Source organism: Peromyscus californicus, unplaced genomic scaffold (assembly GCF_007827085.1).
Source record: "Peromyscus californicus insignis strain IS unplaced genomic scaffold, ASM782708v3 Scaffold_2__1_contigs__length_46816999, whole genome shotgun sequence".
In the NCBI taxonomy this organism is placed as follows: Eukaryota; Metazoa; Chordata; class Mammalia; order Rodentia; family Cricetidae; genus Peromyscus; species Peromyscus californicus.
The window spans coordinates 32997917-33057435 of NW_026294540.1; the positions used below are offsets into that span (position 1 = coordinate 32997917).

General features: G+C 51.5%; 2 protein-coding genes across 12 annotated transcripts in view; one reads left to right on the forward strand and one right to left on the reverse strand.

Moving 5' to 3' along the window:
* Brat1 (BRCA1 associated ATM activator 1) overlaps nt 1-8245 on the reverse strand; it is a 22478-nt gene extending 14233 nt beyond the window's left edge. The window contains exons 1-8 of one of the 7 annotated variants that reach the window (XM_052754207.1): nt 8140-8185; nt 7710-7811; nt 7288-7431; nt 3980-4134; nt 2675-2822; nt 1867-2239; nt 1573-1692; nt 1-57 (exon numbers count right to left, since the gene is read on the reverse strand). The exon at nt 1-57 is cut by the window's left edge and continues 35 nt beyond it. In XM_052754207.1, the coding sequence (XP_052610167.1) occupies nt 1-57; nt 1573-1692; nt 1867-2239; nt 2675-2822; nt 3980-4134; nt 7288-7414 (980 nt within the window). In that variant the 5' untranslated portion in view covers nt 7415-7431; nt 7710-7811; nt 8140-8185. Of the gene's footprint in view, nt 58-1572; nt 1693-1866; nt 2240-2674; nt 4135-7287; nt 7432-7709; nt 7957-8139 lie in introns of those variants that run through there. The other 6 variants (XM_052754208.1, XM_052754206.1, XM_052754209.1 and 3 more) reach the window with 6 other exon arrangements.
* A 1849-nt stretch (nt 8246-10094) lies between these two features.
* Nucleotides 10095-53994, forward strand: Iqce (IQ motif containing E). 5 transcript variants are annotated; one of them, XM_052754201.1, is made up of 24 exons: nt 10095-10264; nt 12537-12584; nt 15142-15187; nt 17583-17711; nt 19471-19541; nt 22095-22208; nt 22320-22370; nt 26039-26109; nt 27451-27523; nt 27744-27793; nt 28072-28137; nt 29918-30081; nt 31104-31159; nt 32434-32666; nt 35756-35860; nt 36447-36537; nt 42376-42567; nt 44045-44068; nt 46178-46288; nt 46646-46773; nt 47491-47588; nt 48963-49073; nt 51302-51532; nt 52039-53994. In XM_052754201.1, exons 1-24 carry the CDS (start codon nt 10229-10231, stop codon nt 52164-52166), a joined length of 2427 nt encoding a protein of 808 aa, XP_052610161.1. In that variant the 5' UTR covers nt 10095-10228; the 3' UTR covers nt 52167-53994. The 5 variants fall into 5 exon arrangements, with proteins under 5 accessions (XP_052610161.1, XP_052610162.1, XP_052610164.1 ...); XM_052754202.1 differs by having other exon boundaries at nt 10096-10264; nt 48978-49073; XM_052754204.1 differs by lacking the exon at nt 15142-15187 and having other exon boundaries at nt 10097-10264.
* The last annotated feature ends 5525 nt before the right edge of the window (nt 53995-59519 follow it).

Consider the following 59519-nt stretch of genomic DNA (forward strand, 5'->3'; position numbering starts at 1 on the left):
ATACAGGCCAGGGGCTGGAGGAGGACTCCAAAAGCCTGGGTCCTCAGTTCCTGGGGACTGGGGACATAGTACATGGTGAAGGTTATTCTCTGGCTGCAATCTGAACATCCCTAGCGAATTTATGATGGCTCAGTACAAGCAAGGGTGCACACTCCCCTGACACAATTCCTCGGCAAGCTATACTCAAGGAAAAGGAAATGGGGAGAAGCCTAACCAGGGCCTGAAGGCTTGGCCCTGATGTCCTCAGGAGCAGATGAGGTCTGGTCACACTCCCTGATTAGAGTGACAGGCAATTTCTAGGCTCCAAGAGTAGTGCCCAAGTGTGCTCATGTTGTGGTCAGTGACCCTAGATGTCCTTTTTCACATTTTTGTGATGGACCACCCTCGTGATCTGAGCCTGCTCAGATATTTAGCACCCATCCTCCCTGCATCCCATATCAGCAACCCACACCTCTGCACAGCCCCTGGAGTATACACGATTCAGCAACCCACACCTCTGCACACCCCCTGGAGTATACACGATTCAGCAACCCACACCTCTGCACAGCCCCTGGAGTATACACGATTCAGCAACCCACACCTCTGCACACCCCCTGGAGTATACACGATTCAGCAACCCACACCTCTGCACACCCCCTGGAATATACACAATTCAGCAACCCACACCTCTGCACAGCCCCTGGTGTATACACGATTCAGCAACCCACACCTCTGCACACCCCCTGGAGTATACACGATTCAGCAACCCACACCTCTGCACACCCCCTGGAGTATACACGATTCAGCAACCCACACCTCTGCACACCCCTTGGAGTATACACGATTCAGCAACCCACACCTCTGCACACCCCCTGGAGTATACACGATTCAGCAACCCACACCTCTGCACACCCCTTGGAGTATACACGATTCAGCAACCCACACCTCTGCACACCCCCTGGAGTATACACGATTCAGCAACCCACACCTCTGCACACCCCCTGGAGTACACACAATGGGGCACCAGGAGCCTGGCTCATCCACAGTAGAGGTCAGAGGACAGCTACAGATAGCTCAGAAGTTAGCTTTAGCTCTGGGGGTACCACCACAAAACTTTTATCTGAAATAATTCTGTCTCTTGCTCAGTATGGTGGAGCATGCCTGCAATCCAAGCTGTTTAGGAGGCTGAGGTAGAGATGTGAGGTTCAAGGCCAGTTTGACATACAGAGTGTGTTCAAGGACAGCCTGGGAAATTCAGTGAAAACTGTCTCAAAATAAGAAAAAGAGGGCTGGGGTGTGGCTCAGTGTAGAGCACCTGCCTAGAATCCCCCAGTGAGGGGCTGGGGTGTGGCTCAGTGGTAGAGTAATGAATAGCATGTATGAAGTAATGAGTTCCACAACAAGTACTGAGGAAGGGAAAGAGAGAAAGGGGAGGAAAAGAGAGGAGGGAGGGACAGAATGAGCTGACCACTGCTTTAATACCTGTCCATCCCACCTGGCTGCTCTCCCTCCTGGCCTAATCTCGCATCTGGCTTCCCAGTTTCCAATGTTCCCCAACCATTTGTGTAACACTCTTAGCATCCCCAATCATACCAGTGCTGAAGTTTCAGGGTCCCCAGGGCTAGAGGCCCAGCTTGTGTGGGGCTCAGGCGGCTCAGGGTCTGGGCCAGCATCTCCCACAGACCACAGGCTGCAAAACTCAACACAGGAGACCTGCAGAAAGAAAATCACTCCTCCATCAGTACCTAATTAGACAGCTGTAAATGTGCCCAGTCCTGAAGGCCATCCCCTGAGGTGACAGTGCCAGGGTCCTCCCCATGAAGCATCAGCTGCTCTGAGACTTCACAGGCAACTTCCACTCACCCTCAGCCCCTGCAGCCACCTGACCTGGCTACGCTGAGGAGGAGGTCCATGAGTGAGTGTACAGCTGGAATGGGGTCTCTCTCAAACAGGCAGGCCACAGGGGGACTCAACCGTTCCCAGAGGACCCCTGTCCAGGGGCTATGGCAGCGCCCGAAGGTGGTGATCAGTACATTCAAGGCCTGTGTGACCCGCGGGGTGGCTTTGGAATGCAAGGACTCTTCCACATGGTTCACAATCTTCTGGGCACAGACAGGCCAGGCAGCAGCTTCTGAGATGGGGGACCCTGAAGCCCCACCTTGCATGGCCAGAGCCAGGATGTGTACTAGAAGCTGGCTGGCTGCAGAGGCCACAAACAGGCTGGGGTCTCCCTGCAAGGAGAAGATGGTGTCCACAGCACCTGGAGTGGGTAGCGAAAGGTCAGCCTGAATGAGGAAGCATGCAGAGAGCACCTTCTATCTGTCACACCCTTCCAGGCCTCAGGGAAAGCGCCCAGACTCCCCTCTGCTCACAAGCAAACCCAACAAGAGCCTCCAGCATGCTGGCTTCAAGGCCAATGCAGCTTCTAACCAGTTCCAATTTGTTTCAAGGACAAACTCGTGACTGCTTGACAATACACTAGCTCGGGAGCCACCCAGATACTAGGAGTCAAAGATGACACTGTCCCTATGGTTACTGTGTGCTTACCCTGACAACTCTAGACCACCACCACCGCTTCCCCAGCTGAGAAGACTGGACTCAGAGAGGTTCAGGGGCTCCTCGGAGATCCCACACCACAGGCACTCAAAGCTAGTGTGCCCTGTAGGAACTGGGACAGGGCGTGGGCTACACTCACCACTGTCAGCCAGGAAGTGCAGGGCGCTGGGGTGGTGTGCCAGGGAGCACAGGCCCTGGATCCAGCCACTGCGCACGCTGGGCACGCTCCAGGCTGCCCAGCTGAGGGCACCCGTCTCCCCAAAGAGCCCCAGCAACAACTCTCCCTGCTAAGAAGTAAAGAAGGCATCAGGGATGCAGAGAGACAAGGCTTTGTTGGTTTGTCGGGACTGGGAGAGTTGGGCTTGGCGGTGGCGCACACCTTTAATCCCAGAACTCAGAGGCAGAAGCAGGTGGAGCTCTGTGACTCTGAGCTCAGCCAGGGACACGTGGTGAGACCTTATCTCAAAAATGAAAACAAGGGGCTGGAGAGATGAATTCTCCATCCGAGGACTGGCTGCTCGGATGGAGAATCCAGGCTTGGCTCCCAGCGCCCCCACAGTGGCTCACAACTACATAAATCTCAGTTCCAGGGGAATCTGATGCCCTCTTCTGACCTCCACAGGAACTGCATACATGTGGTCCACAGACGTATACGTAGGCAAAGACACGAAATAAAAATGAACACCAGGTGTGGTGGCACACACCTTTAATCACAGCACTTGGGAGGAAGTGGCAGGGGGATCTCTTGGATAGCAAGCTCTAGGGCAGCCAAGACTACACAGAGAGAAACTGTCTCAAAAAGCAAACACAAAACAATGAATAAAGTCTTGAGGGAAAAACCCCCTCAAACAACAAAACGGAAAACGAACAGGACTGGTGGAGGTACCAAGGGTGCCTCACAGCTGTCCCAGGCCCCAGCACCATTCGCTCTGCCCTCGTGAGAGAGGGGAGAGGTCAGGGGAAGAATGAAGAGACTTCTTTTCCTCCTCCTTTCTCTGTATGATTTTTTAATTATGTGTGCATGTCTGAGTGTAGGTATGTACGTGAATGCTGGTGCCTGTGGAAACCAGAAGAGGGCATCCGATCCCCTGGAGCTGGATTTCCCTGGGCAGGTGGACTCACGCCATGTGGACCACTCTGTTCTTTGTCCCATGCAACCCATGGCTGTGCTACAGGCAAAGCACCGGGGTAGCCTCCGGCCCTCACATGCCCCATCAGAAAGAGGAACTCCACATGTGCCAAGGATCACATAGCCAGCTTCATCCCTGGCGAGTGTTTCCAAGTAGGGACAGTGTGAGGTGACAGTGGGGTTGAACTCCTGACACACTGGCCAGACACAGGAGCAGGGCCAGCCACTGAGACCCAGGTACTGAGATGGCTCCTGATCCAGAGGAAAAGGATGACCACCCCTAAGGGGACAAGCACATGGGAGATAAGGGCTCACCTGAAGGTACTGGAAACAGTCCTCCTGGGCTGCAAAGATCCCAACAAGACGTAGAGCAAAAGAGAGGACCCTGGGGCTCACATCCTGTGGCTTGAGCACATGGGACAGTAGCTCCATTAGGCAGGGGTGGTCCTGTAGCAGTTGGAGGCTGGACTCTGGGGAGACAGGACATCTCAAGAGGGCAGTGACCAAGGAGAGCCTCTCTAGAAGTGGCCCTATCCATCAGGATCAAGTAGTCCAAGCGGGGAGGGTTTTTGCAACAAATAGCAACTAACCTGAATTCATTAAGGAGGAGACCTCAGAGAGTCAATGATTCAGCAGTAGGTAAAAGATACAGACAAGAACCATACAGACAACAAGTCAAGAGCTAGGGCTGTAACTCCACATAGAGCACCTGCCTACAATCCCCCAGTGAGGGGCTGGGGTGTGACTTGGTGGTAGAACACCTACCCAGAATCCTCCAGTGAGAGGCTGGGGGGTGTGACTCAGTGGTAGAGCATCTGCCCAGAATCCCCCAGTGAGGAGCTGGAGGTGTGGCTCAGTGGCAGAGCACCTGCCTAGAATCCCCCAGTGAGGGGCTGGGGGTGTGGCTCAGTGATAGAGCACCTGCCTAGAATCCCCCAGTGAGGAGCTGGAGGTGTGGCTCAGTGATAGAGCACCTGCCTAGAATCCCCCAGTGAGGGGCTGGGGGTGTGGCTCAGTGGTAGAGCACCTGCCTAGAATCCTCCAGTGAGAGGCTGGGGTGTGGTTCAGTGGTAGAGCACCTGCCTAGAATCCCCCAGTGAGGGGCTGCGGTGTGGCTCAGTGGTAGAGCCCCTGCCTAGAATCCCCCAGTGAGGGGCTGCGGTGTGGCTCAGTGGTAGAGCCCCTGCCTAGAATCCCCCAGTGAGGGGCTGGGGTGTGGCTCAGTGGTAGAGCCCCTGCCTAGAATCCCCCAGTGAGGGGCTGGGGTGTGGCTCAGTGGTAGAGCACCTGCCTAGAATCCCCCAGTGAGGGGCTGGGGTGTGGCTCAGTGGTAGAGCCCCTGCCTAGAATCCCCCAGTGAGGGGCTGGGGTGTGGCTCAGCAATAAAATTTTTGTCTATCTCTAGGTCCATTGAAAGAAAGAATGGAAGAATGAATGAATGGAAGGAAGGAAGGAAGGAAGGAAGGAAGGAAGGAAGGAAAAGAAAGAGTGACAGAGAGAAAGAGAGAAAGAAATGAAATAAATAAGGAGCCATTAAAGAAAAGACAACAGTGCAAAAAAAATGTTGAACTTACAATCTCAGGGCAAGACTTTTACACATCTCACCTCTGAGAAACAATTTCATGGACAGACTGTCAAGAACACAGCAGACGTGAATGGTGAAAGCCAACCTAGTGATCTATCTAATGAACAGGTGTGAAAACATTCATCCCAACATGTGGAACATTTTTTTTTTAAATACTTGCAGGTCAGACATGGTGACACACATCTTTAAACATGGCACTCGGGAGGCAGAGGTGGGCAGACCTCTGAGTCAAAGACAGCTTGGTCTACAAGCCAGCCTGGACTATACAGCTGAATCCTACCTCCAAAGAAACAACAACAAACCAAAAGGAGCTGGGGAGATGGTTCCATAGATAAGACAGGCATGGAAAGCATGAGGAGCCGAGTTCGAATTCCCAGCACTCACATAAAAAGCCAGGCATGTCTCTGCATGCTTCTAATTCTAGAGGTGGGGGAGGGGTGGAGACAGGCAGATCTCAAGTACTTCCTGGCCAGCCAGCCTAGTTTCCTGTAACTTCAGGTTCAGTAACAGATCTTTTCTCAAGGCAATGGGTGGAGAGTGATCGTAGAAGATGCCTAATATTCTGCTCTGACCTTCGTATATAGATGCCTGGGTGTGCATGCAACACACACACACACACACACACACACACACACACACACACACACAATCCTGTAAAATTACTTGCAAAAACCTGACTAAAAACTAGGCTTTGAGGGCTGGGGAATGGTTCAGTAGGTAAAGCTTTCTGTGCAGGACCAGAGTTCCGATTCTCAGAGCCAATATAAATGCTGGGCAGACAGCACCCCAGAGACACAGACAGGAGACCCTCAGCTGTCCTGTTTGAACAGTCAACCTGGAAAGCTCTGGGTTCAAGTGAGACTCTGCCTCAATATGTAAGGTGTAAGGTGATTGAAAAGACAATGTCAACCTCCGGCCTCCACACTCATGAGCAAACAGGTGCACATATACATATACATACACACACACATACACACATATCACACATCAGGCATAGTGGCACACGCCTTTAATCTCAGCACTTCAGAGGCAGAGACAGGCAGATCTCTGTGAGTTGGAGGCCAGCCTGGTCTACAGAGTGAGTTCTAGGACAGCCAGGGCTGTTATACAGAGAAACCCTGACTCAAAAACAAAACAAACAAACAAAAAACCTAAATTACAAAAGTATCATACAGTAAAGCTTGTAGGATTCAACTAACATGTTACTTTTACAGGGAAATGTCATTTTAAATCCTATAACTTAGAGACAAAACACAAAAGAAAAGATAAAGGCTGGGGATGTAGCTCAGTTGGTAAAGCGCTTCTCTGCCATGCAAGAAGCTCTGGCTCCATCCTCAGCATCCAATAAAAACAGGGAGTGATGGTTCACACTACGATCCCACTCAGACACGGATAAGAGGACCAGAGGTTCAAGGTCACCCTTGAGGACAGCCTAGGCTACATTAGATCATGTCTCACAAGAAAAAAAAAACAAAAAAACAAAAAAACAGCAAACCAAGAAGAAATGAAGGTAGGTATGAAAGACAAGACAAGGCTCAGAAGACAATGATCAACCATGAGAGGAAAAACTTTTAGTTGCCAGGGTACTCACGCTCAAGGAAAAGTCAGTACAACACTATTTATAACAACAAAAAATTGAAAACACAAACAATGCATGTGATTAAAAAAATTAAGGTCCACCCACACAGCAAAAATGTAACTCAGGCTGGCCTTGAACTCACTATGTAGCACTGGCTGGCCTCAAAGCTGAGAGGTCCACTTGCCTTGACTTCTGGATGACATGTCCCACCACATCCACCCAGAGATCTAAGTTCTTCAAGATAAGCAAAATACAACAAAGATAACTTAAACAATGTAGGTGGCTCTCTGCAAACACCTAGTGTGAACTGAACAGCGCTTGGAAGCCTGAAATGTGATGGACTCCGATGGGACTTTCAACTTGTGACTCCACAGCTCACTGCCCTGGTGCCGCATCTTGACTCTCTCTGATCATCCAGAGAACCCCAAGGAGGTGAAGTTCCACATGCCATGTCCTTACCTGTCTCTGTCACTGTTTTAAACCAATCCAACAGTTTCTCCAAGCAGGTGTCATCTGCCACCAGCTGCCTGGGGTCTGCCAGAACAGCACAGACTGCCGGGAGGAGCCTGGAGCATTCTGGGTCCATGATCAGGACAGTGGTTCCTACAGAAGAAGCAATGGATCAGCCATGATCATATCTGGCTTCAGACACCAGCTACCCTAGTCAAAGGCAGCCTTCCATGACAGGGGAGGGGCCCCGAAAATTTCATGTGGCCCAGAACTCTGAGCCCACAAAGATGCTAAGCTCAGTCCAGGGGAACCTGGGCAATCAAGAGGGTTGAGTCCTGGCAGCTGCACCGTCAGTGAGAGAGGAAAGGTTAATCAGAGCCACAAGGCCTTTGGTTTGGTGGCGTGGGGTGGAGGTGCAATTGCCTACTGACCTAGCTGCGGGTAGCACAGAGTCAGGGGATCAGCCAAGTGTGCAGGGGACTGTCCATGCAGGCACCTGATCCCAGAGTCTGTTCCCAACGGTCAAGAGAAACCTGCATGAGACCCAGGAGTGCAGAAGGTGTGTGTCACAGCCCAGGTCGGTAGAAACTGCAAACGACAACCCTGCGGCCTGCATCGGACAGAAATAGGAATCTTGGAAGGCAATGATATCAGTATCTGTCGGCCCAGCAGGGTCCGTCTCAACCCCGACATTGGTCGTCCGTACCTCCTAAGACCGGATAAGAGGTGCGCTCTCTGCGATTTCGAGTTAACTGGGGTTCGAATCCCACCCCCGCGTCCCTCAGCTACGGAATAGGCCCGAGAGTACAGAATGCACTACCAGGCCCCAAGTGCCCGGCCGGAACTCGAAGTCCGCCTTACCCGGGCTCTCGACCCCCGGTCTGCGTGCCACTCTCCCGCTGAGGTTCCGGTATCTGCTACAGGCCCCGCCCGCGCCTCCGCAAATTCCGCTCCACGCCAGCCCAGGCCCCGCCCTCCCCAGGTTCGGCCCCACCTCAGAGTTCGTTCCACGCAGCCGCAGGCTCCGCCCCACACCATTACAGGCCCCGCCCCACCGCGGGAGTTGGCTCCACCCCGCCCTCTTCGAGTCCCACCCCGCCTGAGTTCGCAGCCGAGGCCCCGCCCCCAACGCAAGTTCCTTTCACGTGGTTACAGGCTCCGCCCCTCAGAGCTGCGGGTCCGCCCTTCTCTGCTTGAGTCTACGACTCTACAGGCCCCGCCTTAAGGCAGTACCGCGTGACAGACACGGGCGCGAAAGAGCTGGGAGGGTGCACTTGGAGACCGGTGACGACCCTGACCGCCACTCCGGTCACCTCTAAGGCTCAAAACCCTGAAAGTGTACTCCAGCTGGGTGTAGCTTGGGATTTTCACACACACTCGGAACTATCACCCTCCCGACACGCTAAGTGGCTCCTGCCCGGAGCGTCTCCAAGGCGGGTTCGGTGTGGGCGTGGCTATTCACTGGAAGGCGGGGCCTCCCTGGCCTCAGGCCACGTGTCTAGGCATTTATGGTCCCTGCTCCTGTAACCCTCGTTGCCAGCTGGAGTGACCAGCGGGGGGCAGGCAGTTTATGCACAGGACCTCCCGTGCTGAATCCTTTGGCTCCTACAGCGGCTAGCACTAAACTCTGGGGACTAGAGTCCAGTCACCAAAGCCTGCGGTTCTCTGGCTCTCCACGGCTTCATCCACTCTGCTAATGATAGATAAAAAGTAGACAAGCGGGGCCTAGAGAGATGGTTCAGTAGTTAAAGTGTACCTCCTATTCCAACAGAGGACCAGAGTTCGTTCCCCAGCCCTGAGGTCCCCCACCCAAGGTTGGCATACACTCACACAAACACATAAATAAAAATATTTCTCAAGGCAGGGCGTGGAAGCTTCTGCCTTTAAGCTCAGGACAGATGTACCCATGTAAGTTTGGGGTTAGGCTGTGTCAAAATAAAACTTTTTTTTTTAAGAGAAAAATTCTTTTTCAAGTAGGTAAGAAAAAACAACCACTCAGGAGAAGCCTTGTCTTGAGCTTTAATGTTGCAATAGCACCCAGCTGCAGAGAGCTGTTTACCCAGAAACTGAATGCGGGCTGGGGAATAGTTAGGCTACTGAGTGTGTCAGTCGCCGGACCGATGGGGTAGGGTGTAAGAAGGAAAAGCCAGGCATGGTGGTATACACTTGCAATCCCAGCACTGAGGAGGCAGAGACAGGAGGATCTCCAGGAAAATGTGATACTGTGTTTGGACCTATCAGGGGGCCTGCTGGGCCACCAGCGGAATGCTCCCCAGCTGGCCTGGGTGGGGAAAGCCTCAGGGTCCTCCGGGAGGTTCGGAGGCTTGTGACAGCAAACTGTGGTCAGCTGAGGGTATAAAGCGGGTGTGGTACAGGCCGATGGGTAGTCCTGGTGTGGAATGTTCTTCCCGCAAGGTGCCCGTCCTAGGTCTAACAATTAGGGAGTCACTTAGGCTCCCAACACCTTGGATTATTTAGAGGAAAAAGAAACATTTAAATAGGTGCCTATCACTAACAATGGTGCCTTACGCCCTGTCTCCTGTGTCTACTCAGCATGGCGACCCTCGGAACCCCTGCCCACTGGACTGCACAGTTGGAGCCACTGTCTGCAGAAACCCAACTCGGGCTCCTGAAGTTGCAGCTGAGAGCGTAGCTCTGAGGTAGAGAGGCGGCCTTGCATGCAGGAGGGTTCAATTCATGCATCACGAGAAACCGAAAACCCACAGGGGACAAAATTTCGTTGCGCAGTGCAACCCCGGAAGAGTCCATGGTCGGCCCCCACGCCCGCGCTCACTCTGCGCGCGCACACGGTTCGCCAGGCTCCACAGGGAGGTCCACATCCGGGGCTCTGTGGCCGCGGCACGGTTGCCATGGCAGCAGGGCGGCTGGCAGACCGCCCACGCTGAGGGCCGATCTCGCAGAGCCCGGGAGGCCGCGCAGCGCCGCCACTATGAGTCTGGACACCGCGGAGCTGGCTTCCGAGACGGTAAGGAGGCCCGGGGCAGAGGGAGAACAGGCGCATGGTGGCAGCCAGCTCCCGCAGGCCGATTGTTACCGCACAAGAGCCAGCCCCGGGCGTAGGCCGCCACCGTGCCCGCGCCCGCGCCCCAGCAGCCTCTAGCTCCGACCCGCGCTCGCGGAAGCCACTGCTTTCAGAAAGTCCCCAGGACCGCGCCCTCCCGCGCGCGCTGCGGGTCTGAGGCCGCGGCCGGCTGGTGACGAGTTCACCTCGTAAGTGTTGCTGAAGGCTGCACTCCAGTGATTCCTCAGAGCCATCCCACGCAAAGGAGAAGGCCTCCACCCCCATGGCCAACCCTGCACGGGTCAGAGGCATCTCTAGAAGAGGCGTGCCACGCCCTCGGTCTCCCGGTGCAGGGTGGACCCGCTGGCCCTCTGTGCGTGCTGGTACCAAGTGAACTTTGTGCATTCCAGTGGGGGCTATAGGACAGGGCCATGGGCTGATGTCCCCAATCACAAAGACAAGTAGGAAGAATTTGGTACAGGCCAGCGGGGACAATAAATGCAAAAGGCTTCGAAGCGGGAAAGTGCCATGTCCAAGGGACAGATAATACTCTGGGATAATACTGAGAAGGGGACTGAAGGGAGTAGGCAGGAACCTGGCTATGGGCAGAATGACTTATCAAGGGTCCAAGGGCCCGTGGAAGGTTCCGCACAGACTGAGGGACAGTGCTTCTGGTGAGCCGAGAGCAATTGGAATTTCCTACTAGTCCCTGCAGAGGAGACTTCCTGAGTCCTACCTAGTTTGGGAAGTCGGTCACTCTTTGCTGTGTGTGTGCTGCTGGAGACTGAACCCCTCATGCCAGGCCAGAGTGCTACTGATGAGCCTGCACCACACGGTCACTGGGGGATTGTAGGCTGAGTCAGACCCCTAGCCCAGGCAAGTGCTCTACGACTGAGCCATGCCCCCAGCCCCTCACTGGGCTCTCCCCCTTGAAGAAGTTAAAACCTTCTTGTGTTGTAATTACAAAGATAATGCATTATTCTTTCAGGACCTTTGGGAAGTTATCCATAACCTGGTGATCTACAAAAAGCCAATTAACATTTGTTGTATTTTTCATTTGCATTGTTCCCCCATAGGTTAGAACATCGTATTTCTATTGTTCTGTAACTTTTACCATTAAGGTTGTTGGCTAGCACTTTCCATATTTAAAAAAAAAAAAAAAAAGAAGATCTGACTTTGTATGTAGCCCAGGCTGGCCTCAAATTCAGCTTCCCAGATCCTGACTTGCACCACCAGGAGGTGTTTTCCTAAATGTAACCAAGGACTGGGAAGAAGGCTCCAGGGATAAGATGCTTGCCTGCACTGGGACAGAGTTCAGATCTTCAGAACCCACGTGGGTGCAGCTGCTGCCAGTAATCCCAATGCTCAGGAACTGGAGACAGGATCCCCTGGGCAAGCTGGCTAGCTAGACCAGCCACAGTTGACAAGCTCAGAGTTCAGCAAGAGACCTGTGTCAAAGTGGGAAGTAGTGAAGGAAGACACACGATATGTTTACACACACACACATGAACACACGCAGATGAACACACCAAATACATGTATACACACAAATATAAAGTATATGGGGGGTGGACTGGAGAGATAGCTCAGGGGTTAGGAGTAGTTGTTGCTCTTTCAGAGTACTGGAGTTCGGTTCCCAGCACCCATGTCAGACAGCTCACAATTGCCTGTCCACCTCCAGGGGATCCAGCGCCCTCTTCTGGAATCCACAGGCACCAACACACACACACACACACACACACACACACACCATGCTGTCAAAGGCACACAGTAGTCCTGAGAACCCACCATAACTCTGTGCATACAGAGTCACTCGGCCAGGCAGAACCTTTCATTCGCACCCCCACACACATACTCCTTCCTCTTCCTATGTGTGTTCATGAATGAAGGCCAGAGGAATGTCACATGACATTCTTCAGACATTATCTGCACACACAGGGTCTCACACTGGCCTCAGATGCACTAAGGCTGGGCTGGCTGGCCAGTGGGCTCCAGAGATGCACCTGTCTCTACCTCCAGCACTGGCGTTTTCCAGCTGAGGGATCCCCTTGCTCCCACCCCTCCTTTCTAACTGTTGGGGGACATTGGCTACTGCAGCATGGCGATGTCCCAAGCTTCCTGTGATGTCCCATGGGATGTGCTGGGTGGTGTGGCGGCAGCTGGGACAGGCAGTGTAGAAATGGGACTGACGGCCCGAGCAGGTGCCCTCCAGTGACCCTGTTTGCATTTCTTCCAGGGTGATGACAGTCTGTCCGCAATTACCTTTGATTCCGACTTTGAGACGGTGAGTGCAAGCAGGGTGGCAGACCCCAGGTCAGTGTTCCTTGGATGTGTCTGTAAAATAGTCTCCCCAGATGCTGGTAGGCCCCAGAGCACTGGTGCCCAGAGCTGCTTCTGGTGTAGAAATTTCAGTCTACTAGTTGAATTTAAATGGGAGATGTCAGTTTTAAACTTCTTACTTTTTAGAAATCAATTTCAAGGGCTCGGAATAGCTCAGTTGATAGAGGGTTTACCTAGCAGGCATGAAGCCCTGGGTTCCGTCTCTAACACTGCATAAACTGGGCACGGTGGTACATGCCTGTAATCTAGCATTTGGGAGGTGGTGGAGGCAGGAGGATGAGTTTAATGTCACCTGGCCTGGGCTACTTAAGACCCTGCCTCAAACAATAGCAGCAGCAACAACAAAATAATAATAAAAACTGAGGTTATCATTTTAAAGCTAATTATAGAAATTAATTATGAAGGGCTCAAGAGATGGCTCAGTGATTAAAAGCACTTGCTGCTCTTGCAGAGTCCACAGATGTGATTCCCTGTACCCACACGGAGGCTCACACTGGATCCCCAGAGTGCTAGGAGCTAGTCAGGAAAACTGGCAGAGGTGGTCAGACTAGGAATCACTGTAGAGCCACGCCCTACCCCTCAGTGGGGATTCTAGGCAGGTGCTCTACCACTGAGTCACACCCCAGCCCCTCACTGGGGGATTCTAGGCAGGAGCTCTACCACTGAGCCACACCCCAGCCCCTCACTGGGGGATTCTAGGCAGGTGTTCTACCACTGAGCCACACCCCAGCCCCTCACTGGGGGATTCTAGGCAGGTGCTCTACCACTGAGCCACACCCCAGCCCCTCACTGGGGGACTCTAGGCAGGTGCTCTACCACTGAGCCACACCCCAGCCGCTCACTGGGGGATTCTAGACAGGTGCTCTACCACTGAGCCACACCCCCAGCCCCTCACTGGGGGATTCTAGGCAGGTGCTCTACCACTGAACCACACCCCAGCCCCTCTCTGGGGGATTCTAGGCAGGTGCTCTACCACTGAGTCACACCCCAGCCCTTCTCTGGGGGACTCTAGGCAGGCGCTCTACAGTGGAACTTCACTTCCAGTGCCCCCTGGGGATTAGCTAGCCTCTTGGGTTCTTTGTAAGTTGTGCTGAGCAGCAAAAGAAGCATGCTAAGTACCCACTTAGGGATAAGCCAGTGAAGTTACCCTGAGTGTAGACTTGATTCCAGCTATCCATGAGCTCTGAAGGGACCCGACACAAGAAACCTCAACTGCATTTAGAAGCCTCACAAGCCCATTGTCCCCAAGGAGGAACCTGTGTTGTTATGTGACAAAACCTTTCCTGGGGAGACACAACATACATGTCTCCTCACCCCAGATAGGGATCCTACGACAAAGCAAAGTCCAGATACCACCAAAGTCCACCTTGGTGAGGGGTTACTTAGAGGAATATCGGAGAGAGGTCACTTGATAGGAGCAAAAAATGACTCAAACACAGCCGCATTAACCAAGGCCCACCCAGCATGAGTGACAGCTCACACGGCTGGGGACCTCGAGCACACTGCACACCCTGCAGGAATCTCAACAGATGGAGAATGTCCTTTCCAAGTGACCCAGGTCTTGGAGTCTGAGAATGACTTTGGCAGGGAGGAGCCTAGTGAGTATGGTCAGTTTCGGGGACTTCCTGGAGCTATTTTGAGTTGTTTACCTTTGTGCTTAAGGAGCATCCTGCGGGATGGGATGTTTCAATCTGGGAAGAAATTGTTACACAAGGTGTGTCTGCAGCTAGGAGCTCTCTTCTATGTCATAGGGACATGAGCCCAGGATCCTCAGCCCAGAGGTGATCCTGATGTCACAGGCCTTGTCTCTCTGGGGCATAGAGGACAGTGTTCCCACCAGAGGGGGAGCAGGGCACGTCACATGCTGCGGCCCTCACCCCCAGCCTGAATGGTACTTAGAAGGGCAGGTCACTCTCTAAGGCCCAGTCCTAGAAGCAGCAGAACCTTGTTCCCACTGGACCGCACGAGTGTCTGGTTGCCATGGAGACTGTTTTTCACATACAGTCTTGCTGGGTTTCTCTTCTTTAATGGGGATCTGCCATGAACTTAACTTACCACACCTGCTGTGGGCACACAAGTGCTCACCAGTATGCAGAGCAGGAATGAGGACAGTATAGGAGAGAGACCTCCCCCCACTTTTTTTTTTTTTGACTTTTCAAAACAAGATTTCTCTTTTGTATCCCTGGCTGTCCTGGAACTCGCTCTGTAGACCAGGCTAGCCTTGAACTCAAGATCTGCCTGCCTCCTAAGTACTGGGATTAAAGGCTTGTGCTACGATGCCCAGAGAGAGTGGCCTTTTTGGCTCCCAGCCCCTGGCCCTGGCCCTCCCATGCATGGGGCACACTCTGGAGTACCTCAGACCTCAGAGGTCTGCCCTGGCCAGGGTCCCCGTCAGGGCCTGTCTCTTCATGGCTCACTCAGCGTGGTGAGCTTTTCCAGCAGTGCCACTGAGGCCTCTCAGAATGCCCAGCGTGCTTCACATTGTTTCTTCTTTCTTCCAGAAAACGAAAAGAAAAGATTTTCACAAACCTCCTCCCACATCACCGAGTAAGTATGACTAGATAGATGCACTGTTCCCTCATCCCCACTGTGACTCTGCAGTGTGGCAAGAATGGTCTTTCCCCTGGGTCCCAGAGAAAGGGAAGGATGTTGCTTTTCTGGTGAGGGGACTCGGAGGGGACTCAGTGGTGCAGCTGGAGGGGAGACTCGGTGGCAGCAGGATTTCCTGAGTTTGTTTTGGGACCCCATCCCAGAGCGCTGTGCAGGTCACTGTCCCACGGAGCTGTCCCATAAGACTACTGCATGAGCAGGGCTTGCCTTTACTTCTTTTTGAGTTCTCAGGCCAGGGGACAGCTGAAGTGAAAGGAAGCCTGTGTGTGTGTGTTCACACACCCATGTGCATGTGTGCACACATAGGTTTACACACCCATATGCATGTGGACATGAGTATTTGCACATTGAAACCCCTAGGTGTAGCTTGAGTTTTCCTGCCTGACCCAGGGTCAGGGCAAATCTCTCTCACCTGCCAGTCCCACAGCCGCTCAGACCCGACCAAGTAAACACAGAGACTTATATTGGTTACAAACTGTATGGCCGTGGCAGGCTTCTTGCTAACTGTTCTTACAGCTTAAATTAATCCATTTCTATAAGTCTGTACCTTGCCACATGGCTCATGGCTTACCAGCATCTTCACACGCTGTTTGACATCGTGGCGGCTGGCAGTGTCTCTCTGACTCAGCCTTCCACTTCCCAGCTTTATTCTCCTCCTTGTCCCGCCTACACTTCTTGCCTAGCCACTGGCCAATCAGTGTTTTATTTATTGACTAATTAGCAACACATTTGCCATACAGAACATCCCACAGTACCTAGGCCCTGTTGTTCATCTTGTTTTCTGACATAGGTTCTCTCGTTAGTCTGGAACTCAGTTAGTTTAGACTGGCTGGCCAGTGAGTCCCTGGGATCTGTCCATCCTCACTTCCCCAGCACCAGGATTGGAGGCATGTGTTACCATGTAGGCTTCTGTGTGGACCCCAGGGATCACACTCGGGTCCCTGTGCTTGTGAGGCTGTCTCCCCAGGCCTCTAAAAGGATGCTTCTGACCGAGGATTTGCTCTCGAGCAGTGGATGGGCCTGCGCTGGGGAGGGGTGTGTGTTCCTAGATGGAAGGGCTGTGCGACTTTCACCCCTGTAGGACCGCTGGGCTTGTTCTGCTACCGAGGCCTCAGCAGGACAAGGACAGCTTTGTCCCTGTCCCTAGCGTTAGCTTAGGGAGGCAGCATTTATTGATCAGGACAGTGATGCGGAAATAGGGTTGATCTGGTGCCAGCAAGGCCTCCTGATGTTGGGTGTCACTGTCACCATGCTCCAGGGCTCAGTGACCCGTGTGTCAGTCTGTGCTGGAGTCTCGCTGACAAGTGTGAAGTCCTACACTTGTTATCCCAAAACTATAGGGACCTGACCTTTCCGTGTGTGTGTGTGTGCGCGCGCACATATGACTTCTCTGTTTTTGTTGAGACAGTCTCATAGCTCAGGCTAGCCTCAAAATCACTCTGTAACTGAGGATAACTATGTATATTATATATGTGTGTATGTATATATAATATATATATTATATATTAACTGTAAAACCAGATATGGTGACATACATCTATAGTTTGACTAAATATGCTAGGCCAGACTGCAGATATCGCTCAGTGGCAGACCATCTGCCTAGAATCCCCAGTGAGGGGCTGGGGTGTGGCTCAGTGGCAGACCACCTGCCTAGAATCCCCCAGTGAGGGACTGGGGTGTGGCTCAGTGGTAGAGCACCTGCCTAGAATCCCCCAGTGAGGGGCTGGGGTGTGACTCAGTGGTAGAGCATCTGCCTAGAATCCCCCAGTGAGGGGCTGGGGTGTAGCTCAGTGGTAGAGCATCTTTCTAGAATCTCCCAGTGAGGGGCTTGGATATGACTCAATGCCCCAAGTTCTGTTTCAAGATGGTTAGAAAAGAAAATCTCTTGAGGGGCTGGATTTATGGCTCAGTGGCTAAAAGCACTTTCCGCTTTTCCAGAGAACCTGCATTTGGTTCCGGGCACCCACTTGAAACTGTGTGTAACTCCAGCTCCAGGGGATCTTATGCCTCTTTCACTGTGACTGCACTCACCCACACACAGACATACATACCTCACCAGTCATTAAAATCATAAAAATAAATCTTCAGAAAGCAAAAAAAAAAAAAAATAAGAGTGTCTCTTGAACCCAGGGTTTCTATCAATATAGGAAGACCTCACCTCAAAGTCAGTCGGTCAGTAAATAAAAATCATTATACTTCTTGGTATTTGCCAGCGTGTGTTCCTCCTGGAGCGCCCTCTGCGTGTTGCATTTGACCAGTTTTTATCTTTGTAAAGTGAAGGTGTCGAGGCACAGCGACTCCACAGCTGTTAAACTGCATGTTACCTCCCCAGAGTCACCTTACTACTCCAAGCCCAGAAAAGCGGCATCCTGGCGGTCTCTGAAGACAGCAGGGAGCATGCCTCTGAGCAGCAGAATGTCCTTGACCCCACAGAAGCTGTGGATGGGAGCCTCGAAACAGGGTACGTGGCTCTCCTGTGGAGGGTGCTCCGGCTTAAGACAGAGTTTGGGAAATAGCAGATGATTTGAGACAGCGTGTATGAGCGTGTGGTTTCAGTGAGCTTGTCTTTTATCTTCTCCAAGATACTGAACATGTCACTGGTGGGCATGGCTTTTCCAGGCCCACCTGAGGACACTCTAGCCCCATTTGATCAAGGTTATTTCAGCGCTGCCCAGTGACAGAGGTGTGATGGAGCCTTTTCCTACCAGCTTGCAGGAGATGAGTGTTAAGGTTTCTGTGAGCTGGTCTTTGTCACACTGGAAGCCTGAAGTGGGAATGTCTACACCAGGGAAATGGGTTCCCTGGGTTGTGAGCTGCTTGTTAGGCATTTACCAGTATACTCCATCTCCTGGCATCCTCCAACCTTGGAGCATGATGAGAGATAGAGCTTCGCAGACTATATGCTTGTACCTGTTAAACCCATGCACATTCAAACCAGGAAGTGTGACCCAACCCCTGAGCTCCATGCTTACCTCGGAGCACGTGTGGACCCCCCCCCCCCCCAACTGCACTCCTGACCACCTGACAGAAGCCATGAGAGCAAAGAGGGCAGACCTCAGGCGTTCTGGCAGCCATGGTGAGCATGCTCCCAGGAACAAGGCCAGGAGAGCAGAAAGGAAAGCCTCTAGCAATTGAGGGGTGAGATTTTTTTGGCTTTATGCACGAGCTCCATCTGTAAGACATTCTAGAATGTTCTGAGGGACAGTGATTCATGAAGAGAGTCTCATAGCCAAGCCATCGTGTCACCCTCCTTCAATAGAGTTACATTTAAGCTCCTTGGGTGTGGGTGGGCTGTGTGTGTGCTGTGGCATGCATGTGGAGGTCAGGCATTCCCTTCCTGCCACCCTGGGGGCCCTGGGTGGAAGTCAGGTCTTGAGGCTTGGTGACAAGTGCTGTTACCTGCTGGTTCCTGGTTTGTTCCTTACTAGTGTTTTCCCATGGGGCCTGTTGGCCTCTCTGGGCCTTCACCAAGAGGAACAGCTCTCCAACATGGTGAGGCTGGCTCCATGTCCCTCTGAACCAAATCTATTGATTAGGGTTATGGTTTAGGCTTATTTGGGTATTTTGGATTTATAACTGGTTACGCATCATTAAAACCTCCATAAGTGGAGAGCTGGCTCATGGGGTTAGAGCACTTGCTATTCAAACAGGGACCTGAGTGCAGATCTCAGCACCCACGCAAAAAGCCAGGTATGTTCCCAGTAACCCAGCATTGTGGTGGACAGAAACGGGAGGACCACCAGGGCCTTCTGCCTGCCAGCCTAGCACTGGAATCGGTAAGAGACGCTGTCTCAAGGGAATGAGGCAAAGAGCCATAGAGCAGGACTCCAGATGTCCTCCTCTGGCCTTTGCATGAACACAGGCTCAAGACACACACACACACACACAGACAGACACACACACACACACACACAGAGACACAGACAGACACACACACAGACACACACAGACACAGACAAACAGACAAACACAGACACACACACACACACACACACCCTCAGTCAGCCAGACTGGAGGGCACTCTCTTGTCTCCCTAGTACTCAGAAGGCTGAGGCAGGAGCATCTTGAACTGTAGGCAGTCTGGGCTATCCAGCAAGACTCCTCGATCTTAGCAAACAAACTAGTATGGTTTTATTAACTCTCAGGTTTCCCTCCAGGCATAACAGAGGTCCTTTCTACTGTCCCAGGATGTCCTAAGAGGTGTGTGTGTCTTCCTCCAGGTCACGTCTCTGGGACTTGTGTCTACAGAGAGAAGGAGGACATGTATGATGAGATCATGGAGCTGAAGAAGGTAGGGTCCCCTCTGCGCCTCTCTGATAGCCTTTCTGACTGACTGAAAGTGTCAGTCACGTGGAGGCCACGCCCTGGCACTGTACTCTAGGAGCTGGCTGTCCTGGGAAGGGAAGGCCTGTCCACCAACTGCAGAAGAGGCGGTGGGCTCACCAGGCATGGTGGTGCTTGCCGGTCATCCCAGCACTGAGGAGATAGAGGGGAGAGTAAGGTGTTCAAGGCCAGCTGGGCAACATAGTAAATTCAAGGATAACCAGGGATACATGGGACCATGTCTCCTAAATGTAAACACGCCAGCTGTGCAGCAGCAAAAGGACCCCCTGAAAAGGACTTGCAGCCCCTCTGTGGACATTCCCAGCTGAGGCAGGGCTGCCATTGGAAGTAGTGTAGAGGGGTTCCTGCTCTGCCTGGGAGACCACTAAGTGGATAGCCCCCAACAGTGAATCACTGTTATAAGTGGTACCTTGTAACAGTGGGAGCCATAGTTTTGGGCTAGAAACAGGCCTCTGGGGAAATGACCCTGACTTTATTTAAACTCATTGTTGTAAGTTGGAGATCTGCGTGAGGGGAGTTGGAGACATAGTAGTAGACTACTTTCAGAATGTGCATGGCACAGTGTTCCATTGTGGAACAGCAGAGTGCTGTGTAGAATCAGTCTCACGATAAGGGCCTCAGAGTGTGGCTCAGTGGTGGAGCCCCTGCCTAGAATCCCCCAGTGAGGGGCTGGGGTGTGGCTCAGTGGTGGAGCCCCTGCCTAGAATCCCCCAGTGAGGGGCTGGGGTGTGACTCAGTGGTAGAGCACCTGCCTAGAATCCCCCAGTGAGGGGCTGGGGTGTGGCTCAGTGGTAGAGCACCTGCCTAGAATCCCCCAGTGAGGGGCTGGGGTATGGCTCAGTGGTGGAGCCCCTGCCTAGAATCCCCCAGTGAGGGGCTGGGGTGTGACTCAGTGATAGAGCACCTGCCTAGAATCCCCCTGTGAGGGGCTGGGGTGTGGCTCAGTGGTAGAGCACCTGCCTAGAATCCCCCTGTGAGGGGCTGGGGTGTGGCTCAGTGGTAGAGCACCTGCCTAGAGTCTCTCAGTGAGGGGCTGGGGTGTGGCTCAGTGGTAGAGCACCTACCTAGAGTCTCTCAGAGGGGCTGGGGTCATGGCTTAGCAGTAGTGTGCCAGCCAAGTACACACAAGGCCCTAGCTTCAATCTCAGAACTGCAAAAAGTAAAATTAAATAAGAGTTGACTACAGGATCTTGGCCACAGGTGGATGTTGGGAGCACCTCTCCCCACACACAGCTGAGGGCTAGTATTCCTTCATTATTATTATTTTTTTTTAATCGTGTGTGTGTGTGTGTGTGTGTGTGTGTGAGAGAGAGAGAGAGAGAGAGAGAGAGAGAGAGAGAGAGAGAGGGAGGAGAGAGAGAATGTGTGTGCCCCTGTGTGCATGTGCGTACAGAGGTCTATGGAGGCCAGAAGAGGGCATTGCATCCACTAGAGTGGGAGAAATAGGCAATTTTGAGTAACCCACTGAGGGTGCTGGGAACCCAACCCAGGTCCTCTGCAAGGGCAGTATGTGCTCTTAACTGCTAAGCCATCTCTCCAGCCCTGTGGTATTGCTAAGGAGCATCAATCAGTCTGTGTTATGTAGTATGACAGACGGAATCAAGTAAAGACTTTGGGACTTTCCAGGGCCAAAGTTCACAGTCTTAAAAGTATTTCTCAGCTGTTTGCCATTGGTGTTAAATGGGAAAGGTGTCAGGTGCAGTGCCTTTTCCTGCACCCACGAGTGTTGGAGTGACCCTTATGGGGTTGAGACAGGGTCTGTCTGTATAACAGCCCTGGCTGTCCTGGAACTCACCCTGTAGACCAGGCTGGCCTCGAACTCACGGAGATCCACCTGGCTCTGCCTCCTGAGTGCTAAGATTAAAGGCGTGCGACACCACTGCCCAGCTGTTGTTTGTTTGTTTGTTTGTTTTGGCCCTGCCCAGCTTTTTAAAAAATTTTAAAAAGATGTATTTTATTTTTATCAATGTATTGTTTTCATGTACATCTGCAGGCCAGAAGAGGGCATCAGATCCCATGGGTTCTGTGGCATGGAAGGTTGTAAATTCTTAATTGCTGAGCCATCTCTTCAGCTCCTGTAACACCCTGGGCTTTAAAAACCTCTTTCAAAGCCAAGTGTGGCTGTAATCCCAGCAGTTGGGAAACTGAGGCAGGAGAATTGCTGCCAGGTCTAGGCTGGCATGGGGTGTTAAGACTCTAAAGAAAAAGAGAGAGAAGGAGCCTCCCCAACTCACGGATTCACTGTACTTATGCAGACTGTATGAATGTGGCCCTCCTTTTCTTTGTTTTTGGTTGATTGGTTGGGTTTTGTTTTTACATTTATTTGTTTTGTGTGTGCATAAAGGTAAGAGAATGACTTGGGGGAAGAACAACTTCCACTCTGTGTGTGTGTGTGTGTGTGTGTGTGTGTGTGTCCATCCTGGGGATTGAACTCAGGCTTGGTGGCAAGCCCCTTTACCTGCTGAACCATCTAGGCAGCCCACCTCCTTTTCTTCTGCAGTCCTTACATATGCAGAAAAGCGATGTGGATCTGATGAGAACAAAGCTTCGGCGCTTGGAAGAGGAGAACAGCAGGAAGGATCGGCAGATAGAACAGCTTTTGGATCCAGGTCGAGTAAGTCCCAGGGCCCACAGAGGCCTCTGCTGCTGCTGGTGCCAGTGGTGCTGTGGGAAGCAGGGGGAGGAAGAGCCACGTGACCTTAATGTCTCCGTCTGCTTCCCACAGGGCCCAGACTTCGTTCGAACCCTGGCCGAGAAAAAGCCCGACACTGGTTGGGTGAGTAGAGCCGCCTGCTCTAAGGAAAGCCTTCCACTGAGATCAGAGTGGAGCTAAGGGAAGGGGCATGGGCTCAGAACTCTCTGGAAGTGTTGTTCGTAGCGTCAGAGAGGTCACAAGATAGTACTTTGAGGTACTTCAGAGGGCAGCAGGAAGGTAGAAGACACGCCACGTCATCCCAGTGAGGCCTGCCGGGGAGAGAGTGTGCAGCCCTGGCTTTAGTCTCCAGAGCAGGGCCTGGGAGGGAACCTGAGTTAAATAAGAAAATAGAAGGAGGCACTTGGGAGTTCAGGGTCAGCCTCTGCTCCGTAGAGTTAGAGGCCAGCCTGGGGGACATGAGACCCTGTCTCAGAATACAAAAAAACCCTCAACAACAACAACAAAAGCAGGGTCTCAATGAACAACTTGAGAATTACATCCAAACCACAGTTTCTGCTTTAAGACAGGGTTGGGAGGGTGTGGAATATGTCATTGTCCCCATGAGTCAGGAGGGTGCAAGGAGTAAGAGAGCGGTGGGTTAATGGGCTGGACGACATGAAGAAATGGTAGCAAAGCCTTCAGACTAAAGGGGATTGCAAGAGTGCCCCAAAGCGGGGCCTTAGGTTACAGCAGTGTTCTCTGTAGGAGTATGCAAAATGTCTGTGGTCACCAGGGATATTCCAGACGTAAGATCTGGGAGATAGGACCAGCAAGGCTGGCATCAAGGCACTTGCCACCAAGCCTAATGGCCAGAGTCCCGTCCTAGGAATCTATATAGAAGGAGACTTCAGTCTCTGGAAGTTGTCCTCTGACCTCCATATGAGGGCCATCGCATGCATTCTCCACCCCAACCCTAACATTAATAAATGCGATAAAAATATTTTAAGAGGGGTTGGAGATTTAGCTCAGTGGTAGAGCGCTTGCTAAGGCCCTAGGTTTGGTCCTCAGCTCCGGGGAGAAAATAAAAATGTGTGTGTGTGTATAAATATATATATATATATTTAAGAGTCTGGCTGAGCAGTGGTGACACACGGCTTTAATCCCAGCACTCAGGAGGCAGGGGCAGACGGATCTGTGTGAGTTCAAGGCCAGCCTTGTCTACAGATCAAGCTCCAGGACAGGCATCAAAACTACAAGGAGAAACCCTGTCTTGAAAAAAAACAAACAAACAAAAAAAAATTTTAAGAGTCTGAAAATAGCAGATATATAACACATCGTATAGAAATACACATTTAGCATAAATGATTAAAGACATTCTGTGTTTAGGACTCAAAGTCAACACCTACCTAACACTTGCGAATGGTCAGTATATGACCACAAGAAAATACTTATTTAACAGTGTCTTGCTATGTTACCCAGGCTGCCCTGGAACTTGTGGTCTCAAGCAGTCCCCAGTGTCAGCCTCTCAAGTGCTCAGACCACAGCCCACACTGCTGACTCAAGAAAATGTCTTTGTTATTGTTGTTTTTGAGACAAGGTTTCTCTGTGTAGCCCTGGCTGTCCTGGAACTCACTCTGTAGACCGAGCTGGCCTCTATCTCAGAGATCCACCTGCCTCTGCTTCCTGAGTGCTGGGATTAAAGGTGTGCACCACCACTGCAAGAAAATGTCTTAGAAAACAACAAATCCTGAAGTTGTGACTGTACAGCCAGTGTGTTTGTGACCTCATTTCATCTTCTGGAAGAGGGATCTGTGTGTGTGTGTGTGCGTGCGCGCGTGTGCGTGTGTGTGGTGCCTGTGTGCTACTGTCTACACCTCCCCTGTGCTGAGGTTACAGGGACACAGGCCTTGTTTGTGGCTGCTGGGGATCCGAATCCAGTTTCTCATGCTTCTGCAACAAGCACCTGAGCTACAGAGCCATCTCCCCAGCCCCTCATTTTAAAAGCAAGAAAAGGAAGTTCAGAGGTTTACCCAAATCTGGCTCCTCCCTGCTGTTCCCAGGCTCGGGGAAGGCAGGGATGGCGGTTGTGGTAGACTTGGCTTCTCATCTCCCCAGCACTGCATACTGGGAGGAAAGAACTTATTTTAAGTTACTGAGTAAAACCTTAGCACCATAAAGCAACAGGATTAGCAAGGATGGTGCAAGCCAGATTTGGCAGGGCCTAGATAAGAAGAGCAGTGCTCAGAACCTACACCCGAGTGTTAGTGTTGGCGAGGCCTGCACGTCGGGACCCAAGCACCGGAGCCTGCTCTGTCCTGCTGCTCTTGATGGACTCACCCGTCACCTACCCAGGGACGATGATAGCTGCCCAGTCAGCAGTTTGCAAAGCCATCCTGAGTGGTACATAGCAGCCTCAGAATACTTCGGTTAATTGAAAAGTATTTTTATATTTGTCTGTTTATTGGAGGGGCACTTACATACCAAGGTGTACATGTGGAGGTCAGAGGACGGTTTGTGGGAGTCAGTTCTCTCCTCCACCCTGTGGGTTCCAGGGATCCAACTTAGGTCATCAGACTTGGTGGCAAGGGCATTTACCCACTGAGCCATCTTGCCAGGCCCCACTGGTAAGCTTTTTAAAGAATATTTTCAAATTCCAGCATAGTGTTGCAGACTTACAACCCCAGCATTCAGGAGATGGAGGCAGGAGGATCAGAAGTTCAAGGTCATCTTGGAGTAAAGAAGGATTTTAAGGCCAGTCTGGGCTACATGAAACCTTGTCTCAAAAAGGAAAAAAGAAAGTATATATCTAATAGTGTAGTATTAATTAAAATGTTTACTTAGGACATTGGAGGATGTTGTAGAATTCATTAATGAATGAACAGATAGTTCCATAAAGAATCCCTGTCTTTTTTAATTTTTAATTTTCTGTGTGTGGGTGTTTTGTCTGCATGTATGTCTGTGTGCCACATGTATGGCTGGTGCCCTCCAAGGTCAGAAGGAAGGGAGGCATCATGTTCCCTGGAATCGGAGTTAGAGATGGTTGTGAGCTGCCACATGGGTGCTGGGAATTGAACCTGGGACCTTTGGAAGAGCAGCCAGTGCTTTTAACTACTGAGCCATCTCTCCAAGCCAAGCCCTGTATTTTTATTGTTCCAATGCCAAGAGTGTGTATGTGTGAGTGTGTGTATGTGTGTCTGTCTGTCTGTGTCTGATGTGTGTGTGTCTGTGTGTAAGTGTGAAGTTGGTTCAAAGTAGCAATTGTGAGCCAGTCCTGGTAGCCCAAGCTTGTAATTCAGCACTCAGGAAGCTGAGGCAGGAGGATCAGAAGTCAGACACCAGCCTGGGCCACACAGAGAGACCCTCACTTTAAAAAAGTTGTTTAGGTTGTGAGGGAAATAGCTCCCCAAGGAGACATGAAGACGGGAAGGCTCGGGCCTGGTGGAACAGCCCCTTGACCTTGGGCAAGGACTTGCTGGGTCCCAGTGGATCCCAGGCACAGGACAGCATCCCGGTTCCGGTGACTTCTTTGTTACTAAGCAACTGACTGTACATGCAGCCCTCTCGTCCAGTTCACAGTGTGTTACCTAGGACAGCTGCCTCAGGGCTCTGAGGGTTGGCTGCTGCCCTCTGACCCTGCATCTTGCTCTCCCAGTCACTTACTCAGCACCCCTCAGTGAGGGAGCAAGTTGATAGAAAGAAGGTCGAAGGCTGTAGGGTCTCCCAGGAGGGGGTACCTGACTATCCTGGGGACCCCGCAGGCCGAGCCCTCAGTGGGTGGCTGTGCTGAGGTGGTGGCCCTCTGCTGGCAGGTCATCACCGGGCTCAAGCAAAGGATCTTCAGGCTGGAGCAGCAGTGCAAGGAAAAGGACAACACCATCAAGTACGACCTGAGGGGCAGGTGGGAGGTCCCCAGTGTCTGTGGGCGCTGCGCTGGGCCAGCAGAGACGGACCTCTCCCCCATCCACCCTTTCCTTGTTGGGTTTCTTCTCCCTTCCTGCCACGTCTTTGTTCAGACCTCAAACTATGAGAAATCTTGGCTCCTTCTTCCCCTGAATGTCATGGTGGGAGGCAAGCACTCTACCACTAGGCAGGTGCTCTACCACTGAGCCACACCCCAGCCCCTCACTGGGGGATTCTAGGCAGGTGCTCTACCACTGAGCCACACTCCAGCCCCTCACTGGGGGATTCTAGGCAGGTGCTCTACCACTGAGCCACACCCCAGCCCCTCACTGGCCTCGAACTCACAGAGATCCACCTGCCTCTGCCTCCCAAGTGCTGGGATTAAAGGCATTTGCCACCACCACCTGGCAAGGCTCAGCCTTTTCTTTAATTTGAATTCCCTCCAAATTTCATTAGGAAACAGCATTTCTCTTCAACTTTTTACTCCCCGATCCCCGTCAGTATGCAGTTCACCGCTGAGGTCCAGTGTGAACATTCTGGGTCTGGATTCCAAGACCTCTCAGCAGACACTGTGCTACGCCCCCAGCCTCATGACCCTGCATCCTCCCTGCTGCTTTCTGGTGTCACTAACATAAGGGATAATCTTAGATGTGGTTAAGTCCATTTCAGGGAAACAGGCAACCTGTCTGCACCTGTGGCCCTGTTCCTACAGCATTTCTGCCCCTCTCTTGTTTCTTGATGAAGTTGGCAATGTGAGTCTGGGTGTGTGCTGATTGCCTGTTTTGTGCCCTGAGCTCTGCTTTCTCCTGTGCCTTCTTTCTGAAGTGTGTGACATATTGAGGGCAAGGTGACAGTGCTGTTGGGGGCAGGGGAGCAAAGGATTTGCTTTTATTTATCTTTGTCTTGTTTTGAGACAGCATCATGCTATGTAGCCCAGACTGAGCTTAAATTCCCAGTCTTCCTGTGCCGGCCTCCTGAATGCTGGGATAACATGTATGTGTCACTACACCTGGCTCTCTGATTCTTCTTTATAAAGTGGGCTGTTGTGCTCTAAAAGTGACCCAAGGGCCAGGGTCCTTTGGTACCACTGACCCCAGTGTTTCAGGGTAGCCTTTCTTAGAGAAGACTAATCTGTTGATGGTGTGAGGCTCTTAGGGCAGTGGCTGGTGTGAGTGTTCCAGAAGTATGGACACATGGCGAAGGCCCATGCCAGGCTTCTCTTTCTCGTTGCTGTCCTATCTGACTTCTGGGAGTCCCTCCTCCTCTGCCTGTCCTGGGTGTTGTTAGTCCCACCATGTTAACTCTGAACTTGGGTTTCCAGCAAACTGCAGACCGACATGAAGACCACCAACCTGGAGGAGATGCGCATCGCCATGGAGACATACTATGAAGAGGTGTGTCCACCCTGCAGCATGTGGTCAGGGAGGATCCTGATGCCTGAAACCTGCAGCTGTGCATGCGCTCGGATGCAGTGGCCGTGCCGAGTCATCACAGCAAAGCCACAGCGTAGTTTTCTCTCCCTGCATGAAGCCAGAGTCGGGAGCCTGACTGTAGACTGGGGAAAGCTGCCCGCCTCTGTTGTGGTTCTGACACCTGCTCTTTGCTTCCTCGCAGATCCATCGTCTGCAGACCCTCCTGGCCAGTTCTGAAGCCACAGGAAAGAAGTACGATCGCATGTGGGGTCTCCTGTCTTTGTGCTGTCAAGGCTGCTCTGAGAGCCAGGTGGCCCTGACCTGCCATGGGCTCGCGTGCCTGCCCCCACCCCCACCCCCACCCCCCGCTTTTCTTGGCAGTTGTGCAGTGCTTACTGTGTGGGGTGTGTGTGTTGTGTTCATGTGTACACATTTGTGTGTATATGAACATGTGTGCACATAGGGAGACCACCAGTCAACATCAGCTATCTTCGTCTATTGATAGCTTTCCACCCTATTTTCTGAAACAGAGTCGCACATGGGACCTGGAGCCCCAAGTTTCTCCCGTCCATGTCTCCCCAGTGCTGGGATTACAGGTACACACTGCCAGTGCCTGGCTTTTAACTGGGGTGCTCCGGTCTTCATGGTTGTTACCACTGAGCCCTCCACTGTTCCTGATGGTCACATTGATGCGTATCTATTGGCCTTGTTACAGCCTCCTTTGTTCTTACTGCCTGCTGACACCACACGTGTCTATGCTCTGAGAGTGAACTGTAGATGCCCCATGGCAGCTTCCAGCCTAGAACTGGAGAGCACTGGTTTTCAGAGCAGGCTCCGCCTTACTTGTTTGAAATAAGCTTTTTGTTTTGTTGTTTTGCTTTTGATAATAATGTTTTCCCAAGTTGAGGTCTCCTTACTGTGTTGACTGCACCCATCTTTCCCAAATGCTACAAGGCCAAAATGCCAACCATCCTAGTACCCACACCCAGCAGCCTACAGTGCCTCAACTTCGGCTCTGGGGGATCTGATGCCGCTGGCCTCCACAGACACCTGCACACAGACGTGTGTGTGTGTGTGTGTGTGTGTGTGTGTGTGTGTGTGTGTGTGTAAAGAAAACAAATCTATCCATACCACAGGCTTGTACATAAGTTGCCAGCTCCAGGTGTAGCTGTCCTTTTTCTCCTTTGCCCCCAGTCACTGCAGACAGCCACTGGAAAACATTCTCTTAAAGAGCCATATAGGGCTGAGGAGGCAGCTGCATGCTAAAGCACTATTCAGTTGTGCAAAACAAAGCCAGGCATGTTGGCATGTGCACTGTAATCTCAGTGCTGGCGGGGTGGGGAGTCCAGAGGACCAAGGAATCATACAGCAGAAAGATCCAATCCATGAGACGTGCTGGCTGCCAGCCTAGCTCCAGGTTCAGGGAGAGACCCCGTCTCAAGGGAATAAGGTGGAGAGTGACAGAGCAGGATACCTGATGTCCTTCTCTGGCCCCGGTACCCATGCACACATGTACATACGCTGCACACACATGTGCACACACACAAAGACCAGATAAATAAAGTCAGTTCTGTTATTTGCAGGAAGTAAGTATCCTGTGACGTTCCAGGGATACTGAGTTAGTAAATACTGAAACACTGGTCCTGGGCAGTAGATTCAGGCTTAGGTCCCTGTGTTCATTTGTTAAATTTTCACCAAGGAAGATACTGAGATTGGTGGTGTGTGTGTTTCTCTTTAAAGAAATGTAATATCTATCATTGATTCACTATACTGTACAGTGATTTTCTAGGACTAAGCCAGAGGCCAAGAGAGCTGCACCACAGCCTTGGAACACTAGGCGGCGCTTGGCACCCTGTTCTTGGCACTTTAGTGCCTTATTTATGTATGTATATATTTAAATAAATACATGGTGGTCCTGAGAAAGGAACCTAAGGCCTCCTGTGTGCTGGGTAAACATTCCCCCCAACTGTGCTGCATCCCCAACCTGCTCCTTGGCCACTTTATACTCCAGCACAAAGTACAAAAAAAAAATAAAACAGAGGTCATCCTGGTAACACACCCACATCACAGCAACACTCAGGAGGTGAAGGCAGGAGGATCCTGAGTTCCAGGACAACCTGGGATACATATGGAGACCCATTTTCAAAAATGGGGGGCACTGGGGATATAACAGTTGGTAGAGCACTTGCCTGGCATTCCTGTGTCAAAACAATTAAGTGAAATAAAAACTGGAATTGATTCTGTCAGTGGAGTTACCATTTCACTAATACTCATGTGTAGAAGCCAGAACCTGGGAAGAAGCCATGTTCCTGTCTTGAGATGTTTGTGAGTCAGTCTGGAAGTGTGACCCTCACCTTGTCACTTGCTTATCCCTAGGCCCATATTGGAGAAGAAGATGGGTATGAAGAGGCAGAAGAAGATGAGCAGCGCCCTGCTGAACTTGACCCGGAGTGTGCAGGAGCTGACAGAGGAGAACCAGAGCCTGAAGGAGGACCTGGACCGCATGCTGAGCAATTCTCCCACTGTCTCCAAAATAAAGGGTAGCTGCCCATAGGCCACTCACAGAGGGAGACACAAGGAGACAGGTCATGTCTTATTCTGTGGTGAAAGATAGGAATCAGGCCCCATTCAAACGTGGAGAACTTGGCCACAGGCCTCACAGCAGACATAGCCCCTTACCTGTGTCAAAGGGCTTGTCAGTAGGACGGGTGCTCCACACTGGTCCAGGGAGAGTCCAGGTAGCCTGGGCCCGCGGCTGTGGGTATGTAGGAAGAGATTGGTTCTGGGGCTCTAGAATGTGGGGCCTGCAAGAAACGAGAGGATCGGAGAGCTGCAAGCTCTGGGTCTGTTGCTTTGTTTTGCAATACTAGGGATGGAACCCAGGACTAATGGGGACCAGGGGAGGGCTCTACTGCTGAGGTGCACTTCTGGCCATAGGCCCCAGGGCTTTTTGTCTGAGCTATGGAGGCAACAGAGGTGACCTTTTGGGGAGGGGGAGTGGTTGAGATCTGAGGCAGGTACCCGCCATGCTGGAGAACTGGATGTGTTGGTCCCTGGCAGAGAGACTCAAGTGATGGCACCCTGCAAGATGGGCGCTAGAGAAGAGCAGAGCCGAGTCTTAAGCCTGGGGCCTTTAGAAGGTTAGGTAATGAGGGACAGCTAGTAACGCATGGTCAGCAGTGGCAGAGTGACCGCATGAAGGCCAGGCCTTGAGTGTCTGAGGTGTGACGAGTGAGACTAGCATTTGGAGTTTAGCAAAATGAAAATCATCGGGCTGGGGATGTAGCCTAGTGTGCATGGAGCCCCAAGTTCGAGCTCCATCAACTCATAAACCAGGCATGATAGAGCATGCATCTCAGTACACAGGAGATGGAGGCAAAAAGATCAGAAGTTCCAGGTTGTCCTCAATTATATAGGTTCGAAGCCAGCCTGGCTCACATGAGATAAGAAACTCTCGGGTGACAAGCACCTGCCCCTCTGGTGTCTGTGGCTTGGCTGTCAGTCTGCAGTGGGAGGCTGGGAGTCCATGTCTGGGAAGAGTAAACCCCATTGCCCTCCTTAGGTTACGTGGACTGGAGCAAGCCCCGGCTGCTAAGACGCATTGCAGAGTTGGAAAAGGTAAGGCAGGTCTAGTGTCTCATCAGGGTCTGCCTGGCTAAGGCCTCTGTGTGATGTAGTGGGGATACAGAGTTGCAGAGTGAGATAAGTCACTCAACATATATAATAGGGGTGCTCAGCAGGCCTGACCACATACGCAGGAAAGACAATACTCCTGCAGGTCTGGACAAGACTTGACGTTGGGTCATTCACAGCCCTCATTTTATAGAGGGCCAGGCCCAAGAACCCATTCCTGGGCTTCCTGTAGCCATAGACCATGAAGTGCCTGTGTCTAACCTGGTGCACGCATACATCTGCAAATCCCAAACTTTCATATAATACTCAAATTCTTAGCAATCTCTTCATCTCCACTAGTGACCAGCAAACATGGGAGGCTAGCTAGCAGTTCCCCATCCCCCAGCCCCATACCAGCCCCACAGAGGAGTCTGGTTCTGGGGCACCTGTCCATCCTGTTAGGATCTTGAGATAGAATGCCAGGGATATAACTTAGTGATACACTGCTTACCTAGACTCTAGGTAGGGGCAAGGACCATGACTCAGTGGTAGAGCACCTGCCTAGACTCCACAGTGAAGATGGGCGTGTGGCTCAGAGGTAGAGCACCTGCCTAGAATCTTCCAGTGAAAGGCTGGGGTATGGCTCAGAGGTAGAGCACCTGCCTAGAATCTGCTGTTGAAGGCTAGGTGCATGACTTGGTGGTGCAGGATTGCCTAGCATGGGTTGCATGCCCAGTATTGAAAGAAAAAGTTGTGGGCCAGAGTACCCCAGTTGTTTGGCACAGCTGTGCAAAGCCCGAGGGAGAATGTTTTCAGTACAGGCAGGTACTGACAAATGGAAACGTGGAAAAGCAGACCAAGCAGAAAGGGAAAGAAGTTCCTGTGTTGTGAAAATACTTTATAGGTAAAGCATGCTGGGAAATAACAGGAAACCAGGTGCATCCAGAGACCCAGTAGGAAAGGCCTAGGGCGACAGGAGTCACTGTCAGACAGAACTAGACCTGTTTAACATCAAGCCCAAGGGCTGGAGATACCCGAGTTCCAATGTCTGCATCCATCTTGCCTGCCTCCCTCCCTGGTGACCTTTATGGTAGAGTGTTGGTAGTTCTGACCCATAGTCCTGCCTCTGGGCCTAGCCAGCACTCTCCACTTTGGTCTTGGCTTCTGGGAAGGGAGCCTGCTGACTTGGCCCCCACAGTGAAGCTTCTCCCACATGCTGGAGATTGGCTGCCCCTGAATCTCACAGAGGTAATGTTAACAAATGCCTTCATTGCCTCCAGAAAATGAGTTCTTCAGAAAGCCCAAAGCCATCTGCTTCAGATTTGGTCAAGCCAAATCCCCTGGTCCGCTCCTCATCCAATATCTCAGTGCAAAAGCAGTCGAAAGAGGACCAGTCCAAAGAGGACCAGCCCAAAGAGGAGGATCCGTCTGAGGACCAGGAGCATCTCCAAGGAACCGTGAGGATCCTGAAGGGGGAGAGGAGCGCACTGGAGGCACAGCTGTTGGAGAAGGGGTAAGTGCCCGGCCTGGAGGAGTTAGCACATCCCTTTTCACAGCGCTCACACCCCTACCACAGTCTCAGCACCTGGAGGGGTGGAGGCGGCAAGATCACAAGGTCAAGGCTAGCCTCTGTGTCTTAGTTACTTTTAAATTGCTGTGATAAAACTGTGACCAAGGCCACCAGCCCTGCCCACCTTGAAAGCTGTTGGAGGTGAAGGGCCTCAGGCCCCATCCACCTGGAAAGATGGTATGGGAAGAAACACCTACTTACCGCCCCCCTGGGAAGTCCCGGGGCCCCCACCCACCGGAATGCTGGTTGGGAATGCAGGCCTTGTCCCTTCCTCTCCCCTTCTCCCAAGCACACCCCCACCCTAGCAGGGCCTGATTGAGAGGTTAGGGTCTCGAGCCCTGCCCGCTCAGGCCCTGTCCATTTGAGAGCTGGTTGGGAGATGCAGGGCCTCGGCTTCTGCCCACCCATGAGCTGGCTAGGGATGCTAAATTTTTGGTCCCACTCAGGAGCTGACTGGGATTGAAGACCTTAGCCCTGACTGCCTGGGAGCTGGTTGGGGATGCAGGAGTCTCAGGTCCCACCCTCCCAGGAGCTAGTTAGGATTGCAGCCTCGTTCAGCTGGAGAGGTTAGGATGGGAAGTTAGGTAAAGAAGCAGATTTTGCCAGGTATAGCATGTGCCTGTAATCCCAATACAAGGGGGGCTGAGCAGGAGGATCTCGAGTTTGATGTAAGCCTGGCTACATAGCGAAACTCAAAAACCCAAGGTCTGGGGATGTGATTCAGTGTACAGTACTTGCCTAGCATGTGGGATGTAATTCAGTGTACAGTACTTGCCTAGCATGTGGGATGTAATTCAGTGTACAGTACTTGCCTAGCATGTGGGATGTAATTCAGTGTACAGTACTTGCCTAGCATGTGGGATGTAATTCAGTGTACAGTACTTGCCTAGCATGTGGGATATAATTCAGTGTACAGTACTTGCCTAGCATGTGGGATGTAATTCAGTGTACAGTACTTGCCTAGCATATGGGATGTAATTCAGTGTACAGTACTTGCCTAGCATGTGGGATGTAATTCAGTGTCAGTACTTGCCTAGCATGTGGGATGTAATTCAGTGTCAGTACTTGCCTAGCTTGTGGGATATAATGGATGTAACCATGGTACAGAACTTGCTTAGCATGTGGGCCACCTTAAATTCAAGCCCTAGAACCATGGGGTTGGGAGAAGGTAAAAAATGTAAAGGTTCAGGGCTGCCAAACCCTGCAAATTGTGACCCATGTACAGAGCAGGGTCCCTACTTGCCTCATGGCCAATTTCATATGCATTGATGAGAATTGATGGTGAGTTCCTTGTAAAAAACAGCATTTCGTGGAAAGATTTTTAAATCATGATGGTGGGCCTGAGAGCAGATAAAGGAACTTGCTACCAAGCCTGATGGCCTGACTTAGATCCCGGACCCACCTGGTGGGGAGAGAGAACCAGCTCGCCCAATTTTCCTCTGGCCTCCACATGTGCAAGTGCGCATGCTCATACACAGTATATATAGAAATAATTTAAATCATGTTGGTCATTTTGAAGTGCCTTCTGCATTTTCTATCAAGCTGTCATTGCTGCAAAACAAAACAATAAAAAAACCACAGTTCTCACCCCAAGGGGGTTAACAGTTTATTCTGTAGTTATCTCAAATATCGTGCTCCACCGTGGTAGCAGTTTCATGAAGATTTAAAATAACAGAACAAAGAAAGTCCTAAGTCAGGGTGATTTAGAATACACTGGTGGAAGCCACAGGTAGGTGGGTACAGTGGAGTGGGGAAATCTCCACTAAGGCTTCAGGTGCTGTCTAGGGACATTCTTTTTGTTTGTTTTGTTTTGTTGGTTTTGTTTGTTTGTTTGTTCTTTGGGTTTTTTTTTTTTTTTTCGAGACAGGGTTTCTCTGTGTAGCTTTGGAGCCTGTCCTGGAACTCACTTTGTAGACCAGGCTGGCCTCGAACTCACAGAGCTCCACCTGCCTCTGCCTCCCGAGTGCTGAGATTAAAGGCGTTCACCACCACTGCCCACCCTGGGGACATTCTTAGCCTTTGGGTTGGTGGAAACCAGAGGTCTACTTATACCTTCTCAAAGGATTTGCCTAAAAGTCACATGGATGTTAGGTAGGACACAGAGGTGGGCATGAATGGCTGTTTAGGACTAACAGGTTTCAGATAACTTGGCTTTGGACCTGTAACATTCCAACTCTGCACAATTACAGATGTTCTAATTGGCCACCCCTGTGAAATGTTTAACACAGGGGGATGGGAGAGATGTCTCCGTGATTTAGAATACTTGTTGCTCTTGCAGAGGACCTGGGTTCCATTCCCAGCATCCACACAGCAGCTCATAACATTCCATAACTCCAGTTCCAGGGAATCTGACATGCTCTTCTGGTCTTGCACATGATGCCGATACATGAGGCAAAACATTCATACACATAAAACAAAGCATGTCTTTTTAAAAGTTTCTTACTGTCTAGCATAGGTGTGGGAGCTGTAGTTCACACCTTGCTATGTGACAGTCACCCTGCTGCACACTCGAGGAGGAGGTCATTTAATGTGGAAATGAGCCGGGACCTGGAGAAGTGGGGTCACCGGAAGTAAGTGGCAGGACTGAGTTTCAGACCGCGTCATCAGGGCTGAGTATGTGACGTGGTGCCACCCATACCTTGGTGCATGCTCCTGCCCCAGGGCTTGGTGTCAGCAGTGCCCCAGGCTAAGCCAGAGCAGAGCAGGTCCTTCCTGGGTCCAGATACTGCACCGAGGAAGGTGTTGTGTCGCTTGACTGTCCTCTGTCATGTTGAGGTCTCTGTCTCGGAGTAGAACCATACCTGTTTTTGCTCATGTTGACCCCATCCTGTGGCAGTCCCTCTTCAGTGATGTCTGCAGCACAGTCAGCACCTCCAGAGGTGCCTGGCACTGTCCTCAGGACCAAGGGCCTGTGTAGATTCAGTGCCTAGGGAAGGAAGCAGGGTGACATGGTCCGTGAAGCATCCTTCAGCTGTGCTAGCCTTGGGTGGGATAGTCTAGTGATCATGGAAATGTCTGCTTGTGTCTCTCAGTGTGGAGATGAATAAGCTGCTACAGGCCAAGATCGACTTGGAGAAGGAGCTGGAGATGGCCAGGGAGGGCGAGAAGGAGAGACGGGAGCAGGAGCAGGCTTTGAGGTAAGTCCACTGGTTATTCAGTAGTGTTTTGACTTCATGTTTTTGTACAGGATCTCACTGTATAGTGCAAACTGGCCTCAGTTTGCAACTTTGCAGCTTCAGCCACTCAATTGTCAGAACCACATTTGCTGAGATCACAAGCGTGTATCCTCACACTGGGATGCCCCGGTTTGTTGTGTGACAGGGTTTCATGTACCCGACTCTGACTTTGAACTTATTGTAGCCAAGAATGACCTTCTTATTCTTCTTCCACCTTCCAAATGCCAAGATTACCAGTGTGTGCTCCCATGCTGTTCTGTGTAGTACTAGAATGGACCCCAGGACTTCCTGCATGCTAGGCAAGCCCTTTACCACAGACCCCTTTTCCAACTCTGATGATACTTGGTGTATCCTCAGCCCTGCCCTTGAACAGGCTCTCACAACACAGGTGACAGTTTGGAAAGCCCTACAGTGACGTTGCTGGTGACCATCAGTTACCAGAAGCCGGTTCCTGTGGTCTGTCCCTACGCAGCACTGCCCGGACCACCATAGGACAGTTTTCCCACCAGATGACGACTAAGGGTCATCTTTTCCCTTTGCACTGCAGAGAGGAAATTGAAGCCCTCACCACCAAGTGTCAAGAGCTGGAAGAAGCTAAGAGACAAGAGAGAGACTCCACCACAGCAGGCACTCATGAGGTACCACAGGGCTGTGTTGTTCCCTCGACTTTAGGCATGGATGGGGCTTGTCACCATTGTCTTAACATGCCGCTTCTCCATGATCCACCACCTGTCACTTGCCCTAATGAGCTCCATAACCCGGATGGTATGTGTAGATGCCTCAGGTGGCCTTGGGTCTTAGGCAGTTTGGACAGGATAGGTGCAGCTCTGAGGAGGCAAGAAGACCAGAAAGGAAGGAGGAATAGCCCACTCCTAATCTGCATAGATGTGAGTTCCAGAACATGCTGCCTGGGCAGGTACCTTGCTGCAACCTCCCTGTCTTCTGTACCCCTGTATTTGTTTTTGTAGGGCTGGATAGAACCCAGAGCTTTATATATACTAGGCAGTACTGTACCACTTAGCCACACCCCAGCCCCTCACTGGGGATTCTAGGCAGGTGCTCTACCACTGAGACACACCCCAGCCCCTCACTGGGGGATTCTAGACAGGTGCTCTACCACTGAGCCACACTCCAGCCCCTCACTGGGGGATTCTAGGCAGGTGCTCTACCACTGAGCCACATCCCAGCCCCTCACTGGGGGATTCTAGGCAGGTGCTTCTCCCTTTTTGTCTAAATAAAAAGAAAGATTTTAGCTTTTACGTAGTAAGACTATATACAATAAAAACAATTATCAAGTAAGAATTACATTTACAATATTCAGTCCATTTGCATTTGGCAAATTCAGAGAAAATACTCCATTATCTATCCAATCTGGTTGAGTCCAAAGTTGTGAGCCTAATTTATTTTCTATCCTAACTTGCATTACCAACCCAAAATTATCTTTTTAGACCTCAAAACATTTTTAGATAAACAATTTAAGCTTTTATGTTTCTCAACCTTATAAATTTTACATCTCTTATGTAAGTTTCTTTTCTGAATTTGGTAACAAAAAATACATATATAACCATCTCGTCTTCACTCCATCAGAGACCCAGGAAGTATATAGTATTACCTGAGTTAACAGAAGTGCAGAGCAAGCAACTTCCAAAACTACAGAAATGACAGAAGCAGCTGTCTGCCTAGAAAGTCACCCAAGGTTCCTCTGTAGTGTTGGGGCATCCATCTTCAGCCTACAGGCCTAGACTATCTGACAGACTTTTCTGTGAAGCAGGAATTTTGAAGGACTGTTCCACCTTGTCTTGGCAAAGTTCAGCAGTCGTCTTTCCTTTATGTCCTTCTTGTCCAGTTTGTACAATATACTATCAGCAGTCGAGGCAAAGGCAGTTTCTTGCCCAGTGACTAACTTTGCCATAATGAAAGCAAACTCCATATGGAGGTTCTTAGACACCTATCATCCTTTTATGAAGTAGATTGGTGCCGCCAGGAGCAGATGTGTCTTGCTATTGTGAAAAGCCTTAGGTTATTAAACATCTTAAGTGCCGTATCCTGTAGGTCTCTGAAGCATTTGAAGATCACCTGTCTAAAATATATCTATTTAACCTTGAAAACATATCTAACATGACTACAAGTTTGATTGTGGTTTTTTGTTTTTGTTTTTTTTTTGTTTTGTTTTGTTTTGTTTTGTTTTTTGAGACAGGGTTTCTCTGTGTAGTTTTGGTGCCTGTCCTGGATCTCACAGAGAATCTGCCTGGCTCTGCCTCCCAAGCGCTGGGATTAAAGGCATCTGCCACCACTGCCCGTCTTACAAGTTTGATTGTGATAGATGACTAACTACTAACCTGCATTTCTTAATTATACATTATGTTTTTAAATGAGCTGCATAAGCACAATACTCCAAACAAGTAGAAATATACATACAGTATAACAAAAGTAACTTTACATTTGTATCAATATACCAAAATCCATTCCAATGTAAGATATTTTAGGTTAATAGTTGTCTTTTTATCCTATATTACTACATGCCCCCCTAAACAATGACAAACATCCATAACCCACCGAATGACCAAAAAACACCCACCCTACCTCTTAGGAATGTGGGCATTGTGTCCTCTAGACTACATCCTGTTGTCTGAGGGCAATGGCATCTTTATGGAACCCTGAGAAAATTGAAATAATGGTCAAGACCTGGGAAAACTAGTTGTAACATTTGTTGTCCAGTCTCAGAACTGTTCCCATGCAGAAGAATCAGTATATATGTCACCTGTCTTGTAGTTTTTCTTGGTTTATTTCTTTATATCTGTAGCCAAGATTTTCAGGAGGTCTCCCGCATCAAACCTGATCTCTATCAACCTTGAACAAATCTACAGCCTTTGTTTCCTGTGGAAACAAAAGCATAACCTCTCCCCGAATGTAATACACTTTCTGAATTCCATTTTGAAGTTAAGACATCTCTAAAGTATCTAGACTGGTTTAATTCAGCAGTTCTTTTTACAGTCCAGTGTCTCTCCACAGCTGTCATTCATTCATCAGCATTCAAATAATTCATAGTCAATACAACACCATACAGGATCCAGACTCCCTGAGTATTTCCCATCTTTACGTGGCTGTTTTCCTTTATATTACTTTACTCTCTCTTTAAAGACTTTATTATTTTTAAACTTATTTTTTTCCTATGACTATCTATACCCATTTTCTTAGCACCCACACACATTTTTTTGACACACTGTAGCCTGTTTAAAGGTTTTTTTCTGTCTGGACCTGCTTTACTGTGCACCTGTAGCATTCTCTGACCACTCACCACACGGCTTGGCACTGGCAGCTGGCTCTGCCCTGCGCAGGACTGTGGGAGCTGATCTTTAAGCCCTGTAGGCCTGGCCAAGAGCTGTGTTTAACGGGAGCTGCACTTCACTGCCCAGCTCTAGGAAGTTGGCACCCACACTATGGCAGGCGTTTTTACTCAGCTTATCATTTTTAATTAACATGCCAGCTGCTCAGGTACTTGCCGCACCCCTGTATGCTAAGAGCACCAGGCTGCTAGGAAGATGTGTTGGGGTTTTTTGTTGTTGTTGTTTTCTTTTTATCTCTTTTTTTTTTTTCAGCTTTCGCAGGCCCTATGTGGAAATTCAGACCCCACATTGGGCACCAAATATAGCAGGCTTTCTTGGACTGCCAGCCCCCAAATCATGACTTGGAAGCTTATCGTTAGTTCGTTAATGTTCAGCCTTAGTTTAGGCTTTGTCCACCAGCTCTTTTAACTTAATTTAGCCTGTTTCTCTTCATCTACATTTTGCCTCTGGGCTTTTTACCTTTCTTTCATTCTGTATGTCCTACTTTCCTGCTTCCTCCATGTCTGGCTGGCCCCTGCCTGGTGTCTCCCTGGAGTCTCTTTTTCTGTCTTCTCTCAAGCCTAAATTCCTCCTCCTACTTACTCTCCCTACCCGGAAGTATCACCTATACTTCCTCCCTTGCTATTGGCCATTCAGCTTTTTATTAGACCAGTCAGGTCCCTTAGGCAGGCAAGGTAAAACAGCAACACATCTTTACATAGTTAAAGAAATACAACACATTTTTACATAGTTAAAGTTATTCTGCAACATAAACAAATGTAACACATCTTTGCATAGTTAAACAAATATTTTGCAACAGGTGCTCCACCACAGAGCCACACCCCAGCCCCTCACTGGGGGATTCTAGGCAGGTGCTCTACCACTGAGCCACTCCCCAGCCCCTCACTGGGGGATTCTAGGCAGGTGCTCTACCACTGAGCCACACCCCAGCCCCTCACTGGGGGTGTCTAGGCAGGTGCTCTACCACTAAGCCACACCTCAGCCCCTCACGGGGGATTCTAGGCAGGTGCTCCACCACAGAGCCACATCCCAGCCCCTCACTGGAGGATTCTAGGCAGGTGCTCTACCACTGAGCCACACCCCAGCCCCTCACTGGGGAATTCTAGGCAGGTGCTCTACCACTGAGCCACATCACCCGACTCTCACTGGGGGATTCTAGGCAGGTGCTCTGCCCCTGAGCCACACCCCAGCCTCTCACTGGGGGATTATAGGCAGGACTCTACCACTGAGCCACACTCCAGCTCCTCACTGGGGGATTTTAGGCAGGTGCTCTACCACTGAGTTACACCCCTGCCCCTCGCTGAGGGATTCTAGGCAGATGCTTTACCACGAAACTATATTCCTAGCCTTCTTATTATGTTTTATTTTGAGATGGGGTCTTGCCAAGTTACCTAGGCTGGTACCTTGAATTTACCATCTCCTGCCTCAACTTCTTGAATGCTGGAATTACAGGCCTGTGACATCAGGCCTCCTCTTTTTCATGGAAGTCTCAGGACTTGCTGTCATTCAGGGGAGGCTTTGTGGTTGTGAATGTCACCTGGGTATTCTCCAACTCCAGAGGTCAGGAAGAGGCCCTGTGGTCCTTGTTCTCCAGGCTGTTGACACCTTCAGTTCCAGGAATTAGAGTGTATCCCCGTGTGATCTGTCCCATTGTGTCACAGCGGACGCAAGCACAGGTGGAAACGGGTGCATTGGGGGCAGAACTCCTGTGCCACTCTTTGCTCAGAAGGACCTGATATGTGAATGCATAATAAATAAATCTTCATGGGCCATGCATAGTGGTGCAGGCCTGTGATCCTAACACTCAGGAGGCAGAGGCAGGAGGATGGAGAGTTCAAGGCCAGCTTCAGGGCTGGGGAGATGCCTCGGTAGGTAATAACACTTTTACTCTACATGCATGAAGGTGTGTCGAGGACAAAGAAAGGAGGGTAGCCGGGACTAGTTGGCTATCAGTCTAGATGCAGATTCAGCGAGGGATGGTTTTTTTCTTGAGAGAATAAAGCAGAGCAGAGGGCAGGACACCTGAGAGCCTCCTCCAGCCTCCATGCACAAACAATGCACAAACCTACACACACAGTAAATGAACAAGCTAAAAAGAGATGCATGAGTTTGGGCAGGAAGCTATCGCAGAGAGAGCCAGGGCCTTCACTGTGGGCAGGACAGGACATGAGGAGCACATGGCTCAGCGTGAAGGCAGCTGCTTTGAACAGCTGTGGTGACCTCCAAGCCACAGGGCATACTAGTTGCTCAGTCCCTGGTCCTGAGTGACTGAGAAGAAAAGACACTATCTTGGGGTGTGCAGATTACAGAGGAGATGGGTTGGGTGTGGCTGGGCCTGTGAGTTGCCTATGCAGCCTCCCTCACTGGAACACCCTTCTCATCCTGGGGTCTGTCCCATCTGTCCAGGGCCAGCCAGGCCACACATGTCAAAACCTTAAAGTAGAGCAAATGAAAATCTTGGTTTCAGTACTGACTGACACAGTGTGGCGCCAGCCACCTAGTGCATATGCATATCTCTCACGTGGCCGGGAAGGCGGTTTAGGTAGCATACTCCTCCATTGAACCTGCCTTTAATGTGTGTGTGTGAAGTATACGTGGAGGAATAGGTAAGCCTGGCCAGCCAGCAAGCCCCAGGGACCTGCCTTGTCTCTGCCTCTCTGGTGCCAAAATGCCACCACGCCTGACTCTTTACACGGTGCTGAGGAGCAAACTTGGGGCCTCATGCTGTGTGGCAAGCCCCTTTCGGACCGTGCTATCTCTCCAGCCCTGACCAGCCTTTTGACATGAGGAAAAATACTCCAGTGATGTTAATTGTATTGAGACGAGCCCTGGTGGGTAGATTTCAAGAGCACTACCTAGAAGTCAGCAGCATTTCAATAGTTCAGGTCCTCTTCCTATCAGAAACCACACTGGAAATATCTCCACTTCAATCTCCCAAATCCCACTTTTATCATACTGCATCAATCTTTAAAAAGAGCCCCAAAAAAGACCGCCACCGCACCGGGCTCAGACTTGGTTTTATTAAGTCTACTGTCTGATGAGCAAGGCCTGTAATATCCTGGTTAATATCCTGTCCGCTGCCCGCTGCTGACATCACTAATGCCACTGACCCCTTTTCATTTCCTGCAGGCTCACCTAGAGCTCCATGTACCATCACCCTGCAGCAGCAGGCACTCCAAGCCAGACAACGACAATGAGCCCAATTCCCACAACAGTGCCAGCGAGGGAGGTGGCTCCCAGCCCCCAACCCCGTGCTCTGAAGAGAGGAGAGAGGCCGCCATCAGAACCCTGCAGGCCCAGTGGAAGGCCCACAGACACAAGGTGAGCTTCCTGGTCCATTTCCAGCTGCAGAGAACATCTGGTGTTGGTGTGCTCCATTACCCAGTGGGTTCTGCACATCCACTCAGTGCCTTCACCCACCCACCCACACCACCAGTCACCCATTGGTGCTTAGAGTGGGTTGACTCGAAGAAGGTGGAGTTGCAGGTGCTGGCACCTTGAAAGGAGAGGTGATGTATGCTTATAATCCCAGTACCAAAGAGGATCGGGAGTTCAAGGTCAGCCTAAGCCACATGAGACCATCTCTAAAAACAAACTAGTAACAGTCCAGTAACCTAGCTTCGGCCATCTGGGGTAGCCACAGGACTGTTTGTAGTTCCGTCTTTCATCAGTCAGTTTCCCTGGTGTAAGTAGCAGTTGCTCAGCATTGGACATGGATCCGGGTGCTCCTGAGGAGACAGGGCAAGCCTTCTTTTCTAGGCAGATAACAGTTTCAGAGCATGGAATTGTTGGATGATGATCCTTCTAGCAGAACACAGGAACCCCTCCCTGTATCCCTCTTGGGAAGAGAGTTAATATGAGCTCAGATTCTTTCATTTATTGAATCATTTTCTTTTTACGTTTTATAAAACCTTTATTGACAAATAATTCACATAGTACACAATTTGCCTGTTGGCACAATTTGATAGACTTTAGTCCAGCATCCTCATCGGCCCATGACACCATCACCACCTTCTATTTTAGAACATCGCTATCTTATTGAACGATTTTAAAAGTTAGTCGCAATCATTATTCGCTTTAATATTGGCCCAAATATGGTCACGAGAGCCCCTTTGCTCTGGCCTTTGTGGCTGTCGTCTTCCTGAGCATGTCATTGTTTTCTGGCAAGGGAGGCTCCCATGCCCCACCTCGACCTTGCCATCAGAGTCAGCCGTCTGTGCCCCCGTCCTGCCCTTGTTGGCTGTCGCAGATGGAGGAGTACAAACTGGGGTAGATGCAGGACAGGCTGAGAGTGGCAATCACCATCACAGTGCGTGATGAACTTGAACAGAAACGTCACAGAATCCGTCACTGCACCGCAAGTGTACAGGGTCAGCTGCTCTTCCTGCTGCTGTGTCAGAACTATCAAGGACAGGGTAGATTGGGTTCACAGTCTGTGTCGGTCACGTCATGGCACCAGGAGCGTGAGTGAGGCGCCTGGTCCCGTCATGCGCACAGTCAGGCAGCAGAGAGACAGAACTCCATGCTCAGCTCCACTCTCCTGCCTGTGCAGGTCAGGACCCCAGCCCGTGGGCTGGCACCCCCACACTTAGGGTGAGTCTTCCCACCCGTTAACTCAATCTGGAAAGCCTCGCACAGACACACCCACAGGTGTGTTGTCATGGCAGATCTAAGTCAGTCAGGTTGACAGTGAAGATTAACTGTCACATATACTAAGGGGGACATTCTTCTAAGGAATGGAAACCTGGGAGACTTTACTCCGCTCCCATTAATTCATTTCTCGATTTCCTTATTTCAGAAAAGAAAAGCAGCTTTGGATGAGGTAAGCCAGCTCAATTGCACCCGGGTCCAAACACCCCTTTTTACTGTGGTGTAAAGTAACCTGGGAGTAGTGGGGGAGGGGTGTATGCACTTGTGTAAGGGATGCTGATGTGAGTGGAGGTCAGAGGAAGGCGGGAGCTGCTTCATTACTTTTGGCCTTATCCTCTTGAGACAGGGTCCCCCACTGAACCTGAAGCTAGGCTGGCTGCCTCTGTATCTACCCCTGGTGTGCTGGGTTACAGGCACATCTGGCCACACCTGGCTGCCTCTGTATCTGCCCCTAGTGTGATGGGTTACAGGCACATGTGGCCACACCTGGCTGCCTCTGTATCTGCCCCTAGTGTGATGGGTTACAGGCACATGTGGCCACACCTCATTCTATGGAGGTGTGAGGGGATTCAAATTCAGTTCCTAATGCTTGTACAGAAAGTGCTCCTAACTTCTGAGCCATCTCTCCAGCCCATCCAAGGGATAGTTAAAGGCATTTCCCTAAGTCCTGACTTTCGGGAAATGAATTCAAACTCAGGCACAAAGTCTAAAATACACTAGTAACGGAAGCTAAAATGAACACCTGAGTAACTTCACATTTTAAACTTCACTTGCTCACTCTTTCCTCCACTCCCACTTCAGTTTGGAGTTGAACAATCCCACGTGCTCAGCCACAGATGCCACGATACACATGCTATAAAGCAGGGAGAACTGAGGTGGTCTGAGGACTAGAGCTGCCATCCTGCAGCCCAGCTGTCCCCATGGGACACATGGGGAAGGACAGTAGGCTTGTCCCAACAAGAGAGCGGGGAAGAAGGAGAAGCAGGTTCTGGTGGCCGTGAAAATAAGAGACTGTTATTTGTTATTGGGGCTTCCTGCATGCTAGATGTGGCTCCACCACAGAGCCACACCCCAGCCCCTCACTGGGGGATTCTAGGCAGGAGCTCTACCACTGAACTATACCCCAGCCCCTCACTGGGGGATTCTGGGCAGGTGCTCTACCACTGAGCCACACCCCAGCCCCTCACTGGGGGATTCTGGGCAGGTGCTCTACCACTGAGTCACACCCCAGCCCCTCACTGGGGGATTCTGGGCAGGTGCTCTACCACTGAGCCCCACCCCAGCCCCTCACTGGGGGATTCTGGGCAGGTGTTCTATTTCTAAACCATGCTTGCAGTCCTCCCTGTGTTTTTATTTTGAGACAGTTTGGCCACATTTTCCAGGCTGGCCCTGAACTTGTGATTCTCTTTCTCTTGCTTCAGTCTTACGTAGTTGAGATAACAGGCCTGTACTATCAAGCACTCTTCCTGTGGCTTCTTCCTGCCCAGATGTCCATTCTTGCTTTGTGGTTTCCCAATTAGATTAGCTTACCTGGGCTGGGTTTCCGCCTGGACACTGTCCAGCTGTTAGGTGTTCTAACATACAGCCTGGGCCAGAATTCAGCCCACATTAGGGGCTGGATGTCTCTGGCCTCAGTTACTGCCCTTCAGTTCATTGGCTGTTGTGTACAGGGTTGTCACACTCTAAGAGCTAAGAAGAGCAGGTGTGGCTAGAAACTTCATGGCATCATATCTGCCTAGAATCCCCCAGTGAGGGGCTGGGGTGTGGCTCAGTGGTAGAGTTTTTACCCAGCATGCACAAGGCCCGGGGCTCAGTTGCCAACACTTAACACAGAAAAGATCTTTCTGTAGCATTTGTGACTGGAGAATGTGTGTGAAAGGAAGTAAACGGAACACTTCAACCCTGCTTGAAGACACGCCAGTGTGTGAAGTCTGGAAGACAGGCACTGGCATACACCTGTAATCCCAGCACTCAGGAGGCAGAAACAGGAGGTTCGGCACACATTTGAGGTCTTCCACAGCCACATAGCAAGACCCTGACTCAAAAAGCCAAAACAGTGTGCCAAGTCTGAACTAATATTAGCAGCTGGTGTGACTGTGTTCGGGATTGGTTTGTTTGCTGCGGCAGTCAGCATGTGCCAGCGTGTGGGGTTAGGAGGCAGAGGGAAGGCACTGGGACATGCCCCTGGTTATACAGCGGTAAGAGGAGTTTTCTCCATTTGCCTTTCATCTCCACTCAGTACCATCTTCAAGAAACTAAGTCCTTCACTCTTTCCCATCAGGCAGCAACTGTGCTCCAGGCGGCCTTCAGGGGACACCTAGCTCGTTCAAAGCTGTTACGCAGCAAAGCCCCAGACTCCAGGCCTCCCAGCCTGCCGGGCCCTCCCAACCAGGTAACCGTCTGGGTGGATGGATACCAGCTGCTCGACCCCTCTTCAGCCCCTTACTCATCTTCAGCAGAGGACTCTCAAGCCCTGTGCAGCCTTCTAGTCTTCCTGGCTGGGCAGATGTGCCTGGTGCTCCACCCATCCCATGGTGGGACAGCCCTGCGGTGGCCCCTTTGACACATGCTGGGCTGGTTTAGCCTTGAGTGTAGAACTAGCAGGCCTCACAGTGACTGGAGTGGCTGATGAGGAGCATTGTTGGGGGTACATCTGGAAAGCCCCCACCCCTCCTGCCCCAGATACTTGCATGCTGCATTTGGAGACAGCAGGGTGGCCCCAGACAGGTCTCCCTCCTGTTGTCATTAGCTGCAGAGCTCTCCCACACCCCATGTCCCAAGCCCTGTCACCCCGCCTGAAGACAGCCCAGCACAAGAGGAGGCCATCGTTGTCATCCAGTCCATCCTCCGGGGATACCTGGCCCAGGCCAGGTTCATGTAAGTGGGGCCACAGGCACCTCTCTGCTGTGTTACTTTGGGGTCTAGGAGGCACCCATTTGGGGGCTAGCCAGGGCTCCAGTGGGGTTCATAATGATGTGTTGTTATGACACTTGCTGTATTAGTCATGGCCTGGTAGTTCACCATAGCAACTGGTAGGCCTTCAGGGATATTCTAGCTTCACTTTGGGTATTGGCTGGGCTGTAAGCTCTTGCCATCCTGAGAAGACCCTCCTAGAACATGTCTCCATGATGGGGGAAGCAAGGAGGTGTGTGGACATCAGGTGGAACAGGGCCTGTAAGTATGTGGGCATTGTGGGCTTGGGCTCACGTACTGTCCCTTTTTAAAGAAAAGTGTAATTTGGCACAGTGATACACACCTGTAATCCCAGCACTCAGGAGGCTGAGGTAGGAGGATCTCTGTGAGTTAGAGGCCAGCCTGGTCTACAGATCAAGTTCCAAGACAGCCTAGGCTGTTACACAGGAAAAACCCTGTCTCGAAAAAAAGATTGAGCACTGAGCACCCTGAGTTCAGCAGGGCCTTAGACGTGAACCAAAGGCATGGACTTTGAGGACAGCATTGTCAAGGCCCTAGGCACACTTGCTCGGTGTTTCACTTACGGAAGTGGCTGCTGGCCATGATCAGATTGCCGTGGCAAGCAGGCCAGGACGCTCTGTTGTCCAGCCCCTGGCTCAGCCAGAGCTTTCTGTCTTCCAGTGCCAAGTGCTGCCGAGGGATCGCTGCCTCTCAGAGGGAAGCTGTCTCATCCCCGCCCTCCGGATCCGTCTCCCCACCCTCCCTTGCAGCTTCTCCTGGTAATTTCATTCAGTTGGTTCTGCCACAAGGGGGAGGTGGCCCTGCAAGGGTTAAGGCAAAAGGCGGCTGGGTAAGAATGCAAGTCCCCACTGTCAACTGCCTCTGCCAGGAGACCAGAGACTCCCTCTCCTCCATTGCTGCTGGAGCTACAGCTGGGGTTTGAGCCAGTGGACTGCATCAGTGACGGCAGTGGTGTGGGCCCTGTGTCCTCCGTACCCCCAAGCCATGCAGTCAGAGCTTTTCTGGCTTGTATTTCTTTTCTTTTTTTGGTCTTTCAAGACAGGGTTTCTCTGTGTAGCTTTGCACTGTTCCTGGAACTCACTTGGTAGCCCAGGCTGGCCTCGAACTCACAGAGACCCGCCTACCTCTGCCTCCCGAGTGCTGGGATTAAAGGCGTGTGCCACCACCGCCCGGCCTCTGGCTTTTATTTCTTCAGCCATGGGCCTTCAGGTGGATCTCTGTGAGTTTGGGGCCAGCCTGGTCTACAAAGCGAGTCCCTGGACAGCCAGAGCCACACAGAGAAACCCTGTCTCTAAAATAAATTAATAAACACAGCAATAAGAGAAAACAACAACAAGCATTGGGTAAAGAAGCCCCAGGCTGACTCAAGGTAAAGGAACAGGGTTCAATTCCCAGGCCTCACATTGAAAAACCCATGGGCATGGTGATGCGTGCTTATAATGTCAGTGCTGGAGAGGTAGAGACAGGAACGTCCCTGGGGCTCACTGACTGGCCTGCTTAGCCAAATCATCAAGTTCCTGGCCAGCGAGAGGCCTTGTCTCAAGAAATAAAAGACAAAGTTAACAGCACCTGAGAAATGATACCTAAGACTAACTCTGACTTCTTACCTACACACAAACACGTACACACACACACACACACACACACACACACATATATATACAGCAGGTACACGTGTACTCATACAAATCAAGTCCGGGCACAGGCAGACTCTGTCCCCAGCTATGAGGTCTGGCTCATGCTGAGATAAGCTCCCTGTAGGCCCCTGCCTATGGGGCATCTCTTCTCCTGAGTAGAGAGCTGGGTGGACAGCCCAGCAGTCTTACTGCCATGCGTTGGTTCTGCTGCTGGGACTGCGCCTACAACTCCTGCCTTAGCTGCAGCAGTGGCCCACTGTGACTGGCATCAGTGAGGATGAGGAAGGACTTGGGTCATGTTAAATAGAGAAGTTCAGCCGAGATTCTGTGCAGGCATGTGACACCCCAGGGAGCTGAGCCCCTGGGTGTCACAGGTGGAACTAAGGAAGGCTGGCAAGGTCAGAAAAGTGCTGGCTGCTGGGACGGTGGGTGGGTGGCTGCTGGGACGGTGGGTGGGTTGGCTGGTCCTGCCCAGAACTGACATGTCTTATACAGAATGGGGTCCTTCAGGGAAGGACATCGAGGAGAGCTGTGGGAAGGCTGCCGAGGCCGAAGAGGAGGCCGAAGAGGAGGCCGAAGAGCCAGCAGCCCTGCAGCTCTATTCAGGTACATGTGTGGTAGTGGTGGCCAGGGCAGCACCTTCCTGAGCAGTCCGCGACTCCATTGGCAGTAGAGGCACACAGTGAAGACAAGGCTATGACTCTGACTCCAACCTCACCCAGAGACCATGGCTGGATGGCCTTCTCTAGTAGCTCTCCCTACTGTTTTTGTTTTCTTTGAGGTGCTGGAGATGGTACCCAAGGCCTTGTACATACTAGAGAAATGATCTGCTGAGCCACATGCAAGCCCCTCACTGGGGGATTCTAGGCAGGGACTCTACCACTGAGTCACACCCCAGCCCCTCACTGGGGGATTCTAGGCAGGTGCTCTACCACTGAGCCACACCCCAACCCCTCACTGGGGATTCTAGGCAGGTGCTCTACCACTGAGCCACATCCCAGCCCCTCACTGGGGGATTCTAGGCAGAGGATCTACCACTGAGTCACACCTCAGCCCCGCACTGGGGGATTCTAGGCAGGTGCTCTACCACTGAGCCACACACCCAGCCCCTCACTGGGGGATTCTAGGCAGGGGCTCTACCACTGAGCCACACTCCAGCCCCTCACTGGGGGATTCTAGGCAGGTGTTCTACCACTGAGCCACACCCCAGCCCCCCACTGGGGGATTCTAGGCAGGTGCTCTACCAATGAGCCACACCCCAGCCTCTCACTGGGGGATTCTAGGCAGGTGCTCTACCACTGAGCCACACCCCAGCCCCTCACTGGGGGACTTTAGGCAGGTGCTCTCCCTCTAGGTGGGGACTCTATCACTGAACCTCACCCCAGCCCCACAGTAAGGGATGCTCTACCATTGACACATTCTCAGCCCTTCATGGGATAGAGTTGGGCATCGTAGACCAACATGCGACACAATGCTTAACATATTGTCACATTTGAAAGTCCTACATCCACTTCAGCTGTCACTTTCCAAGCTGTGTCAGAGCTACAGAACCATGAGCTCTGCTGTTCTCTCCAGACCCTTGTCTGCAAAGTGCAGTGAGCCAAGACAGAAGCCCTCGGATTTCAGAGAAGGCAGGCACACAGACACCGGAATCCCAAAGCCTGCAATCCCCAGGCCTCCAAAGGCTTTGGACTATTCTCTAAAAAGCTGTCTGTGCTGATCTCACCAGGTCCAGTGTCTGCTGACCTTTAAATTATTTGGTCAGGGCTGAAAAGTGTATTTATGCTGCCCTTTTTTCCCCTTGTCAAATGTAATTTAAAGTGGCAGGTTTACCCACCTGTGTAGACTGGCCCAGAAGCATCCATCCACTGCTCACTGGGCACTGACCCCCGGAATATGCATCCATGTGAGAAAAGTGAATGACACCCTTGTTTGAGCCGATGTGTTGGGGTGCTCATTGACCGATTGGTTGTTAAGACAGGATCTCACTAGCCCAGAGTGAGGGGCCTTTACCTGACCATCTTCCTGCTTCTGCCTCCCACATGCTGGGATTACAGGCATCACAGCCACACCCAGGCCTTGACTATGCAGAGCCTGCCTTCAGTCCTAGCAAAGGGAAGAGGATGAGCTATTGCAGGCCAGCTGCAGCCACATAAAAAGTGGCTTTGAGGCTAGTCTGAGTTACATGAGACTGTCTCATAAAAGGAAGGAAGGGGCTTGGAAAGATGGCTCATTGGTTAAGAGCACTGGCTATTCTTGCTGAGGGCCTGGATTCAGTTCTCAGTGTCCACATGGTGGCTCACAACTGTCTGTAACTGTAGTTCCAGAGGATCCAATTCCACACACACACACACTAGCTTCTGCAGGCTCTGCACACATCTGGTGCACAGACATTCATGCAGCAAATCACCTATACACAGAAAATAACCTTTTTTTAAGAGGAGAGGTGAGGAAAAAAGACATGAGAAAGGGCAAGAGGAGAGAGGAAGGAAGGAGGAAGAAAAGGAAAATAGAACTTAGGGCTACAGGCTAAAATCCCAGGAATCTAGAGGCTGAGGCAGGAGGATCATAAGTTAAGGCTAGCCAGGGTTACATGGCAAGACCCTATCTCAAAGACTAATAAGGAAACAGGTAGGGAGAAGAAAGCTTCAGGGAAGTGTGTCTGTGGGTGAAGCGCTTACATACAAGCATGAGGACCTGAGTTCAGATCCCCAGTACCCATGGGAGGCCTCCTGTGAAGAGGTGGGGGAGGGGAGGGGGCAATACAGCATCAAACAGCAGAGAGACCCTCTTTTTAAATCTCAAATTAGTAACCTTTCATTTCCCCCCTTTAGGAGCAATAAGAGTGACACTCTGTGCCAAGGAGGAGCTGAAAGAGGCCACTGCTGTTGATCCTGCGCCCTCCTCACAACCCTCAGTTCCTGCCTCCCCGCAGGGTGGCCATTGGGACTGTCTGTCCCCATCCGGTCTGGAGGCTGTGCCTCGGTCCAGTGTGAAGGATGTGTTGTGCTTGAATGTGTGTGATGGAAGGAGCAGCAGTGCTGGAAGTGCTCAGCCATCCCTGGGTACGTCCCTCTGTCCTTCTGTCCCCTCTGCCTCATCCTGGCTCCTCACCAGACAGGGCAGGCAACCCAGAGCCCCTTCAGCCAGGACCTGCTTATACACAATGGCCACTCGGTCCTGATTCCCTTTGCATGTTTTCAGTTTCTGAGCTAATCTTGCTGCGTAGTCCAGGCTAACCTCAAACTCACCGTATAGCCCAGTCTAGCCTCAAATTTGTGATCTCCTCCTCCTCCTCCTCCTCCTCCTCCCTCCTCCTCCTCGGTCGGCTGGCCGAGTGCTGGGATTACAGGTGTGCACCACCGCACCAGACCTGCATGTGTTTTCATGTCGGCAGCTGCCAGACCGTCACAGAGTGGGAGCTGGCAAGAGGCTCTGGAGTGGTGTGCGGTGGGCTCTGAAGGGGGCCTTGGCTGTGTGGTTGGGGCTTCAGTCTTGCATGCCAGCTCACAGCTGTCTATACCGTGTGACCGACTCTACGTGGCTGACCTCCCTCTCTGGTTCATTTCAGTGGCGTCCTCTTCCTCAGGACTGCAGCCCCTGTCGCCACCACCTGTGGAGGATGTCAGCTCCGATGACTCAGATGACATTATCTTTTCACCATTTCTGCCCAGGAAGAAAAGCCCCTCCCCATTCTAGGACCCCAGTCATTGCCTCCTGGTGAGGTGGCTGTGGGGACAGGTTAGAGGACTCGCTAACTGAATTTGAGAAGATGACCTATCTTGCTAGGGAAAGAGCCCTGCCTCGGGAACACCTCAGCCATCGGTTTTCTTGTGTCTTGTGCCTATGCCTTTGAGGGACCCTGGTGGCTCTACGCTGCTCTCTGGGGAGGGCGGACAGCCGCCTCCCACTTCCATCTCTGGTTGCAGCCCATGTGTTTCCAGTGCCCACCCCAAATCAGGTCAGCAGGGAGTCCTGCCAAGACAAGAACTCTTGCAAAGTCTACCACCTGCCCTTGACCTTGGCACTGTCAGCTGCCACTGAGATGCGGCCTTCTTTGTCCTGTGCTGCCCAGTGCCTTACACGTCACCCAATCAAGTCTCCTGTCCCCACAGCAGAATGCAATCATATCACAGTCAGCAAGAAGCCTTGGACATCAGGGTCTCCAACCAAGCCCCTGTCCCATGGGCTCCTTGCTCCCCTTTCTCTTATCCCCACCACCTCCGTCCCCCTGAGAGGATGAACTCTTGGAAGAGCAGCCAGCAGTGTCGCATGGAGTGGCACATTGTCACCTGGAGTGGCACAGCAGCTGTTGAGAGGCTGCGAGAGGACAGATCCACAGGTCACCCAGAGACAAGGCAGAGAGCAGGGCCAGGAGGCAGCCCACCATCCCCGAGGAGATAAGTCTCAGGGATGAACAGATTCCAATGTGGACCTGGGGACAGCCTTGTCACCTGGGTGTGCAGAGGCATCCGCAGGCCACCAATGCCACCTTGAGATGTTGGCCCCTTGTTTGTGAAATTAGCTGCTGTCAGTGGGTGAGAAAGAGGGGCTTTGGGCTTGGACAGTGTTAGGGGTATCCAGGCTCCATGTAGCCCAAGTCTCCCTTCCCTGTCAGAGTGCCTGTGGGACTGGCTGCCGGTGGGCTCCATAGATCACTAGTGATGGCACTTCCTGGCCCCATAGGACTGGTTTTTGTCTCAGGAAAAAACCTAATGCTAGAAGGTTCCTTCTTGGACTAGACCAGTGGGAACACCAAGAGGTTTGCCCTTAGGACCATTTAGTCCTGGCATCCTCCACAAAACACCTGTGTGATGCTGCACACAGCAGGCTGGGCGTGGGAACCTCAGGACGGGAGCTGGGCTTGGTGGCAGGAGACCAGGAAGGAGGAGCCCAACTTTGCCAGCTTGCCCCAGGGAGGGGAAGTGCCCCTAACACTGTGATGGGAGCAGGCACTGCTGCCTAGCCCTTCTCTCCAGCAGGGGGACCCTGGCTGCCTCAGTCTTTAGGCACCGTGGGCTGTCTGCCAAGTTAGTTTCTTCCCCATGAACTGATGTGCTTGTATAAACATGGCAGTCAGCTGGAGCCCTCTAGATCTGTCTGCCTCTACCACAACTCGGGGTGTTTCCTGTGATTGATGCCACCACTTGAAGTGTCAGACCTGCCCATTAAGGCACCAAAAGATGGCTACAGGTGGCCCTCGTGTGCCTGTACCTTCCTTGAGGCCAGCGGTCCTTTTTATGGCTACTCTGTCCCCTCTTCTTTAATAGCGGCCATTTGTCCATTGAGTGTTCTGAGAGTGAGCAGTCAGGAGTTCTGGCAGGGGATGCAGAATGGGTGTCTTCACTCGGCTGCTCCCACCTCAGGAGAAGGGGCAGGGTCTGTACAGAGGCTGACCTGTGCACCCAGCCTGGCCAGCGGGCAGTGAGGTCAAGATCAGCCTCTGCACTTGAGTTTTCTGAGAACAGGAAACTATAAACCTCCTGCCCTTTGCAGCTAATCTATTAAAGGTAAACCCTGCCTTGGAGCTACCTCGGTAAATGACAGTGCCTCAAGCCTCTGTGTTTGGCTAGTGTTCTGTGTCCTGTGCTCCCCACCCAGGCCCCATTGCTACAGCAGACTGCCCCTGGCTGGTCTGAAACAGCACCTGGGTGGGGGGTAACCCATATGGGGCCTAGGGACAGTACTGAGAACTGCTGGCTTCTCCAGGAGTGAATGTAGGAACTGGGAGTCCAGCCAGTCAGTAGAGCTTTGAACCCCGCCTGATCTATAAGACAGACTCCTTGTGCTTGGCTTGGTTTCCGAGGCACAAGTCCCCCAGCACCTGGCTGGCCAGCTAGGGCCATTGGCAAAGCCAAAACTGCGGAGACTGGGCGGGGTGAGCTGTAGGCCAATTGCCAGTGGCTGTGGGCCGGGCCAACCCTGCTGAGAGTATGATTGGTCCGGGACCCAGCCAGTTGTGGTCTGTGGACTCTTAAGTGGGGTCGTAAGAAGCAGTGAAATTCATCCCTGGAGGAGACTAGGAGTGGAGACCTTTCCAGAAGGAAGGGACCTCAGACCTCAGCAATCAGAACCAAGCGGGCTCAGGTGTGTGCCCTTGAGCTTGGTAAGTGATGTCACTGTGCCCTTATTTCCATGGCAACACCTCCACATCACCCTGAGCTTAAAAGAGCAGCTGTGAGACTTCCCTGGCGGCTGGTAGGTCTTCCAGCTTTGGAAGAACCCGTGCTTTCTTCGTGACCCGCTCAAACTCTAACACGAAAAGTTAGAACATGACTCCACCCCGTGAACAGCAGCCGACCTGCTGACCCTGCCCTGCTGCAGTCCACCTGTGTGGAAAGCTGGAAAGGTGAAGGTGCTGTTCACACCAAGAAGGTGCTGGCTAGAGGCCTTGGGGTCTCTGGAGAGTGTACAGGAAGCCAGCGGGGCTTGGGACACAGTGCTTGCAGGGACCCTCTGGGATGGTGTTCCTCTTACCCATGACTGGGGGAAGAGGATGCCTCTGGCTCAGAAGCCAGAAACAGACTGGGGTCGCCGTCCTGAAGATGTCATCCCAGTGAAAAAGCAAGATCTAGGAAACACCACAGTCCTCTGTTGCCCTTGCTTCACCTCCACCCACCAGATACAGCTGAGAAGGAAGTGCAGAGAGGGGCTGGTACAAGCCAGACTTCCCCAAACCAGTAAACCAGGCAGCAGTGAACTGAGTGGATGGGGAGCAAACCTGGAGGGAGCAGAATCGGACTATAGGGAGCTTTGTGTGGCGCTAGAGATGGACCCCAAGCCCTGGTGGGAGCTAGGCAGGTGCTCTTCTACTGAGCCACACCACCAGCCCCTGTAGTGCATTCTTGGTGTAGTGTCATCACGGGCATGCAGCATTGAAAGGGGACTTGGTCAGAAGCCACCCAGAGCACAGTCCCTCTAAACCTCCTGGTGACTGAGCAGAAATGGCCAGGACCCCATGCCTGGTCTTTGTATAAAGTCCCGTAGTGCAGTGGGAGCTTTTTGTGGGTCTGTTTCACTGCCGAGGAAGGACTGACTGAGCGACCCTGACTGCAGGTGCTGGCTGTATTGTCTGATAAATGTCTATTTTTGTCTCCCGACGAGGGGAGTGTGGACTGTGTGCCTTCAGTCTCGCAGACCCAGAACCCTCTCTTTGAAGAGACCAATCATTAGAAAAAGACAAGGTGACAGCAGAGTACATTCCTTTAAAGCTATAAATACCTTCCCGGGAAAGCACTCTAACCTTTGAGATCTAAATAAGAATTCCATTATAGCCCGGTCAAACTAATTGCAAACTCCTCCTTGGAGGGGAAAGCAGCATTGGCTCCCACGGCTCAGACACTCTGAGGACCAGAGACTCGGCAAACACAGCTCGTGTGGAGCCGGGCTGGCCATTTCTCTGTGCTCCCACCTCCTCAGGTCCCCAAGGGCCTGCATACACAGCCCCACTCTGACTGACTGACCTGTCTGGTGCAGGTCCCAGATTGGCAAGCACCTGTTAAAATGAGAGAAATTGCATCTAGAAGCTGCGAAATTTTCAAAATGGCCCAGAACAGTTGGGAGTGTTCTGGCCTTTTTGGTCTTATTTTTTTTTTTTTTTTCTCTCTCTCCCTCTTTAAATGGGCCTTGCTGTGTAGTGCTGGCTGGCATGAGATTTAAATCATACACCACCACACCCAGCTCAGAAAAATTGTAATTTCGGGCCAGCAAGATTGCTCAGTAGATAAGGGCCCTCGATGCCACGTCTGACACCGAGTCCAGTCTTCAGGCCCCACATGGGGGACGGAGAGCCAGATGCCACAAGTCGTCCTCTGGTGTCTGGATGCTGTCAGGTGCATATGTGGGTGCATATATACACATAACTGCAGTGAGGCCGTTTACATTGTTGTAATGTGTGTATGTGCTTACTGTGTTTGTGTGGCTGTTCAGGGGTGGGGGGGATGCGCCAGAGGTCAAAGTCCAGTGTCTTCAATTGCTCTCCACTTTTTGTATGTGTAATTTTTTTAAGATTAAAGTGTATGAGTGCTTTGCTTGCATGTATGTCTAGGCACCTGGTACCCTTGGAGGTCAGAAGAAGGAAGGCATCAGATCCCCCAGAACTGGAGTTACAGATAATTGTGAACCACCATGTGGGTGCTGGGAATTGAACCTGGGTCCTCTGTAAGAACAAGAAGTGCCCATAATTGCTGAGCCATCTCACCAGCTCCCCTGGATCTTTTGAGACAGGGTCTTCACTGACCTGGACCACTTTGATTCAGCCAGGCTGGCTAACAAACTCCAGGAATCAGCCTGTCTGTCTTCCCATGCAGGAGTTACGGATGTGTGCTGCCTCACATGCTGGCCGTCTGAGCTCAGGTCCTCATGCGTGCGTAGCACCGAGCCATCTCCCAGACCTTTTATAAAGATATTATGTGTGTGTGTGTGTGTGTGTGTGTGTGTGTGTGGAGATTAGAGGAAAGCTTGCATGCAAGATACGGTTCTCTCCTGTGTGGGTTCCATGGAATTGAACTCAGGTCATCAGCTTGGCAGGCCTGATTCAGGCCTGGTTCAGGCCGTTTTAAATACACCATTCCCCCAGGTCCCCAGGGAGCACAGGAAGAATTTGAATCCCTTGTTCCTTTTGGCAGCGCTGTCAGGTTCAGAATGTGAATGAAGAGGATGGGAACAGGCGGCCTGTCTGCACAGGCACCCACTAATGACCTTTGACTAGCATGTCCTCCCATGGGCTTCCTCAGGCTGGACCCAGTTACAGCTGGAAGGACAGCCCCATTAGACGGTGGTGCCTGCCTGAGGAGCCTGGAAGAGGTTTCCATGGTGCTGGGGCTCTCTCTGAATAAGGAGAAAGGGGTGCCCCTGAGCTACTCGTTAATTAAGCCCAGAACAGCCAGGATTCAAAGACCAGGCCAGTGTGTGCCAGGGCTCCTGGGGGGCCATTCATGGGACCCGGTCTGGGGCTTTCTTCTCTCAGCCTCTCTCTTCCCAGGCCCAGCTTCTAAGAGATGAAAGAGTAGAGAGGCTGTGGCGTGGGCGGGGAGGGGCACTGCTGACATGATACATGAGAGGCTGTTCCGTGCCAGTGCTGCTGTCCGCCCCCTCCCTCGACAGATCTGCCACTTCCCTTGGACAGAGCTGGCTGATGAGCCAGGCCTGACCCACCTGAAGCCCTTGTGCCTCGTCGCTGACCTCCCTGCCTCCTGCATTGTCCTCCACCCCTCCTCTCAACTTCTTCCTCCATTCTAAATGAGTTGTTCTGTCCCCAACTCCTGCCCCTCTGGATACCTGTGGGCCTTCGGCACATACGGTACTCCAATTCAGCTTGCCCTAGGCTCCAAGCCTGATGATGATGATCCTGTGAGTAGCATCCCAGGCCACCTGGTGGTCCCCACCAGGATCTGAGGTCACCCGTTTTCCTCACAGCTGTCAGGTCCTATGGGGCTACCACCTAGGCAGCCCTCAACTGAGCTGCCACATTACCGCCTGTAGAGGAGACCCAAACAGCTCTCCCCACAGGCTCCAGGGCAAGTGAGTTCCTGAAGAGGCTGTCCTGCCATGTGCATGCAAAACGTGCAACACACAGGCATGTGCAAATTGCAAACCTCCATGTGAATACATCCGTGCACATGGCACATGCAGCATTACACACATGTATGTGGACAGATGGGCACATGGTCACAAAATCACAGTGTACTTACAAGCATACACGCGCACAGATACATGCACAAAAATATAAACATGTACATACAAAAATACATGCAGGCTGAAGAGATGCCTCAGTAGGTTAAGTGAGGAGGACCTGAGTTCGAGTCCTAGAGTGTACATTAAAACAAAACAAAATCCAATGAGAGTGGCTTGCGCCTTTAATTCCAGCACTTGGAAGGCAAAGGGAAGCAGAGCTCTGTGGTTTCAAGACCAGCCTCCCTGGTCTACTTAGTTTCAGGCCAGCCAAGGCTACGTAGTGAGACCCTGTCTCAAAAACAACAAAAGACTGAGTGACACATGCTTGTACTCCCAGTGCTGAAGAGTTAGAGACAGGCAGAACCTGGAGGCCAGCCTCACCCACCTGGCAACTCCAGGCTAGGGGAGACCACACCTCAAAAAAAAAAGTGGATGTTGAAGTTGACCTCTGGCTGCTACATGCATGTGTATGTGCACACGTGTGCACAGACACACATACACACACACACACAAAAATGTATTTGAGGTTCCTTTTTTAAAAACAAAAAAGACCACAGAAAAGTCAGATTGGTGGCCCATATCCATAATCCCAGCAGCTGGGAGGCTGAGGCAGAAGGATCAAGAATTACTGCCTGGTGTTTGAGGAGAAAGAGTTTTCTTCAGGGATGTGGCCCCCGGGTAGGCTGACCTTGCTCCAATGGATGGCTTCACACCCGGGTTCACATGGGTGGATGACTTCACACCTGGGTGCACATGGGTGGCGATAACGTGGTGGGTTAGAACAAAAGAGAGGAAGAGGGCATGAACCTGGGAGGGAAACCTGGTGAGGAGTTGGAAATGGGGGATGGAGAGTGGATATGATCAGAATACAGCCGGGCGGTGGTGGCGCACGCCTTTAATCCCAGCACTCGGGAGGCAGAGGCAGGTGGATCTCTGTGAGTTTGAGGCCAGCCTGGTCTCCAAAGTGAGTTCCAGGAAAGACGCAAAGCTGCACAGAGAAACCTTGTCTCGAAAAACCAAAAAAAAAAAATAAATAAATAAAAATAAAAAATGATCAGAATACATGCTGTACATGTATCACATTCTCAAACAATAAATTAAAGTACAGTAAGGTCCAACCTGGGCTACATTGTTAGACACACACCACACCTCTACCCCCCAAAAAGCAAGAATCTCTGATTAGGGTATGGGAGCCCAACTGCCAGCATGCCCAGCCCAAGGTTTGCCCGTGGAGGTGGCTGTGGCTTCTGCTCAGAACCCACAACATAACCGCTGGCTGCAAGTTTGCATGACTCGTAAAGCCCGATACACAGTGACATCCAGTCCTGGCAAATGAGAGGCTCTGCCCCCAGACTGTGAGGAAGTCTGAGTTAAGTT

Coding starts and splice junctions, on each gene's coding strand:
- Iqce (XM_052754201.1), top strand. CDS start 10,229: ATGAGTCTGGACACCGCGGAGCTGGCTTCCGAGACG. Junction 19,542..22,094: donor AGATCATGGAGCTGAAGAAG/GTAGGGTCCCCT, acceptor TTTCTTCTGCAG/TCCTTACATATGCAGAAAAG. Junction 30,082..31,103: donor CACTGTCTCCAAAATAAAGG/GTAGCTGCCCAT, acceptor TGCCCTCCTTAG/GTTACGTGGACTGGAGCAAG.